At 35.5% G+C, this 60,948-nt stretch overlaps 3 protein-coding genes and 1 pseudogene across 6 annotated transcripts; 2 read left to right on the top strand and 2 right to left on the bottom strand.

The window, feature by feature from the left end:
• Positions 1-665: 665 nt before the first annotated feature.
• On the bottom strand, positions 666-4,779 carry LOC125369267 (annotated as a pseudogene).
• A 16,318-nt stretch (positions 4,780-21,097) lies between these two features.
• LOC107261193 lies at positions 21,098-21,987 on the top strand. The gene is made up of 2 exons (XM_015718672.1): positions 21,098-21,268; positions 21,571-21,987. Exons 1-2 carry the CDS (start codon positions 21,098-21,100, stop codon positions 21,985-21,987), a joined length of 588 nt encoding a protein of 195 aa, XP_015574158.1.
• Positions 21,988-48,233: 26,246 nt separating this feature from the next.
• Positions 48,234-51,781, top strand: LOC8258088 (protein GRAVITROPIC IN THE LIGHT 1). 4 transcript variants are annotated; one of them, XM_002518226.4, is made up of 2 exons: positions 48,234-48,546; positions 49,412-51,009. In XM_002518226.4, the coding sequence occupies exon 2, from the start codon at positions 49,432-49,434 to the stop codon at positions 50,755-50,757; it is 1,326 nt and encodes a 441-aa protein (XP_002518272.1). In that variant the 5' UTR covers positions 48,234-48,546; positions 49,412-49,431; the 3' UTR covers positions 50,758-51,009. The 4 variants fall into 4 exon arrangements, with proteins under 4 accessions (XP_002518272.1, XP_015574153.1, XP_015574154.1 ...); XM_015718667.3 differs by having other exon boundaries at positions 48,235-48,491; positions 48,610-51,009; XM_015718668.3 differs by lacking the exon at positions 48,234-48,546 and adding an exon at positions 51,645-51,781 and having other exon boundaries at positions 48,553-50,792.
• On the bottom strand, positions 51,571-52,258 carry LOC8258089 (transcription repressor OFP17). Its single transcript, XM_002518227.4, has one exon. The coding sequence runs from the start codon at positions 52,256-52,258 to the stop codon at positions 51,695-51,697; it is 564 nt and encodes a 187-aa protein (XP_002518273.1). The 3' UTR covers positions 51,571-51,694.
• Positions 52,259-60,948: the final 8,690 nt, after the last annotated feature.

The following is a 60,948-nucleotide window of genomic DNA, read 5'->3' as shown; positions in this document are numbered from 1 at the left end:
AAGCAAGAAATTAAAGACAAAATTCCTCACAATAAAACTCAAACAAAATTTCATATATCAAATTCAATCATGCCCCAAAAGAAAGAGAAAAGGACTTGTTTATATAGAGTACAAGTCCATGCACACACTACTAAAATAGACTCACACACATAGGATTACTTTTACTCTTAAATGGCCTTAGTAACCACTATCCACACTAATAGCCATTACTTGGTATTAATTACCCTATTAACTTATATATGGTGGCTCTTAATAACCACTACCCACATTGATAGCCATTACTTGGTATTAATTACCACATTAACTTGTATGGTGGCTACATGTAACCCTAATTTTTATTAACATAAAAACAAGTTAAATATTATTCCTTGGGCCTCCATGGATGCCTTATTGGATTGAAGTTCTTGGGCTTTCCAAATGTCCCTAATTAAACCCAATATGGCTTGTTGAAGCTTCTTGGATTTGGACCTTGTGATTGGGCCTTCTTGTACTATTAATGGATCTTGGATCTCTTTAAGCTTTGAACTTGGATTCACATCATTCCCCCTTTCTTCAAAAGGATTTGTCCACAAATCAGCTCCATCATCTTCATCACCTACATCAAACAAAGACAAGTCACTAACATTGAAAGTAGCACTAACATTGCCATACTCACTTGGAAGTTCTAGCTTGTAGGCATTGTTGTTGATGCGTTGAAGCACTCTAAAAGGACCATCTCCTCTTGGCATAAGCTTTGATTTCCTTTGGTTAGGAAATCTTTCCTTCCTCAAGTGCACCCACACTCAATCTCCAGGCTCAAAAATGACCTGCTTCCTCCCTTCATTGTGTTGATTTTCATATTGGAGTGTTTTCTTCTCAATGTTTGCATGCACCTTCTCATGCAAAGTCTTGATGAATTTAGCTTTTTGTTTCCCCTCTAAATTAGCTTTGTCCAATGGCAATGGTAGCAAATCTAATGGAGTCAATGGATTGAATCCATACATAACTTCAAAGGGCGAGCAATTTGTTGAACCATGCACACTCCTATTGTAAGCAAATTCCACATGTGGCAAACATTCTTCCCAATTCTTCAGATTTCTTTGGATGAGAGCCCTCAAAAGTGTTGCGAGTGTCCTATTGACCACCTCTGTTTGTCCATCCGTTTGCGGATGACAAGTTGTAGAGTACAAAAGCTTTGTCCCCATCTTTTCCCAAAGAGTCTTCCAAAAGTGACTTAGGAATTTGACATCCCTATCACTCACAATGGTCCTTGGCATTCCATGCAGCCTTACAATCTCCTTGAAGAATAGATTCGCAATATGGGTTGCATCATCTGTCTTGTGACATGGAATGAAATGTGCCATTTTGCTAAACCCACATCCACAACAACAAAAATAGAATCTCTCCTCCCTTGGACCTAGGTAATCCTAAAACAAAGTCCATAGAAATGTCTACCCAAGGTTCATTTGGTATGGGAAGAGGTGTATACAAACCATGAGGCATTGCTTTGGATTTGGCTTGTTTGCAAGTAATGCATTTCTCACAAATTCTCTTAACATCCCTTTTCATGTGTGGCCAAAAGAAATGGTTACCCAACATATCCAAAGTTTTCTTAATCCCAAAATGTCCCATTAAACCTCCACTATGTGCCTCTCTCACAAGTAACTCTCTCAAAGAACTTTGTGGCACACACAATTTGTTTTCCCGAAAAAGAAAACCATCAAACTTATAGAACTTATCAAAACCCCTTTTCTCACATACCCCATAAACATTAGCAAAATCAGGATCATTAGAATACAGATCTTTTATGTATTCAAATCCTAATAATTTTGCATCAAGTTTAGAGATCAAGGCATACCTTCTTGACAATGCATCGGCCACCACATTTTCTTTCCCTTGCTTGTACTTAATGATGTATGGAAAGGATTCAATGAATTCCACCCATTTTGCATGTCTCTTGTTGAGCTTTCCTTGTCCTTTGAGATACTTCAAGGACTCATGGTCAGTGTGAATTATGAATTCTTTGTAGCCAAGGTAATGCTGCCATGTCTTTAGAACCCTCACTAATGCATAGAACTCCTTGTCATATGTAGGGTAGTTTAGACTTGCTCGACTTAGCTTTTCGCTAAAGAATGCTATGGGCTTACCTTCTTGCATCAAAACTCCTCCAATACCTATGCCACTTGCATCACACTCAATCTCAAAAGGTTTAGTAAAATTTGGCAAAGATAACAAGGGTGCAGAACTTAATTTGTCTTTTAGCAAGTTAAAAGCCTCATCTTGTTGAATTCCCCACTTAAAACCAACATTCTTTTTTATGCATTCAGTTAAAGGTGCAGCTATGGTAGAAAAATTCTTAATGAACCTTCTATAAAAGCTAGCTAAACCATGAAAGCTTCTTACATCACTTACACTTGTGGGTGTTGGCCATTCTCTAATTACTTTTACCTTTTCTTAATCAACATGAATACCCTTGTCATTGACAATATATCCAAGAAAAGTAATTTCATTGGTACAAAGACAACATTTCTTTAAATTAGCATACAACTTCTCTTCTCTAAGCATATAAAAAACACAAGTCAAATGTTGTACATGCTCATCTAAATTTTTGCTATAAACCAAGATATCATCAAAATAGACAACAACAAATTTGCCTATGAATGCTCTTAAAACATGATTCATCAATCTCATGAAAGTGCTTGGTGCATTAGTTAAACCAAAAGGCATTACTAACCACTCATATAAACCATGTTAGTTTTAAAACTTGTTTTCCATTCATCACCTTCTCTCATTCTAATTTGATGATAACCAGATTTCAAATCAATTTTTGAAAACAAATATGAACCATGCAATTCATCCAACATGTCATCTAGCCTAGGAATGGGATGTCTATACTTCACCATGATTTTATTGATGGCACGACAATCAACACACATCCTCCAAGTTCCATCTTTCTTAGGCACTAACAAGACGGGTACGGCACATGGACTCATGCTTTCACGAACATAACCCTTCTCCATAAGCTCACTCACTTGCTTTTCGATTTCCTTGGTCTCCTCCGGATTACATCTATATGCTGGTCTATTTGGAATGCTTGCTCCGGGTATGAAATCAATTTGGTGCTCAATGCCTCTTTTAGGTGGCAAACCATTTGGAATTTCTTCCCGGAAATAAATCTTCATAAACTGCAAAGATCAACAACAACACTAGGCAAACAATTGGTTATTTCGTTAGAAATATGCAAAATCTCCTTGTACATAAGTACAAGCATGTGTTACCTCAAAGCATAGCTTCCTTCACATCACTCATTTTTGCATAAACACTCATTTTTCTTTCATTTGAACCTTCCTTGTTTTCTCTCACCTTGTGTTTCCCATTTTGGTCAAGAGAATTGGAATTTTTAGGTTCACTCATCTCACCTTTTCTTTACTCTCAAAGGTTTCCCTTCCCAAAGAGTTTCCCAAATGAAGAACCCATTTCTTCATATTGTTGCTTGATCGCATTTGGTCTTCAAAATCTGTTTTGGAGTTAATGGTCCAAGGTTAAACCTTTTCCATCCATAGTCAAAGTATACATATTTTTGAATCCATCATGACTAGCCCTTCTATCATATTGCCAAGGTCTCCCCAACAACATATGTCCGGCCAACATTGGCAACACATCACATAACACCTCATCCTTATATCTACCAATTTGAAACGAAACTAAAACTTGCTTATTTACCTTTACAACTCCACTTTCATTAAGCCATTGCAACTTGTATGGTCTTGGGTGCTTGGTAGTAGGCAACTTCAATTTCTCCACTAGCAAAGTGCTTGCTACATTGGTACAACTTCCACTATCCACAATCATGTTGCACAACTTGTTAGAAATCAAACAATGAGTATGAAACAAATTCTCCCTTTGTTCCCTATGGACATCATGTTTATTTTGCAAACTCAATGTTCTTTGAACAACAAGATTATCTCCCTTAGCACATTCAACATCACTACAATCTTCTAAAGAAGACATATCATCATCACTATCCCCCTCACTCTCCGACTCAATATCACCATTCCTTAGAATCATAGCTTTCTTATTTGGACATTCCCTAGCAATGTGCCCATGACCCAAACACTTAAAACATTTGATTCCCCTAGTTTGGGCTGGTTGATTCTCACCCTTTCCCTTATTACCCAAGTCAATTTTAGGTTTAGTTTCTTCCACTTTTGACTTAGTAAAAGGTTTATCATCCTTTTTCCCCCAAGAAGTTTTCCAAGAAGAAGAAGAACCCATATTTGGTTTAGAATCATACCTCTTTCTTTTCAATTGCCTTTCCACTTTCATGGCCAAATTCACCATATCTTCAATCTCCACATAATGTTGCAAATCAACAACATCAGCAATGTCTTTGTTTAGCCCTCTCAAGAACCTTGCCATGGTAGCTTCACGATCTTCTATCACATTTGCTCTAATCATAGCCTTCTCCATTTCTTTGTGATACTCCTCCACACTCATGGATCCTTGAATTAGAGTTTGTAATCTTTGATGAAGCTCTCTGTAGTAGTGGCTTGGAACAAACCTCTTTCTCATGATTTGCTTCATTTCTCTCCAAGACTCCACGGGTCTTTCTCCATATCTACGTCTTTCCTTGCAAAATTGATCCCACCAAACAATTGCATAATCACTAAACTCAACAGCGGCAAGTTTTACCTTTTTCTCCTCCGAATAATTATGACATTCGAATATGAGTTCCACTTTTCTCTCCCATTCAAGGTACACATCTGGATCATTTCTTCCTTGGAATGAAGGAATCTTCATTTTGATGCTTCCAAGGTTGCGATCAACATCATCATTTGGATGTCGTCTCCTAGCTTGTCTCCTAGGATTGATTCGTTGTCCCAACAAGGTGACTTGATCATCATCCAAATCATCCTCTCCTTCATAGTCCTCTTGGTCAATTGGTGGATGTCTCCTTTATCTAGGCTCTCCATGTAATTGGTTAAGGATGCCATCATGCTTCTCTAATTTTTCATTGACTCCCGCCATCATACTAAACATTCTTTTGAATTGTTGTTGCATAGCTTGAATCACATGATCATTTGTAGAAGAACTTATGTCTTTTGACATGATTGTAAAACCTAAAATTTTAATAAAAGAAAATAGAAAGAAATGATCTCACAACACTCCCTCACGTGTTTTCACTCAAAATTGATGTATACCACTTGTGTTTACACTCAATTTTGGCTTCTTTTTTTTTTCTAATGATCTCACACTCTTGCCTTTTACCCCTCAAATTTGCCTTTTGATTTCTTAGATGAACTAAGTTTTTCAATCAAACAAAATTTCAAGAATGTAGTAATCAATGAAAAAAAATAAGGTAGGCTAACAAGAAAATAATAAGGTAGGCTTAAAGAAATGAACAATTTGTAGCAAATAGGCTAATAGAAATGAAAAACAAAGATAGATCATCAAAGAACACAAAGAGACAGAATTATAAAGATAGATCTCAATGGAATATGAAGAAAAAAAAATTTATGTAATCTGAGATCTAACACAAAAATATCAAAGATAACAATTTTTTTCTTTTAGGACGCTTTTTTTTTTTTTTTTGATATATGCAAACAAAATCTTGAGATAAGAAGAATAAAGATAAAAATAATAATAATAACAAGAACAATAGATGGCAAAAGGTGCAAAATATAAGATGAACACAATATATTGAGAATTAAAATATAGTATTGGATACGCAAACCTCAATCTCGAGCCAATGCTCTGATACCACTTATGATGGGAATTGTAGGTTTCATCAATTAACTCCCCAATAGCAAAAATACTATGATAAGTTGAATTAGAAGAAAACTAGAAATTACCAATTTAATTCACAAATTCGGATCGTTCAAAGATTGAAGTAAGAAGATGGATGCTACTTAACCCCTTTACCAACAAGGATAAAGATACTAAGATAGACTTTGAATTTCCTCTTATGCCACAAACAAGAAAGTTTGATAAATAACAAGAAAACAAAGATTTAGATTTTGACACCACAAGCTAGAATAAAGCTTGATAAGTCGCAAAGTTCAAGCAAGAAATTAAAGACAAAATTCCTCACAATAAAACTCAAACAAAATTTCATATATCAAATTCAATCATGCCCCAAAAGAAAGAGAAAAGGACTTGTTTATATAGAGTACAAGTCCATGCACACACTACTAAAATAGACTCACACACATAGGATTACTTTTACTCTTAAATGGCCTTAGTAACCACTATCCACACTAATAGCCATTACTTGGTATTAATTACCCCATTAACTTGTATATGGTGGCTCTTAATAACCACTACCCACATTGATAGCCATTACTTGGTATTAATTACCACATTAACTTGTATGGTGGCTACATGTAACCCTAATTTTTATTAACATAAAAACAAGTTAAATATTATTCCTTGGGCCTCCATGGATGCCTTATTGGGTTGAAGTTCTTGGGCTTTCCAAATGTCCCTAATTAAACCCAATATGGCTTGTTGAAGCTTCTTAGATTTGGACCTTGTGATTGGGCCTTCTTGTACTATTAATGGATCTTGGATCTCTTTAAGCTTTGAACTTGGATTCACATCATAGTGAGTCAACGAGAAATAGAGATTGATCAAAATAAGGTTAAGGCTATTCAAGAGATGTCAGTGCCAAAGACAGAGAAAGAAGTCAGAAGACTTTTAGGATGTTTGCAATACATCAGTAGGTTCATTTCCAAGCCATGATGGTTTGTGATCCTATATTCAAACTCTTGAGGAAACATTAACCCGTTGTATGGGATGAACACTGTCAGAAAGCCTTTGGCAATATTAAAGAGTATCTAATAAAGTCGCTACTACTAAAACCGATGAAGGATGGAAAATTGTTGATTCTATAGTTGGCCTTGGAAGAGGAAGCCATAAGAGCGATAGTGGCGCAGTGTGGGTCGAGTGACATGGAACATGTAGTCTATTATCTCAATAAGAAGTTGCTACCTTATGATTCGAAGTATAACCTCATAGAAAAGACATGTCTAGCCATGATATGGGCTATAAGAAAGTTGAGGCATCATTTCCAATCTTATAAGGTGCAAGCAATTTTAGAAATAAACACATTGAAATACTTGTTTGAAGCTCTGCCTCTCACAGAAAAGCTGGCTAGATGGTTAGTGATCTTAACAAAATTTGACATCGAGTGCGTCTCCAAGAAGGTAGTCAATAGTAGGGCTCTAGCGGAGTTTTTAGCTCATAATGCGATTAAAGGAGATGACTCTTGGGATCTAGAGTTCCCTGATGAGAATTTGGGGCAATTAAAATCAAGAGGGGAAGATTTGCTTCGATGGACCTATAAATGCAAGAGGTACAGGGTTAGGGATAGTTTTTATTATGCCAGAAGGAGAAATGCTACTGATGACTAAAAGATTGGATTTCAAAGTGACTAATAACATGGCAAAATAAGAAGGATGTTTATTTGGATTAGATGTGGTTGTGGTAGCAAGAGCAAAGCAGCTAATGGTCTATGGCAATTGCATGCTAGTGATCCAACAAGCTATTGAGGAATGGGACATGAAAGAGGAAAGATTAAGACCATATGTCAATAATCTCAGGACTTTCGTTTGCAATTTTTCTAAGTGTTCATTCATACACTTGCTGCAAGACGAGAATTAGATAACGGATGCCCTAGCTACTTTATCATCAATGTGGGACAACCCTTTGCGACTTCCAATGAAGCCATTGGTGATCATGAAGTCAGGAGCACCTTATTTTCAAGGAAATTAAGTAATGCAAGTTCAGATGGGACCGAAAGAGAAGCTTGGTTCTATAATCTGAAAAGGTATGTAGAATATAAGGTATATCCTAAAGAATTGACTGCAAAGGAAAGGTACATTGCAGATACATGCCAGAAATTACCTCAGCCATGAAAGAGAATTGTATAAAAGAATGGCCTCAGGCATCTAGCTCTAATGTGTTACTAAGTTAGAAGCACAAGTAGAGATGGAAGAGATGCATAAAGGAGTGTGCGGGCCTCATACGAACGGCATAGTATTGACTAGAAAGATTATGTGTTAAGGTTATTATTGGTTAACAATGGAAAAGGATTGTATAGCTCTAATAAGGAAATGTCGTGAATGCTAGCTTTACAGTAACCTAAGTAATGTACCTCTAACTGAGTTACATAACTTGACATTTCCATGGCCTTTTGCAACTTGGGGAATCGATATCATCGGACGAATAAAACCTTCTTCGAATGGTCAAGATATATTATAGTGGTAATTGATCATTTTTTAAGTAGGTTGAGGTTGACTCATTCACTATTGTGATGGTAAGACAAATGGCTAGGTTTATAGAGATAAATTTGATATGCAGATATGGAGTCTCGCATCATATTGTAATTGATAATGGCATGCAGTTCATGGGTGAAATAGCGGATTTGTTAGCAGAATACAAGATCGGACATTACAGGTCTTCTCCGTATAGACCTCAAGCAAATGGAGTGGTGGAAGCCGCCAACAAGAACTTAAAGAAAATTCTCTCAAAGATGGTATAGAATCATAAGGATTGGTCATCTTGATTACCCTTTGCACTTTGGGGGTATCGAACAACTGAGCGAATGTCGATCAGACAAACTTCATACTCTTTAGTTTATGGGATTGAAGCGGTACAACTAATTGAGTTGGAACTGAAATCTTTGAGAGTTACATTGGAGGCAGAAATACTAGAATACCAATGGACTGAACAGAGATAGCAACAGTTGACTCTAGTTGATAAAAAGAGGATGAAAACCCTATACCACATGACTTTATACCATAAAGAAATAGCCATGGCATTCAATAAGAAAGTAAAGCTAGTGAAGATCAGAGCTAGAGACTTAGTGTTAAAACACACAAGGCCTACCATGTTTGATCGAAGAGGGAAATTCAAGCCTAATTGGGAAGGCCCGTACTTAGTAAAGAAAAACCTGCCTAAAGACGCCGCTAAGATCTCGAATCTAGAAGGAAACGAGTTCTCTGAGCCCATCAACCTAGATCATCTCAAGAAATACCATGTATAGAAAAAATAGCCTGCTGATTGGAAAATCCAAAAAAGGTTAATCAGGCAAAGTCAAGGCAATGAGAGAAAATAATGAGTTAGAAAATTTGAAAAGACTGGCTGATGACAGGAGTTGTATCCTGAGAAATCAAAATATACTCATTTAGGCCTCTATTAAATGAATAATTTGTTTAGAATTCTTATCAAACGTACATATGTATGTCTATTACCTTGCGCACTAACTAAAAAGAAAAACTAAGCTAAAGTACTAAGCAAAATGAATGAGATCTAAAAAAACAAGCATATTTTCATATTCTTCTCTCCTTTGCATTTGCATTTGCATCTTTAGAATTAGTAGCTAGCTCTCGAGTTCTCTTGAATCTCGCATATCTTTGGTAATCTGAAGCTCGACCTAAGCTTTGTAGTTGCCATATGTGATTAGATCACCTTCGAAGTCAATGTTGTGCTCTATGTATCGACGAGGCAAAAGTCTCTCCATTTTGTCTAAGAAATCTTGTCTGAGTGGAAAGCCTTCAAATTCAAGAGAGAATTTCAAAATCCGTTGCTTTATCCCATATCAGAGGCAAAGTATCAAAGGTGTGTAGAAAGTGGATGTCTATAATCCACGTAAAGGCACACAACTGTTGTACACCTTAGTGTGCCATGCATGATTCTCCAACCGGGATAGGACCATCGAATAAGTGTATCTGGGATACCCTTCATCCAAGGAATCCAACCATCATGATCCTCTAGGATAACAACTTATCGATCTTACACATGCTTTGGCTCGTATTTATCAATGTTACTCAGGATGGTCAATATCTAGAGTTTTTCATGCAACCAAATCTGCAAAAGGAAAAATGAAAAGAAAAGAAGAAAAAAGATAAAAGAGAGAAAGCTAAGTTGAAAATCTAAAATGGCAGCTTAGCCAATAAAAAAAGTCAGCTAAGTTGAAAATTCAAAAGCGCGTCTTAGGCAAAAATTGATACAAAAGCCTGCTAAGTTGAAAACCCGAAAGGGCAGCTTATGCAAAAATTAAGACAAAAGCCTACCAAGTTGAAAATCTGAAAGGGGGGATAGGCAAAAGTTAAGGCAAAAATAATAAAGGAAAGAAAAGAGATTTGATTGTGTACCAATAAGAAGAATAAGGCTGTTTCCAAACCATTGAAGAGTTTTCTACATGTCTAACCCAATGATGGTTTCACCTAGAATGATGGGTATAGGATCTGCTCCATGCTCCACCTGATCAATAGTGCCAGCAATTCTGATATCTCCCCCTCCTTGAGGAGAAATCAATATAAATTGGGAATAAAGGCAAAAGCCCAGCATCTGAATTCAAGCAGGTGTTCCTCTTTATTTCTTCTCATAACAAAAAAGTTAGGGAAGTAAGAGTAATGTACTCACCAACAGAATGAGAAAGTACTTTAGCTGGGGGCATGTCAAGAAGTTCCACTAGTTTGCTGGGAAAAGGATTGTTACGCCTTGACAAAGCGATCAGATGAGAAGAGTCCATAAGCCTCCAAGAATGATAGAGAACTTTTCAATCATGGGGCATATCTCTTGCCCATTAAATATAAGGACTTGGTCTCTTGGACACTAAAAGTTGATGGCATAATGGAGAAACCCATAATCAAGCTTACTATGTTGCATGGCTTTAAAGGATGCAACATGAAATTTTCCAACTTTGATCCATTCATTACCAGTTAGGATTTTGATAAGCGTTTGCCGGCTTTTGGCACTTTTTTGAGACATGTTGTTTGACTTTTGAAGATAAAAATTCATATATGGGAAGTGTGAGGGGGGTACGTATATTTATAGGCCTCAAATCAGTATTTTATTTGGACTCTGCGACTGCAAAGTCGAATCGACTAATTATACAGTTGATTAGTTGTGCGCACAACCGAATTGGCTTAGCACACAGCCGATGATGTCATTAGCCTATTTTTTTAAAGGATTTTTGACAATTTTTTGATTCCTAATCATATATTTACTCAAAATATATGATATTAAGTGGAAAATAATGACAACACATGGACCAAAAGTGCAAATATTATATATCAAAGAGTTGAGTTTTACAGAAAAGCAGCAAAAAGAAAAAAATACTAGTAGAAAAAAAATCAAAAAGTTTAGTAAAGATGACAAAGACAGTTCATGTTAACTCACTGAAAGGCAGTGTTTTAATATAATATGGAAAGGTTCTGGCGAAACTGGGGCTTCTCTCACAAGTCCCCTATCACATCATCTAAATCAGTGTCCATCCCTTGAGTCCGCAAGGTAGACAGCTGAAGTGTCAAAGTATCGATCCTGCGCTGCTGAGCATAAATCTAATGTTGTTGGTCGACCACCTGCCCTTGCAAGCTCTTATGGTCTCTGTGAGAAAACCCAAAAGGAGATTAGTGAAATACATTTTATACATGCATACATACTACATTTTATAAAACATTTTCTGTTCTCACCCACCAGTCCTCGCGAAGGATGAAAAATTGCCCCTTCGCAGCGCCAACCAGCCAATGCACATGGTCAAACTGATGTCTTTGAACCTATGTGGTTATTTGTAACACTAACATTTTAGAAGAAGAAAGGATGCAAAGTACCAATAAAGAACAACTTATGTGTATGCAAGTACTCGAAGTGAAATCCAGAGGAAGGCAGTGTTTCATGGCAAGCCGGTGCTCTATCACACCATGAGGACTCCAGTACGAGACTATCCAATCACAGAGGAATATGATGCTCCCAGAAATCACATCCGATGTGGCTGAAGTAGGTGTTTCAAAGGCAGCACTAATGGAAGAACCCGAGAAATGGGAGGGCTTCAAGTGTCGGGCAGACCAACCCTCTGTCAGCTCAGAAGTAGCAGGGTACGAAGGATGAACTACAAATAAAGTAGTTGCATAAATAAGCAGAATAAGCAAGACAAAAAGAAAATTCAACAAAATAAGTCAAAAGAAGTACTTGGCACAGTCCCTAGCAGTTGAGGAATGAAGGAGGCATAGTCCGTCCTTTAGGACTGGATGGTAAGATTCTCGGGCTCATCATATGTCACTAATCATGCCGCTAGCTCCTCCCTAGCAAGATCCGTTGTTCAAGACATTAAGAGGGGTGGAGACAAGGAGATTCGGCGTATGTTGGGGCCTCATTCCCATCCATAGATCCTCTTGCCTAAATACCATGCCCGATAGGCAGGTCCGACCAGTAGAATCCTCCCATGCTCGAGATCAACAGTAGAAAACATATAGGGATCCTAATGACGATGCTCTCCCAGCTAATCACTGTAGATCTATAAATTGGTAATTCCTCTCCGACGGCTGAAAACGCCCGATGAGTGTTCAATTTTGCCAAGAGAGGAATTACCTCCCCTTTTACAAGCCTTAGGTCATTTTAGCAAGAAATTGGTGGTGAGAACTCTTAGCTAGATGTAATTGGAGTACGCCTGAAGAATCTAGAAGATGAGACTACCAATTTTAAAATTGGTTTTATGGAATTTGGTTAAGAATTGGCTGAGAAATCGAAGAAAGAGTAAAACAGGATTTGAGAGAAAACAAAAGGGAAAATGAGATAAAGTGATTTATGAATGGATAAAGTCATTTACACTCTTGGCCATTTGAAATTACATTTTAGTCCTTAAATGGACCAAGTATAGATATAAGACTCTAAGAGGCACATGGAAGGCTAGTTTGCATCCCGAGGCTGAAATTTTCAAAAAGTTACAAGTTTGGTCCTGACCCATCAAAATTACATTTTAGTCCCTAAGTGGGCCGAATATCAACATGGATTCCGAAGGATGTAAATTGAGTCAAATTGCACCCTGAGGAAAGAATTTCTAACCAAGAACACGTGAAAGTGAGAAATTACCAAATTGACTCGAAGTGGTAAATTACCTCCTCAAGTGGAAAATAACCAGAGGATAGTCTCTACAAAAGTAATTGGGCATGTTCCCAAATCAACGAGCATAGTTCCCAAATCAACAAGCGTGATCCCTAAAATGACTGGCGTGGTATCCATATTAACAGGCGTGGTTCCCATATCATCAGGCGTGGTTCCCAAGCCAACAAGCGTGGTTCCTAAATTGGAGGCGAAGTCCTCAAAACTCAAGCGGGTGTGGTCCCCACATCAAATTCAAATTTCCTTTCTCAATCCGAGCTTACGGGAGGTGGCTTCTACAACTTATCAAGATATCATTTTTGTCCTATCCGCAATACCCGTGAATTTAAATTTTAATTGCTTTAATTTTATCGAGGGTAATTTGGTAAATTTTTAAATTAATATTACATTAAATATTGATGAGTTAATTATTTTACATATGTAAATAAATAAACCATAAATAATAATAGTCGGGGCAAGGGTGTCTTTGTAGCAATTTTAAAGGGGGGACTCATTTGTATTTTCTCATCTTTTATTATTAAAAAAATAAAAAAATAATAACATAGCAAAAATTTTCCTTCCCTTCCTTCTTCTCTCTCCCAGTCACCCTCTTCTCCCTTTTCCTCCTCCCTACCCTCCCATTCCACCGCCGCCTGCCCCATCCTCAAATCGCCGCAGCTTCCTCCCTTCTCTCATATCTCGATGTTCGGTACCACCGCTGAACAACCTCTTGTTGGCATGTCTTTGCCGATCTGATGCCGGAAACACACTCTGGGACCCCGAAAACCTCAAGGCAACCCTTCCTTGCCAATTTCCCTCTATTAGTAGTAGTGGATGAGCCTCACTGAAGTTGAAACTTTCTAGCCTCGATCCAATGACTTCAGGCAAGTTTCAAGTGAAGAAATTTGCATATTTGGACTCCCCATAACTCAAGCTTCGCGTAAGCGCCTCCGAGTTAAAAATCTGACACCGTTGATAGTACTGGCTATCGGACCTTGATGTTTTTCGAACATAACAAAGTTCAGGTTTCGACTCAGTATAGTTTTATTTAGACTTTGGAAACTATTTTTGAATTATTAAAAAAATTTTGGTGTATTAATTGTTAGTTTAATTAATTAATTAAATTATTTAATTAATTAGTAGCCTGATTTTAGAATTATTGCAGATTAATTACAGAAGGAGTTAATATTCTATTATGTAAATTAAGGCTGTGATTAATTAAATTAAATGCAAGGAAAAATATTTGTATGATGTATCGTGAAATAATATTATTTTGCTGGACTGTTAATTTTGTATTGTGATTTAGATTGTGTTACGAGTCGGAAAAATAATACAGTTTTGGTGGACGACTCTCGTTAAATAATTGTGGAATATTGAAGTGTTTCTAACAGGTTCTAGATCCATTATATGGGGGGTAACCGTCCATATTTTAGGGGAGGTTCTATCAAATTTTTGGTAGAATTTTTGAGTCGAAATTTCTTAGACAGTCTAATCTAGGAGTCTAGGCTTAGGAAAAATTATGAATATCTTATTAATTGAGTTATTTTTGTGAATAGATAATCCGTCCGTCCAGCCAGCTCCATCCAAGGCATAGGAGTAGACTACGGAGCATGGCAAAACTATGAGTTAAAGTCATATATCTTCTATACATATGTCATATGCCAAATTTTTATATAGCAATTTTGGTTAATAATTATTACATATATATTATTACCATCGTATATTTTCTTTTTTTTGTCATGGTGGATATTGCTGGAAATTTTTATTAATTCTTATTCTATATTTAATTAATTGATTTATAGATTTAAATTATTTATTTATTATTTATCTAATTGATTGATTTATAAAGTTTAGATTAGTTATTTATTATTCATCTAAATAATCGTTTTATGAATTTAATTATCTATTTAATATTTATTTAGTTAATTAAATTTACGACTGCAAATATGTGTTGCTCAATATTATTTAATAGGTTATTGAACAATAGTTAATTTGCTTACTATTTATATATCATTTTCTGTATTGTTGATATTATGATTGCATATTGACTCGGGATGAGACGGAAATAGAACATACCACCTGATGGGTTACATTAGGACCGCATGCACACCGATATTGATCAGAGAAGGTAGTAAAAGAATATTTTTAGAATTGCCCTATGATATGCATTGTTTTACACATGTTTATATGCTCAATTACTTCCATTTTTGTGCATAGTTATCTTGTTTTATGCCAGAATCACCTGTATTTTGGTTCCTTTCATGTTTCAGGTGATCATCGATGGACATTATCAGTATTTGAGGGAGATACATGTGAATACGGACCAGAATCCATCAAAATTGAGCAAAGGCTAGCATTTCAAGGTTAAGCACGGCCTAAACTCTGGCCGTGCTGAACCATTGACATTTGACCCTCAAAATTGACCTTTCGGCATGGTTTTTGATGCCACCACGGCCTCCATCACGGCCTATGGTGTCTCAGCACTGGTGAGGGCACGGTTAGGGAGAAGAGGCTTATTTTTCGGGACTCGGAGGTTCAGCACAGGCTTGAGCACAGCCGTGCTGACCAACACATGCGTGAGCATGGCTGTGATGACCAGCAAAGGCTTAGGCACAGCCGTGCTGACCAACACAGGCTTGGGCATAGCCGTGCTGAAACATTTATATAGGCAAAATTGAGTTCTTTTGTAGGCGGTTCGATTTTCTGACTTGATTTCATATATACATGAATAAGCCTCTTTTCCTAGACTTCAATACTCGACTTTAGGAGACTATTTCATCTATTGAAGGAAGGATTACATTGGTTTTAACATCCAATTGAAGATCAAGAGGAGATTTGGAGGCATTTAGGGTTCATTAATCAAATTTGGGGATTTTGAGTTGTTCAACCAATTCGAAAGAAAATGGTGTATCTATTTCATTTTCTTTATTCTTTCATTGTTATTGAATTCCTAATTGTTTTAGACATGAACATGTGTAGCTAGATCGATTAAACCTATTGGGATTTCCTTAATATGTCGACTTAATACTAAATTGTTGGATTGTTTGAGTTCCTTTTTGTATTCTTCTTGCTTTCAGTATTAATAAGAAATCACATTATTCATGAGACGTTGTGAATTGTGTTCCTTAGATTGCTTTATGTAATTGAGAAATTCATTAAGTAATTGAATTTTTAATAGCAAGAACTGGTTAATGATCACTTAGAGATAAGGGTAATTGGCTAGCCGGATTAAGAATTAACAAAGCTTAATAGAAGCGGATTAAAGCTTAATGCTAACTTAATAATCGATCTTTAGGAAGAGATTCCAACTTTAGGCTCTTAGGTTTAGGAATTCAGTTATCTCGAGGGGGAGGCCAAATTCAGTTAAAAATTCATCCACGGGTAGCATAATTGGATTCATTAATCTGTTATCTTTTATTTGATTGCCAACTAGGTTAGGTTCCCTTTGGGTTTGCATTTCTTGTGTTGATTATTTCATTCATTTATTCATTCTTGCATCTCATTTAGATCTCAGTTTCTAGTTATTAGCAAATTTAGAATTCATCCATCATATATTTTAGGTTAGATAACAAAGAACGAAGTGGTAACTATGGGTTTTCACTTTTCCGAGAATACGACCTTGATACTCGCCATTAGTGCTAGACTGCATCGATAGGTTCACTATCTTAGATTGTAGCTACATAAATAATCACCCTAGTTGAGTATAACTCTCTAGGCTGTGAGAATTGATATCCGAAGGAAAGGTCCCTGGTCAAGCATTGCTCTCTCGGCACTAGCTATATTGGGAATTAAGTGACTAGGCTGGATTTAAGGACTCTAGTTGAGCTTCGCTCTCTAGATGGTAGTCCTATTGAATAAGAGAGCCGAAAGGCTGCTAGTATTGAGGTTAGGGTTCTACTGAAGTGCTCGTCCCTATGAGTTAAAAATCCACTATTTTAAATTATACTATGGCACTTACTTATTATTTTATAATGTTCCACCTTATTTTATCAACCATTGCATACGTATATCTATGGCTACTTTACTTCAAATATATGATTTTAATTCACTCCCGAGACTGACAGTCTCAATTCTATATTTTCAAGTGATAGCTAGGTCCTCCACCGACTCCTTTTTACAGCCCGACTTTTCTTTCCCCCTTGGGCTTACTCTAATTAAATCTTAACTATTTGTATTTAAAATTATTTGAAATTCTAGTCTCTTCACAGTAGTGTACTTGGTACCTTATATTTTAAATTGGTTTGTTAAAAATTATGGGACATTTGCTTGTAATCTAGCTGGAGGATTAATTATATACATATTTGTGAGGGTTTTTTAGTAGTATATTATCATGTATGCATTTATTTGGATCTTTAGCTAATTAGACTTAGTACGGGTTTCGATGGCCTTAAGCCTACCCATTCCCTAGCGCCGGTCACGAGCCTGCAGATTGGGTCATGACAAAGTTGGTATCAGAGCCTAGGTTTAGATTTCCTTTGACCTAGGTTAGCTTCCTTAGCTACTGCAGAATTAGGGTCAAGTCTGTCCTTGCATATTTCGTTGATTCTAGTATTTGAGCTATACATTAAAGAGTCTGTTATTGTTTTGATATCTTGTTGTTTATTTTCAGTTTTTTGCTATACTGAGGACTCGAGCAGCTGCAGCAGCAGCAACGGCCCAAGAGGCCTAAGATGAAGTTTCTGCCTAATCGACCCCACCAACACCAGCCCGTGATACCATGAAGTGAGGTAGGCCCCGAGAAACAGCCCAGCCAGATCAAAACGAGGCTCAGGAGGCAACCAGTGCTGGTAAAGTCCTAGTTGAAGCATTTATAGTTGGCATGACTAGGATGCATAGGGCTTTAGAGCAGTTGTTGGCTTTTCAATAGCAATGCACTGCCTAGGGTTCAGGGAGCCACAATAGTAGGTCCGATATCGGGAATTCGGACGAAGTCCCCATGTCTGAGTATACTAAGCTAAGAGCCATAGAGTTTGATAGGGTATCTAGGGACCCTTTGGACTTTCTGGATGAGGTTGAGAGGAGGGCATCAGATTTGAACTGTTCAGATAAGAGGACCATCAAGATGGCAGGTTTTTCTCTGAAGGGGATAGCATCTCAATTGTTCAAAGACATGTTCAATGAGTACTTTATCCCTTTCAGTGTATGGTAGGAGTATAGAGAGAGGTTCAAGAGGCTGGTTAAAGGAAATCTATTAGTGGCAGAGTACACTAGGCGGTGTGTGCAGCTGAGTAGGTACGCGCCCTATATTGTGGGAACCGAGGAGAAGAAGAACAACAAGTATATATTGGGACTTGGTGCAGAGCTTGTCTCCTTGGTTCAGTCTAAGAACAACAGCTTCGTAGAGGTGGCTGATATGGCTAGACATATGGAGATGACCCTATGAGGGTTTGGCGAGAGGATTAATGAGGGAAGAAAAAGAAAACCAAGATTGAAGGTCAGACTAGTGCACAACCAGCTATGCCATTTTACGACAGTGGAGGCTACTCTAGAGGTTCTGACCAGCAGGCCGGGTAGGGAGGCTACCGTACTTACAAGAAAGGTAGACACAATCGGAAGGGTAGCTGAGGATTCAGGCTAGGACAAGGCTTTAGTGGCAATGGGCAGAGTTTTGGTTATAACAACTCTAGTTTTAGAGCCAGCACTTGTCAGATGTACAACAGGTCACATCAAGGACTGTTCTTACTTTCCAGCGGAGCCTATTTCAGGTGTGGCGAGATGGGTCATATGGCTCGAGCATGTTTCCGCTATTTCAGTTAGCCATCTTTCTATCAAGGCTCGTCTACTACTGTGACCCTGCCAGCCTTTTCTAGAGCTCTTGGATATTCTCAGGGTGAATCTCAGTTTGTCAGCCAACAAGACCATGGTTTTGAAAGTAAGCCTTTGGGAGGCCGATCAAGGGGCAGAGTTCAGAGTCAGGCTTCGAGCTCTCAGCAGTCAATTCATGGGCAAACAAGAGTGCTCATTCTCACCCATCAGGATGCACGAGCCTCTAATGTTATGGTGTCAGGTATAATTCCAGTTTGCTATTATGAGGCTAGAGTTTTGTTAGACCTTGGGGCTACCCATTCCTTTGTATTGCCTAGTTTTGCTTTAAGGTTGGGTGTTCAACCGGTTAGACTTCAGGTTCCTATGTTGGTCAGTACGCTGTAAGTGACGCCTTAGAGACTAATGTTGTGTTTTAGTCGTGTCTGGTGTTAGTTGAGGGTCGAGATTTGATTGCTAATTTAATCTTGTTGGACGTAATGGATTTCGACGTAATTTTGGGAATCGATTGGCTGGCTATGCATTATGCCATGTTAGACTGTCGGGAGAAGCAAGTAACTTTTCAAATTCTGAGAGACTCAAAGTTTTATTTTAAAGGTGAGCAAATACATGACCCATCAAATCTCGTATTAGCCATTACGGCTAGACGGATGCTTTGACGTGGGTATCAGGGATATCTAGCATTAGTCAAGGATACTTCGGTAGAAAAAGGTAGAGTCAATGATGTTTCGGTAGTCTATGAGTTTTCTGATGTATTTCTAAAAGAGCTACCAGGGTTGCGCCTCATAGAGAGATAGAGTTTCTCATCGATGTCGTACCGGTACAGCTCCTATTTCTATGCCACCCTACGGAATGGCATTAGCAGAGTTAAAGGAGCAGTTGCAGGACCTCTTGGATAAGGGTTTTATCAGACCTAATACGTCTCCATGGGGTGCTCCTGTTCTGTTCATGAAGAAGAAATATGGTACCTTGCGCCTCTATATTGACTGCCAGTAGCTGAATAGAGCGATGATTATAATAAGTATCCACTTCCTCACATCGATGATCTATTCGATCAACTTCAAGGAGTTGCATGCTTCTCTAAGATTGATTTGTGATCGGGGTATCACCAGTTGAGGATTCATAAGGAAGACATTTCAAAGACGGCATTTAAGACGCATTATGGGCATTATGAGTTTCTGGTAATGTTTTTTGGACTCACTAATGCTCCTGCAGACTTCATGAATTTGATGAATCGGGTATTCAAGCTGTTACTAGATCGCTTTGTCATTGTATTCATTGATGATATCCTGGTGTACTCCAAAAGCGAAGAGGAGCGCGCATGGCATTTGAGAATGGTACTTCAAACATTGTGGGAGCATCAGTTGTACGCTAAGTTCTCCATGTGAGAGTTTTAGTTAGGAAGAATTGCTTTTCTAGGTCATGTGTGTCTAGAGAGGGTATTTAAGTGGACCCTAAGAAAGTGAAGGCGGTGACTGATTGGCACAGACCGACCACGATGACAGAGATTTGTAGCTTTTTGGGTTTGGTAGGCTACTATCGCTGATTCGTGCAAAACTTCTCGAGGATAGTAGCACCTTTGACTAGGCTGACTCAGAAAAACATCATATTCCAATGGACTGATGCGTGTGAAAGAAGTTGTTAGAGGCTGAAAGAGTATTTGACCTCAACTCCAGTGTTGACCTTACCCTTTAAGACTGGTAAATTCATGCTGTATTGTGACGCTTCCAAAGTGGGTTTGGGTTACGTTCTAATGCAACATGGTAAGGTAATGGCTTATGCATTTAGGAAATTGAAGATGCATGAATAAAATTACTCTACTCATGATTTGGAAATGGCAGCAGTAATCCTTGCCCTTAAGATCTAAAAGCACTACCTGTACAGGGAAACGTGAGAGATATATACGGACTATAAGGGTTTGAAGTATATCTTTCAGCAGAAAGAGTTAAATCTAAGGCAGAGGAGATGGTTAGAACTTCTAAAAGACCTCTCACCAAAGAGTTGCACGAGTTGTACGACCAAGGGTTGCAGATGGAGGTATTGGAATTGAGAGCATTGTTGGCACATTTCAAGGTTAGGTATGTGCTTGTTAATAGAATCAAGTTAGCTCAAAGTCAAGACCCACAGTTAAGAAAAATTTGGAAAGAAGTGAAGCGGGTCGAACTAATAATTTTGTTATAGATAATGACGATACTCTCAGGATGGGCACTAGGATGTGTGTTCCTAATATGGATAATCTCAGGAAGGAGATTTTAGAAGAGGCTCACTATACAGCTTACCACATACACCCAACTTCTACCAAGATATATCACGATTTGAAAGGCAATTATTGGTAGAATGGAACGAAAAGGGATGTGGCAGAGTTTGTCTCCAAGTGTCTGACGTGTTAGAAGGTTAAATTAGAGCATCAGAAGTTGTCAGGTTATTACAACCGCTTCTTATACCATAGTGAAAATAGGAAAGGATTACTATGGATGTTGTATCGGGTTTACCTAAGACTTCGGCTGGTTATGACTCTATCTGGGTAATTATGGACCAATTGACTAAGTCATCGCACTTCCTTCCCGTGAAGACTCCTTATTCTATGGCTACGTATGCACGAGTGTATCTGGAGAGAATTGTTAGTCGTCACAACATTCCTGTTTCTATAATGTCTGACAAAGAACCGTAGTTCACTTCGAGGTTTTAGAGAGAGCTACAAGAGGAGCTTGGTACTAGATTGGAGTTCAACACAGCTTTTCACCCTTAGACTGACGGACAATCAAAGAGGACAATTCAGACCTTGGAAGATATGGTTCAGATGTGTGTGATAGACTTTGATGGACAGTGGGATTGGTACCTACCAATGATTAAGTTCCTTATAACAACAGCTACTATGCAAGCATCAAGATAGCCCCTTATAAGTCATTTTATGGTCGGAAGTGCAATTCTCCTATGTGTTAGGAAGAAGTTGGCGAATGGAAGTTAGCAGGACCGAAGTTATTTCAGATCACTTTGGAAAAGGTTCCTATTATCTGCGAGCGACTGAAGATAGCTTTCAGTAGGCAGAAGAATTATGCAGATCCGAAGTGGAAGCACGTGGAGTTCAGTATTGGGGAATATGTGTTCTTGAAGGTGTCCCTTATGCGTGGTGTGATATGGTTTGGCAAGAAACACAAGTTGGCCCCTTATTATGTGGGACCCTCTGAGATTATTGACAGGATTGAAGAGGTAGCATACAAGTTGGACTTGTCGCTGAATTTCTCATACGTGCAACTGGTATTTCATATATCCATATTGAGAAAGTACATTTCGAATCCATCGCACGTGTTGCAGCCTCAATATATGGAAGTAAGTGAAGACTTGACCTACGAAGAGTAGCCAGTTATGATCGTGGATACTCAAGTTCGCCAACTGCACTGTTATACCGATGGTCAAGGTGTTATGGTGAAATCATTCGACCGAGGAGTGTACCTGGAAAACCGAGCAAGAGATGAGAGACCTCTGCCCTCATTTATTTCAATCTTGAGGTAAGCCTTGCTTTTTTCAAAAGTCGAGGATAAATTTTCTTAAGGGAGGAGAATGTAATACCCGTGAATTTAAATTTTAATTGCTTTAGTTTTATCAAGGGTAATTTGGTAAATTTTTAAATCAATATTACATTAAATATTCATGGGATAATTATTTTACATATATAAATAAATAAACCATAAATAATAATAGTTGGGGCAAGGGTGTCTTTGTAGCAAATTTTTGAAGGGGGGACTCATTTGCATTTTTCATCTTTTATTATGAAAAAAATAATAATAATAGTAAAAATTTTCCCTCCCCTCCTTCTCTTTCCCCGTCACCCTCTTCTCCCTTCTCCTTCTCCGTACCCTCCATTTCCGCCACTGCAGCTTCCTCCCTTCTCCTATTTCTCGTCGACGTCGTCTCTCTCTACCTCCTCCTCGCCATTCCTTGCTGCAACAAGGAGGAAAAGTCGACTCACCTTGTTGTTGCCGTCGAACAGCCTCTTGTTGATGTCTCTTCGCTGACCTGATGCTAGAAATGGACTCTAGGACTCTGAAAACCTCAAGGCAACTCTTCCCCACAGATTTCCCTCCGCCAGCAATAGTGAGTGTGCCTCGCTGGAGTTGAAACTTTCTGGCCTTGATCTAGTGACTTCCAGTGAGTTTCAGGCGAAGACATTTGCATATTTGGACTCCCCACAACTCAAGCTTCCGGAAATTCGGCACCATTAACGGTATCGGCTTTCGAACCCTGGTGTTTACTAGACGAACATAAGTTCTGTTTCGGCTCGGTATAATTTTATTTAGACTTTGAAAATTATTTTAAAATTATTAGAAAATAATTGGTTATTAATTGTTAGTTATAATTAATTAATCAAATTATTTAATAAATTAGTAGCCTGATTTTAGAATTACTGCAGATTAATTACAAAAGGAGTTAATATTCCGTTATGTAAATTGAAGCTGTAATTAACTAAATTAAATGCGAGGAAGATATTTGTGTGATATATCGTAAATAATATTATTTTGTCTAACTGTTAATTTTTGTACTGTAATTTGGGTTGTGTTGCAAAGTCGGAAAAATAATGCAGTTTTGGTGGCCCAACTCCCATTAAATAAATATGAAATATTGAAGTATTTCTAGCAGGTTCTAGACCTGTTATATGAGGGTAAACGTCCATAATTAGGGAAGGTTCTGCCAAATTTTTAGTAGAATTTTTTAGTCATAATTTCTTAGGCAGTCTAATCTAGGAGTCTTTAGGCCTAAGTAAAATTATGAATATCTTATTAATTGAGTTATTTTTATAAATAGATAGTCCATCCGTCCAGCCAGCTCCACCCGAGGCATAGAAGCAGCCTGTGGATCGCGACAGAACTGTGAGTTAAAGTCATATATCTTCTATTTATGTGCCATATGCCAAATTTTTATATAGCAATTTTGTTTAATAATTATTACGTATATTATTACCATCGTGTGTATATATTATCATGGTGGATATTATTGGAAATTTTTATTAATTCTTATAAAGTACGTATAACTTCTAACCAAAAGATTCATTCTTTATGAATCAAGTACCATTCAAAGAGTGCATTGCCTCTTTATTAATGAAGAAGAGAAGGGCTTTGTATAGACACCCTTGAGCCATGTTCTGTTCGTCGCTCTAGGCTCACCGTTATTTTATTTCATTCTATTTATGGGTTCTAGCTCCAAAGAACATATACATAGAGCTATGTCGACTTATATATTAATCATCTATTTACTATTTTAATTGATTAAATTTATAACTGCAAATATGTGTTGTTCAATATTATTTAATATTGAACAATAGTTAAGTTTCTTGCTATTTATATATTATTTTCCGCATTTTTGATACTATGATTGTATATTTATTTGGGATGAGATGACAGTAGAACATGCCACCTGATGTGTTGTATCAAGACCGCGTGTGTACTAATATCAATAAGAGACAAGTAGACATGTTCGTGGGACGGGCCTGACTTTTTTTTGAACAAGCCCGAGCCCGCCCAAGCCCGAAGATTTTTTAATATCCCTCTACCCAAGCCCAAGCCCTAAATTTTTTAAAAAGCCCGGCCCACCCAACTATTAAACCTGTAAATAAAATTCTAATTTGAAACTTCAAAACAGTAATATACTAACGCTAACAGTAACAGTATATAAAACACTTTCCATAAATATTCAGCACAAATATTCAAAATTTAAACCCAATAAGCATGTTCATCATGATAACAAAGATACAAACATCAATTAATATTCTTAACCATCCAAATAAAACTCCAAAAACTGAAAAGAACAACAATATAAATGAAAACTCCTTCAAGGCAAATTCACATTTCCTACAAAACAAAAAATATTTAAATTAATAAGTATTTTATATAAATAAAAATAACTAGTAAGCTAAATTAATATATAAATAATAAACTTACCTAAAAATCCATAATTTCACTTTCTTCTTTGCCATCAATATCACTAATATCATCCTCATTTGAGCTATCGGATTCAAATTTAGGTGTAAAATCATCTAGACAAAAATTCACAAAATAAAAATTAGTTAATTATAAAACTTAATTTGAAAATAAAATTCAGAAAATAGATTGAATTATAAATAAACAACTTTTATTACCTTCCGTACGAATCCAATCCTTGAGACAATCTAAAGCTTGAACCGTCTTAGAATTAAGAGAACTTCTAGAAGCAGTAATGTTCTTGTTTCCAATGCTAAAAGCATATTCCGAAGTATGTTGACTCTTCCAATTATCAGTTGTCAAACAAATTTTACGAGGAGCATTGGAAATCATTTCTCTAAGATTATCCCTTTCTTTCACATACAAAGTAAGAATATCTCTTTTAAGAGTATGCCTACTATATGCTCTAAATTGAGGACGCGCCTTACACAACATGCGCCTAAAACCCTTTTCTTCCACAATAGTAAAAGGATGAGAACCTTGAACAACAAACATGCTAATGCAATGGCGCAATTCATCATGATCAAACTTATAATTCTTTATAGAATTATTCCCATCAGTTAATACTTCACTACCTATAAGAAATTGTTTAATATCTGCATTTCCATATTTTGAGCATTTAGTTATATGACGCCTTAAATGTGATGTTCCATTTTTTGCAGTAGCACTCAAAGTAGACTTATAATGCTTATATTTTGCTTTGGCTTCAAAGTAGACTTATAATGCTTATAATGCTTATATTTATCGTTTACGATTAGCTCAAAATGTTCCCAAACAGATAAAGTAGTCTTTGCTCTCTTTTTGGAAACTTCATATTCTGCAAAGCCATCCTCAATGGGCTATTTATCTTTGTCATTTTCAGGTACTATAGAATTTTGTTCTTCAGCCATGAACCAAGTTTTAATCTGCATTACATAAAAAAAAAACAAATAGAAAATGTCAGATTTCCATTCAAATAGTCAATATAAATTTTAGTTTATAATCCACCAAAGAAATTAAAAAAAAAATCTAACTAAATTTCATAATACCCAAAAATGTTAGAAAACGTAGCCTGCCTAATTTTGTTATAACCCAGAAAAATAATACAGGTCACAACAATAAGCCGAAAATTTCATAATTAAAAAAAATCTAACTTTGGTATAATCCAGAAAAAATAAAATGATAAATGAAAAAAAAATCAATATCAATAACATGTTTAGATTATAACCTAAAAGAAGATAAATCACCAAAAATAAAAATATATAGAAAAAATCTAATAATTATATATAAAGAAAACGAAATACCTGTGTTGTTGTGTAGTCCTAGTCCAAAAAAAATAGAATCCGAAATTCTTAAGATATTAATGATATGTTTGAAGTTTGAGAAGAAGAGAATGGGGTTAATTTTTTTGTTTGAAATAAATGGACTAGCGGCGGCAAGCAACAGAGGAGAGGAAATGAGAGAAGAAGAAATATGGTCAGATGGGTTTCTTTCAAATTTTAATTACATTTAGGATTTTCTGTTTTTATTTATATATTATTAATAATAACAAAATTATAAACATAAATAATAGCTAGCTAAGTGGTATAAGGCACTTGATTATAAAAAGAAGGTCATAGGTTTGAGTGCTACAAGTACCACATATCTATTTTAAAGCTATTTTTTTAGTAACTATATTAGACATTGGACCAGGCCGTGCCGGGCTTGTCCTAAAAATAATTTTTCCAAGCTCGGCCCAAAGAGGGCGGGTCTGGGCGGTTACCCAGGCCCATGAATAGGTCTAGAGACAAATAATAAAAGAATATTTTTAGAATTTGCCCTGGTTGAGTATAACACTCTAGGCTGTGAGAATTGAGAATTGATTGCCGGAGGAAAGGTCTCTGGTCAAGCGTTGCTCTCTCGACGCCGGCTATATTGGGAATCAAGTGACCAGACTGGATTTAAGGACTCTGGTTGAGCTTCGCTCTCTGGGCGCCAGTCCTATTGAAATAATAGAACCGAAAGGCTGCTAGTATTGGTGTTAGGGTTCTACTGAAGTGCTCGTGCTTTATGAGTTAAAAAATCTATTATTTTTAATTATGCTATGGCACTTACTTATTATTTTGTGTTGTTCCGTCTTATTTTATCAACCATTGCATATGTGCCTTTATGGCTGCTTTACTTCAAATATATGATTTTAACTCACTCTCGAGACTGACAGTCTCAATTCTAAATTTTTCAGGTGAGAGCTAGGTCCTCCGCCTACTCCTTCTTACAGCCTGACTTTCCTTTCCCCTTCGAACTTACTGTAATTAAATCTTAACTTTTTGTATTTTAAATTATTTAAAATTCTAGATTCTCTGCAGTAGTGTACTTGGTACCTTATATTTTAAATTGGTCTGTTAAAAATTATGTGATATTTGCTAGTAATCCAGCTGAAGGATTAATTTAATTATATACAGATTTGTGAGTGAAATATTGGTTTGTTTTAATAGTATATAATTATGTATGTATTTATTTGGATCTTTGACTAATTAGGCTTACTACGGGTTTTAAGGCCTTAAGCCTACCCATTCTTTAGTTGGTCACGGTCCCATAGATCAGGTTGTAACAGTAACCTTGATATTATGATTTGTCTCAATTTATTTAATTGCACGCATGATTATAAATCTCGACAAACCGGGGGTAGCTGTCAGCATCCATTTTCCGGATCTAGATATCGAGGGAATTATAGAAAACCCGATGATGAAAGTTACTACCTTTCTCGAGTTTTGGAGATTAAGAAGTGGAAAATCTGAGAGAAGGATGTGAATAATTGGACTTAAAATTACTTTTCTAGAATCAATTTGGACCCAATTGACAGAAAAAAAAAAGTTTGAGGGATAAAATGAAAGCTTTCACAAATCCAAGGACTAAATTGTCAAAATTTCTAGAACTTTTGCTCCTTAGAGCCTTAGCATAGAGTTGATTGGCTCTACACAATGTTGATTAGCTGTTTTCCAAATCGGATGCCGTTTTATATATATTTTCGACCTAAAATGCCAAAAATTGGTAAAAATAAGTTTCTAGAAGGTGTTTACGGTAATTATTAGTATTTGAAGTATTTTTTATAATAATTGTTTGAAAACAAAAGATTTAATCCCTTTTTATTTGTTAGCTACTCACTAACAAAGAGCTCCTAAATTAGGAAACCTATTGATGAACGACAAATTTTTTTCTAAAATTTCAAAAATAGAACTGGATTCCCAACCACTCTTTGATTCAACAGCTTCCTCATCTCCTGAGACTCGCAGAACGACAACCAATGGTAACAACCTGAGGGCTCTCCTACATCCACGTCATCAACATCTCTTCTCCTATTGCTTCTTATATATATATATTTTTATAGAAATATATTAGGAATGTTTTCTAATGTTTGTTCCACATGATTTACATGATTAGACTAGAACTCCTTTATACTAAACATGCTAATTTTAACGGGTTTTGAATCTGATGATAAGAACACTTTGGTTTTTGCACTTGATTAGTTAATGGTAAATATAATTAGATTATATTTCAATTCTTTTGTTAATATTACATATTTCTAACTGAATTTTTACCCTATGTGCATGTGAAAATCGGTTCTGGGTGCGAGAAATCGAGAAGAACTATAAAAAAGCCACTCGAAGCCCTAAAGCCAATTCGGCTTTGCATTGACCAATTCGCTCTACACCATAAGCCGATCGGTTATGCATAATTTTTAGGTTGATTTACGAGTTTTTGATGTACTTTTTGGCAATTTTATGTACTGTAACTTAGTTAAGGGTTTTTCTTTCTAATTTTTAGTTATAGGCGGGTTGTAATAGCTAGATTTACTTTCAATTTTTTATTTTTGCTTTATCTGTGATGGATGCTAAATACCTATTGTGTGATTGTCTAATTAAAACTAACATATAGACATAAGCTTTAAAATTGGACTCAACATGAAAACTGTTGACCATCAGGTTAATTAAATGGTAATTAGGCCTTAAAATCAACATAAACTTAATAGGTTTTGTCATGCTTTAATTAGGTTAAATTGGACTATATTAGATTTAAGATTGCTGATTTATGCCTTTTCATAAAAAGTAGTTTATTATGCTTAAAAACTGAAAATCAGAGAATAATTTGTAATCGGGCTAATACTAGGTGAACCTTGTATATAATTAACTAGTATAGTAGGTTAATAACTTTGAATATGGGCTAGGTTTTAATAAAATAGGCTAGATTTAGGTGGACCTCACATGTTATAGTGCTTGATGTGCAATATATATAATTGTTTCATTTATATAGAATAGCACGTTAAATAATAAAATTAAAGATAAATATACACAAATAAAGAAGTTGGGTTCTAGATCCATCTATGGATTGGTGAGTAATATTCATTATGGAATCAAGAAATGTCACTCATTAGTAAAAGTGTCTCAGTTACCTGGGTGGCGATTCCCATCTCTCCATTAGTCTCTGTGACTGGTTAGCGTGTTCCCGATTAGGTTGAAAAGCCTTGTAGTGCCATAGTTACTAAAGACACTTGGGTATACTTCCGAAACCGCCGCTCACAGCTAGTAAGGCAACCGTTTAAAGCCTTATAATGATAAAGGCCTCCTAATTATAAATACCATATATATTATATAAATATTTTAGTAAAATTAAAATAATAAATATATTTAAATTTTAAAATATAACTTAATAAAAAACCTATAAAATAGGAAAATTCTAAAAATAAGTATACAAAATTAAAAAAATTAAGTTTATTGTCTTTTATTATACTGTTTCTTAAATAACAACATCATTCTATAATTTCTTTTCTTTATAAACTAGAGTCTGTCTAATTTATTGATGATTAAGTCGAATTTTTGAGAAGAAAAGAAATCTCTTTAACATTCTTTTTCTAAAAGACAGTGGCATAGCTCATAAAAAACAATTCCCGTATGGTAATATATTTGATCTAATTTAGTTAATGAAAAATTAAAATCTCTGTAGTTAGAATTAAATGTCTTGATTGTAAAAATAATTATGAAAGAAATTTTGATATTGATAGTTTTAATTTATTTTTAATCTAAAATTTTTAAAGAAGTTGCAAGAATTAAAATTGATGATCTCATTGAAATATTTAATTAATCTTTTTTCTGAATTATTTTATTGATATAGAATACTACTTACGATACTTGTTACAATTGCATCTAAAAGAAATTCAAAATTAAAAATTATTTATAAATAATTATGTCTCAATATAAGTTAAATGGTTTAACAATTTTATCTATTAAAAATAATTTATTTTTTAATAAGAGATAATATATTGATTACGAAGAGAGGTTATAAAATTTTTCTCTTAATCAACAACTCTGAAAATAGGGATCCTTCTAGAGATGAGGGAGAGAAAGGGAAGCTCTAACCAGTTCATGAGCCAAATAGTTTAAATTTCTTTTAATAAAATAAATGCAAAATTATAGAAATGTTGACTCAGGTTCCTGATATCTAGAATAATGGTTGCAAAGGAGCTGGAGGGAGGATAACGACCATTAATATCACTAATTACAATTTTTGCATCTCCTTCAAACATAACTTTCGATTCACTCCCAGATATGGCCAAACAAACGGCATTCCTAAATGCCATAGCTTTTAATACAATAGGGTTGGTAATAAATAAGATATTTTCATAATTACATCCAATGAAAGTACCTTTAAATTCTCTAGCAACAAGTGCAATGCTTCCAAAATTATTTGATTTACTAATTCTAGTATCAATATTAATTTTGATAAAACCTGGAGGGGAGGTTGGAAATAAGGAGTAATAGGATTCTCGTTTGAGGACGGACCAAAACCAGACCCTACGATGGACATAGCAAACAGATATTCCATCTCTTGAAGACTAGCCAATCTTACAATCTTTGATGGGGCTCTAGCCTTTTTTTAATAAAAAATTAGATGATTCCTCTCTTTCCAAATTTTCCAAAAGATAAACACCAGATGAGATGACCTCCTCCTTCTTGTTCTGTCTTTGATAAATTTGGACCATGTCAGTCCAATAATCCAAAATAATGGCTCTTGTGAGAGATGCAGATCTTAGAGTGAGGAAGGAAGAGAACCAAACAGCCTGGACTAGAGGGCAGAGAAAGAACAGGTGTACAACTGACTCAAGTTCACCACAATTAGGAGACAAATGCATTTTTCGGAGCTTGCTAAAGAGCAGCTCCCTTATTGGGAGGGAGTTTAACAATAACTTCCACATGAAGATCTTAAGTTTATTTGGAATGTCTAAATTCCACATCTCCTTTCATATTTTTCTTATCTTTCCATTAGTATAGAGATTGTGATTACTAGAGCTTGGAAGAGTAGTTAGCCAGTCCTTCCTTCATTTAGTGAAGTGATAAGCGGAACTCACCAGATAGTTGTCAGATCTGGAATAGCTCCAAATTAGTCTGTCTTGGTTACTTATGGTACTGATAGAGATTTGAAGAATCTGCTCGACATTCGATGGATCGAAGGCATCTTTAACTAGGTTGACTTTCCATGTCTTAAGATTGTTATCAATGAAGTCAATGACCTTAAGGTTCCTATTTGCCAACCATTTGCCATCATAAGGAGAGCTTCCATGTTTGGGATCCATGCATGGGACTCGCAGAGAATTAGATTACCATCTCCTATTTTCCATTTTAAACCGCCAGTAATGGCATCTCTGCCAAAAACGAGACTTTGCCAGCCCTAAGAGGGGTTATGGCCTTTATTTGCTTCAAGTAAAGAGGAAAAGGGAAAATACCTTCCTTTTAGAACATGACTTAGTAAGGAGTGCAACTGATTAATAATTCTCCAAGCTTTTTTTCTGAGAAGAGCCAGGTTAAATGATTTTAAATCTTTGAAATTTAAACCTCTAGAGTTTTTATTGGAACATAGGTTATTCCAAGCTTTCTAATGGATTTTAGGCTCGGAAGGCTTACCTCCCCACCAGAAGTTTGAGATCAGGTTGTTAATATTTTTATAAAGGAAGGATGAAAGCTTGAAGCATTGCATGGTTTACATATGAATGGTAGTAGCCATTGCCTTAATAAGAACTTCTTTTCCAGTCGGCGAGAGAAGTTGTTCAGCCCAACCCTTTGTTTCCTTGCTACCTTGTCCATAATAGTTCTAAAGGTACTTTCCTTTGATCTAGCAATAATGGATGGGAGACCAAGATACCTGTCTTGAAGGCTAATATGAGGGACCTAAAGGAAAGAAGCAAGTTGATGCTGGATGTGAACTGGCGTGTTCTAAGTTTAAGTAAGCTCATGGTTTTGAGAGTATGCATCAGTACATGGCCAATAAGGATGTTGTCTGCTATCACTCTTCCTTTAATAACAGTACTTTGAGTTTCTCCAATAATGTCAGGCATGAATGCTTGGAGTTGGGAAGCAAGGCTTTTAGAGAAAATTTTATAGATGACATTGCACAAGCCAATTAGTCGAAGATTTTTCATATTTTAGGGTGGCTGGATTTTAGGATGAAGGATAATATTGTGTGGTTTGTGCTTCTAAGGAGGTGACTAGTATTGAAAAAATGAGGGATAACTTCAGTGACGTTGGATTTAATGGAATCCCAATGATCATGAAAAAACTTGCCAATAAGGCCATCAGCACCAGGAGCTTTCAAGGGGTGGATAGAGAACACTGCTTTTTGAATCTCTTCCTCAAGGAAATGCTTAGTAAGTTCCTTGTTCATTTCAGCTGAAACTCTTCTCTCAATCCTATTGATAACTTCATCAATACTTGAAGGACATGAGGACGTATAGATCTCTTTATAATAGTTCATAACGATGTCACCCATTAACTCTTTATCAGATACCAAGTCACTATTAAAATCTTGAAGCTCAATAATTTGGTTCCTTCTTCTATGTTGAATGGTCTTAGCACGGAAGAACTTAGTATTTTATCACCAAGATGCAACCAATTAACTCGAGTTTTTTGGGACCAAAAGATTTTCTCTTTCTTATACTCAGAAGTTAATTTTGCTTCTAACTCACTAACTCGAGATCCATTCCAACCAAATTTAGTTCTTCTGAGCTCCTCTTTAATCCGATTAATTGCCAACTGATTGTTCATAGCATTGCCTTTTTTCCACTCATTTAGCTTCTCTCTACATACTTTAGAAGCATAGTGGAATTGAAACATAGGGGACCCCGAGAAAGGTTCATTCCACACTGACTGGATTATTTCTTTCAGCACTTCATTTCCTGACCAACGGTAATCTCACATAAAGAATTATTTAAGCTTCAGGTTGCAATTGTTGCTTCTTAGGAGGATAGGTTTATGATCCGAACCTATATCCAATAGGTGTTGGAGGCTAGGAATTTGTCAAGTCTCATTTAAACATTTTCTTTACCATCTCTTCTGTTATTCCAAGTGTAGATGTTGTCCCCAAACCAGCCCGCCAATATCATATATAAACTCCCAGAATTCCTTAATTTTTTTATGATTACACATCCCGCCACCAAGTTTTTTTATCAGAATAAAGGACAGAATTAAAATCACCAACAATAATAAACTCAGGCCAGATCATCATGCATACTTTATAGAAAGTTAAATTGCTTGTGTCTTCTATGAGAAAGGGAGGAAACATAACAAAGGGATGTTGCAAAGCTGTTATTATTATAATATGAAAGGATCCTATTGATACAAAATCCACTGTAATTCTAGGCTAACAGTTAATATAATCCTTCTAAGCAGCTACAATCCCTCCGGCTTTTCCATATGAATAAAAAAGACAAAATTATGGAAATTGCAGGTTTTAAGGATGTTAGATACTTTGAGACTGTTCTTCTTAGTTTCCATGAGAAATAAGCAGTCAGTGGAATAATCTCCATAAAGACCTTTAAAATACTGGACTATCAGGGGATTCCCTAAATCTTGACAGTTCTAGTAAAGTATCTTCATTTATTACCTTATGGCTATTTAGGGCTGGCCTCCTCCACCACCGTCAGCTTAATAACTTTTTTAGTCTTAAGAGCTTCATTCTTTAAATCCATTTCATCATTTCTATCTCTTTCCCCTTCCTGGTCGATTTTTTTCTAGTTAGGACAATGTTGAAGGGTTCAATTTGTGAAGGGGATCTAACAAGTTTCTTCCATTTATTTATTTTCACCATATCTTTCTTTGGGCTTGCTGTATTTTTTCCAAAGGTCAGGGCTTAATAGGGAAAGAAGAATAGGCCTATTGGGTTCTTTAGGGGTTTGGTTATTAGAAGAGCTGAAGAAGTGTTGGTCTAGGTAAATATTCTTTGGGAGTAAAAGGAAAGGATCCATAAGGCCAAGGTTCTTATAGTGGGCTTTAGAGCAGACAGGGCCAGGGTTAGAGGGTGAATGATGGATCAGCTGGAAAGGTTGTAAGAAAGGACTAGAGGGAGAATCTTTAGTCATGTTTGGGCTCTAGATTGGGCTAATATTTGGAAAAGGCCTTCTAGAAAAAAATGGGTTGTAAAGGGAGAAATACCTGGGCATTGAAAGGTTAGGTGCAAACATTTCTCGAGCTGTTAAGCGAGCATCCAAGTGTTGTTTAGAGTGCTGCCAAGAATAATCATGATTCTGCTTCTCGGATGTTGATATTTGGCAAATGTTTGTCAGAAAAATCATCACAGATTTTTTTACCTTTTCCTTTCAGCGCATAGTCGTCACCTTCCTTCTTCTTAATAGCATGCTTACGGTTATGAATTGTGGTCCTTGAATCATCTAAAATAGTATATGTTACAGTAATCTTAGCATGAGGTTCTACAGTCTGGAGCTTACCCATGCCTCCTCTATATCTGGGATTGATTTGAGGGCCTCTAATGATTCCAAAGTTGAGCTTATCATCCTGAACTTTTAGCTCGTAATCTCTTGTGATATGATCCACAATACCATAACAAAAGCAAACATTCATAGCCTTTTCGTAATGAAAGGGACACCAAATTCCACTAGGATTGAAAGCTAATTTTATCCGCATTCTCTTTATTGATCTGGTTAGGAGGAAGATTGGTGACCTTAATCTAGAAAGGGGTAAAGGTGAAACTTATATCCCTGAGAGGCTTGTCACTAGGCTAGACTTGAATGTTGATGAGGTGGTTATGAATGTTGATAAATAAACTTAATCTGATATTGAAGTCTGAAATTACGGGCGGGACTGCACAGTGAATAGTTTTTTTTAGGCTAATTAATGAGCCAAGTTGAAGGGGCAAACGTTGCTCAATCTGGGGGTATGACTTGTCAAATTAAAGGTCTTTAAGTCTAGTTTTTAACGGTGAAGGTTTCATGTTATTTAGAGTTTCCTATAATAAGTTATGACTATTTTAGTAACTGAAGGTTAGAATTAAGAACAACTATTTTAGAATTAAATTTTGGATACGAATTTTAAGGGTCTGTTTCAATGTTAAGAGTCTATAGATTGAGATAGCATTCTGTCAAGAATGTAAGAGAGATAGAAGAAAATAAAATAAAAGATTTAATAGAAAATATTGTGTTTTTTGTGTACTCTCTTCCTCCAATAAAAAAACCCGGTTTTATCAAATTGTATCAAAGCCTCGAGATGAATTTTGGGAGTACATCACTTGGGCAGATGCTGCTGCCATGACATACCAAGTTGAACCATGACAATTGGAGTATTCAGATGCGTGCGTTGCTCGGTGCACAAGATGTGTGGGAATTAATCGAAAATGGCTATACAGAACCGGAAGGTACCGGTACCATGTCAGCAAATCAATTAAAGGCGTTAAAAGAAACGCGTATGAAAGACAAGACTGCTCTCTATCTCTTATTCCAAGCGGTGGATGAGTCGGGTTTCGAGAAGATTGCCGATGCAACAACGTCGAAGGAGGCGTGGGATTCTTTGCAAACAGCGTTCAAAGGCGCTGACCGAGTTGAACAAGTACGATTTTAAACACTTTGAGGCGAGTTGGAGGCCATGAAAATGAAGGAGTCAGAAGGAATATCCGACTACATCATGCGTGTGCAAACAGTGGTGAATCAACTTAAACGCAATGAAGAAATCCTAACTAATGCAAGAGTTGTGGAGAAGATTTTGCGGTAATTGACAGAAAATTTTAAGAATGTTGTTTGCGCGATTAAGGAGTCGAAGAATTTGGAAGAGATAACCCTCGATGTTCTCGCTGGTTCTCTTGAGGCGCATGAACAACGAAAGAAGAAGAAGAAACAAGAGTTGCTTGAGGACACGCTACAAGCCAAGGTGTTTATCAAAGATGAAAAGGTACTCTATACTCAAAACTTTCGCGGTAGAGGGCGTGGCCGTACAGGTCGTGGCAATGGTGGAGATCGAGGTCAAGGCGGATACTATAAGGAGAAGGGGCAGCCAAGCCAACAAAATTGGCGAGGTAGAGGACGTGGTCGTGGGAGAGGCGGCCGGTCAAATCACTCGAATGTCGAGTGCTATAACTATGGTAAGTATGGTCACTATGTGAAGGACTGCAACTCTGACAAGTGTTACAATTGCGTCAAGGTCGGGCATTATGCAAAAGATTGCTATTCTGAGAAGAAAGTAGAGGAGAACACCAACCTTATCACAAAGGATGAGATGAAAGATGGGGTTCTCTTGATGGCCTACAACGATATCAATCCAGACAGCGACACGGTGTGGTATCTCGTTACTGGAGCTAGCAACCACATGTGTGGGCACAAGCACCTATTCAAAGAGATGCGAGATGTTGAAGATTGATAGGTCATAAATAGTTATATTTATTGTGTTTAATTCCCTTACGATTTGGTTGAATAATATACTTAATTATGGAAATTCTGTTTATTCTGACTTAGGTGATGAAATATCAAGGATGGAGCAAAATTCAGCCTGAAGACATGTTTTAAGTCATCATTTGTCAAAAACCAAGTCTTTTGGAGGAGGTGCAGAAATCTGCACAGAAGATCACTGTCGACAAGGTGTGACCACGCCTTACAGCCCATGAGCTCCGCAGAAATTTGTGCAGAAGACTACTGTCAACAAGGCGTGACCACGCCTTGCGTCCCATAAGCTGCTAAAAGATGTGAAAGAGAGCTTCAAAATTTTCAGAGATTAATTTGTGGTGGACCTATCCCTAGTTAATTTCCTTTATTTTTGGAAGTGTTAGATTAATAGAACTTTCTTCCATGTATTTAGGGTTTTAATTTATTTAGATCACTCTTAATCTTATCCTTCCTTATAAGGATAAGATTAAATAGGAAGCATATTTCTTTTTTATAAGGATTCTACTATTAGGGTTTAGGGTTTTACTTCCTATATAAGGACGGCTACATACTTTGAGCTGAGAATTCATATTCTTATTCTTCTTCTACTCTCTACAATTCTTGTGAATTCTTACTCCACCATGAGTGGCTAAGTTCTTAGTTTCTAATTCAAGAGTGAATGAATTCCAATTGTGATTTTGTGAGGCTTTGTGCTTAACATAATTCTTCTTTAATTCAAGTATTCTTTATTTCTTGTTCTTATTATTTATGAATTATTGATATTGATTGAACTGAAGACTCAACTTTGATATTAATTTTTCTATTGCTAAACTTTAAGTTTGTGATCCGTAATTGTCATGACCGATTGACACAATAGTAAGAAGCTGGCTTATGTGTGTGTGATTGCAGCTTATTCGAATTACATAGCTTGCATGATAGGCTCTAGGGAAATAAAGGAACAAGGTTATTTCAATTATCTAAATTAAATTAATGTTGGTTTAGTCATTCTCATTATTCTTAATGCTATCATTAAGTTGATATGGAACGCTATCGTGCCCAGTTGACTAATGATAAGTCTTGATTTGGATGTTGGGTTTGAGTCAACTGTATTAGGAGAATTACACTTATTGCGGCTTTTTCGAATAAGTAGACTAAGTACTTGAATAGAAGAATTGATATTTTAGCCTATGATAATGATTACAATTGGATGGAATTAGCACTCTTGAATTGGAAATTTGTTAAGATTGATTTTTATTTACTTTAATATTCAGCCTTCATTATTTTCTGCTTGTTTATAATTTTGATTCAAACATTCAAGATCCCCCCTTTTATTTTACTTTGAGAAGCTATCCACGTTGGTTCCCTTGGGATTCGACCTGGTTTCACTATTTCTACAAGTTAGTTTAGGAAAATCAGTAATTTATTTTGAAGGGCTTCGACAACCCGTTCAAATTTGGGGCCGTTGTTGGGGAACCTATTTTAGTTTCTCATTGATTAATTTATTTGTTTATGACTCGTTCTTCTCAAGATATTGATTTGCAGTTTAATCCTGAAATTGAGAAGACAGCGCGCCGATTAAGAAAGGAGACTAAGCAAAGAAAAAGTTGTCTCATAGAGGAGTTAGAAATAGATTTAGCTATTGGCAACACATCTATTTTTCAAGAAGTTACAGAAAATATGGCGAATAGAACTCTCAAAGAGCTAGCTGCACCGGATTTAAATCAACAACCTTTATGCATTACATTTCCTAATATTGCAGTTGATTTTGAATTAAAATCTGGTTTAATTCACTTACTCCCTTCTTTTCGTGGATGTGCAAGTGAAGATCCTCATAAACACTTGAAAGAATTTCATATTGTATGCTCCGGAATGAAACCACATGGTGTGACCGAAGAGCAAATAAATCTTAGAGCTTTTCCCTTTTCTTTGAAGGATAAAGCAAAAGATTGGCTCTATTATCTACCTTCCGGTTCAATAACAACATGGAACGAGATGAAAAGATTGTTCTTAGACAAGTTTTTCCCTGCAACAAGAGCTGCCAACATTATAAAAGAAATTTGTGGCATAACACAGTTCATTGGAGAAACGTTGTATGAGTATTGGGAAAGGTTCAAGCAACTGTATGCTAAATGCCCACATCATCAAATCTCTCCGCAACTCCTAATCCAATATTTCTATGAAGGATTATTGCCAATGGATAGGAGTATAATTGATGCAGCAAGTGGTGGAGCTTTGGTAGACAAAACACTTGAAGAAGCCAAGCAATTGATTTCAAACATGGCTGAAAATTCTCAACAATTTGGTACAAGAGCTGATGGAGCTATTAGGCGAGTTAATGAGGTAAGCACTAAAAATCTTGAAAATCAAATTTCTGATTTAACTACTTTGGTTCGTCAAATGGTTGTAGGGCAATTGCAAATGGAAAAAGTTTGTGGAATATGCTCAGTTCAAGGACATCCCACCGATATGTGTCCAACATTGCAACAAGACTCCATGTAAGAAGCTAATGCTCTAGGCGGATTTACTAGTCAACCTCAAAGGAAGTATGACCCCTTTTCCAATTATTATAATCCTGAATGGTGAGATCACCCGAATTTGAGCTATGGAAACCAAGGAGGACAATAAAAGTATCCTTCCCAGAATTTTAATAAACCACCTCAAGCTTCAAATTCAGGTATGTCCTTGGAAGATATTGTTAAAAATCTTGCTAACAATGCTCTTCAATTTCAACAGGAAACTAGTTCAAGCATTCAGAATTTAGGCAATCAAATTACTCAATTGGCTACATCGGTTAGTAAATTGGAGGCTCAAAATTCTGAAAAACTACCTTCACAACCAGAGATAAATCCAAAGGAGAATGTCAGTGCAATTTTTTTAAGAAGTGGAAAAGAGATTCCTTCAGGGTCGATTACACTTAAGAAAAGTGAACCGAGCAAGAAAAAGAAAGAAGAAGCTTCCTCTAAAGCATCACGTGGGATAAAATTCGATCCTCCTCTATCTCTTTCATCTCATACTCCATTACCTCCTTTTCCTAGTAGATTAGCTAAGCCAAAAGAAGATGAGCAAGAAAATGAGATCCTGGATACATTTAGGAAGGTGGAGATAAATATTCTGTTGTTGGATGCTATCAAGCAAATTCCTAAATATGCAAAGTTCTTGAAGGAACTGTGCACAAACAAAAGAAGGATGAAGGAAAAGGAGAAAGTGGTGGTAAGTAAGAATGTGTCGGCAATCTTGCAAAAGAATATGCCCGAAAAATGCAAGGATCCAAGTATGTTTTCATTACCTTGTGTTATTGGTAATACGAAAATTGAGCGTGCCATGTTAGATTTAGGAGCTTCCATTAATGTCATGCCATTTTCTATCTATCAAGAATTGAAACTAAATAACTTGCAAAAGACTGGTGTAATGATTCAATTAGCTGATCACTCTTATATTCATCCCCTTGTAGTTGTTGAAGATGTTTTGGTGCAGGTTAATAAGCTCATATTTCCTGTCGACTTTTACATTTTAGAAATGGATGGTAATTCCTCATTAAAATCAGCTTCGATTTTATTAGGACGACCATTTATAAAAACTGCTAAGACAAAGATTAATGTAGATGAGGGTACTCTCTCCGTAGAGTTGATGGAGAGATTGTCAAATTTAATATTTTTTATGCAATAAAATATCCTAATAATTTACATTATCTTTGCCATACTGATGTAATTAATCCAATTGTGCAGGAAGTATTTGCAAAAGAAAATGTTAGTGATGAGCAAGAATTAGATGCACAATCTAATTTAGAAGTGGAAATTAGAAGCTTGGATTCGAATAAAATTTTCAAACTGAATGGTCATAGATTGAAGATCTTCCATGAGGGGGAAATTGCTTTATGTCTCATTAGTTTTCCTTCGGATCACCCCACTTATTTGGATGACTCAAATATTTTATCATTCCGTCGAGTATAACGACGTTAAACAATTGCGCTATTAGGAGGCAACCCAAATACTTGCTTTATTTTTTTTATTTTTATTTTTTTTTTCTTTCACTTAGTTTATTTTGTTTTTAGTTTTTAGTTTTTAATTTTTTTTTATAAAAAAAAAAAAAAGAAAAAAAATTTTCAATTCTTTTTTTCTGGCAGGAGACTAATTTCTATAAGGCATGACCACGCCTTGTTCCCAAACATCTACTGTTCTCTAAAAAAATTAAAAAAGAAAATTCTATTGTTACTCTTACAGAAGCTCGCTTCTTACAAGGCGTGACCACGCCTTGTTTCAAGCTGTCTTCTGTTTCGTTTTGAAAAACTCTACCTCAAAATTACAAAAGCTCGCTTCTTACAAGCCGTGACCACGCCTTGTTTCAAGCTGTCTTCTGTCTTGTTTTGAAAAACTGCACCTCAAAATTACAGAACCTTGCTTCTTATAAGGCGTGACCACGCCTTACTTCAAACCACTCTTTTATTCTTATTATTATTTTTTTTATTTTTTTTTGTTGTTCTTTTTTTTATTATTATTTTTTTTTGTTTTCTATTATTTTTATTTAATATTTTTAAATTTTATTATTATTATTTAATTTTTTTATTTTTAATTTATTATTATTATTATTATTATTTATTTTTGTGCTTAAAAAAAGAGAGAGAAAAAAGAAAAGAGAACGTTTTATTTTGCCATAGCCACTAACGTTTTATTTTCTTTTGCAGCAGCCATCACCAAAACTTTCTATTTTCACTGGGCGGTTCTACCTCCTTTCCCACCATCACCACTCACTATTCAGTCCGAGTTGCTCGCAAATCAGGGGAGTTTCATATTTCTTTTCATTTCTTTTGTGAGCCATTTTCTTTTTGATACATTGAGGACAATGTATAGTTTAGGTGTGGGGGAGGAATATGATAATTACATGATTTTCTTTTCTTTTTGAAATTTTTTTTTATGCTTATAATTAGGTATGCTTTAATTCATATGCGCTAATTTTTCTTTTGCAACCTTGAGTTTTGTTTTGATAACCTGGAATACCATGTAAGTTAGAAATATATTTTTGGTTTGAATTTCAATGCATGAAAGGGGGATAAGCATGATTAATGTTTCTTTAAAACTATCCGAAGGTATCTCATTATTTTATTGATTAAAAATGCACAAGACTTGATACAAATGTAAACATTCAAGTGAGCTTTTGAGCCTTAGAACAGTTCATTATATTTTGCTCTGATGTTTTTTATGAGTGTTATCAAACTAGTATGATTATTCTAGAACTTGCTTCTGAATTCATGTTGATACCACATTTTTTGATTGATGCTTTAATATGATAAGGGCATTTAGGATTAACCTATTCTTTGACTCTTAAAAGACCTACCTTGTTGATTTTCCTTTTAGTTAGCCACTTTGAGCCTATTTTCCATTTTCTTTTTAATACATGTTGTTTAACCCAAGACCTTTCCTTTGCTACCTCTATTTTTCTACCCTTGTCAAGACAAGAAGGGAAGTGTTGCATGGTACAAATAAAACAAAAAAAGAAGAGAAAAAAAAAGAAACAGAAAAAAAAGGAAGAAAAAGAGGAAAAGAAAGTTGATATCTATTCCTTTCATGAAGAGGAGAATTGAAAAAGTATTCATCAGATATACTGAATTAAATTGTTACTCCTCACAAGTTCTCATATAAAATGTGGGAATAAATATCAACTTTCGAAATTTTTGTAGTATGCTTCATGGACGTGGCATAAGTTATCATGCAAGAATCTAATATTTTTGTCTTAATTATAAAACATTTCAGCTCTTCCTTTATCACACCCTTTCCTAAGCCCCATTACAACCCTTGTAAAGTCCCTTCGATTTTTGCATCTAATTCATGTGTAGTGGTGGAGACTTGATTCATTAGCAAGCTTATGGTAATAACATGCTATGTTTTGATTCCAAGAGTAAATGCACCCTAAACACTTTGAGAGTATTGAGTGAAACCATGTCAGGGTGTTAAATCTCATTGCTTTGATTTTGATGAATTATTGAGATACCTGTTCTTTTTACAAAATTTATCCTATGAGTGTTAATCTCTTAATTGTCATTATTATTCAGCTCATTAATGTATGTTTAATTTATTTGGTATTTGAGGAGATTAAAAGAGATGAAAGAAAGGTTAAAAGGAGAATTGGTATGTTGAATTGAGGTATGCTTGAGGACAAGCATAAATTAGGTGTGGAGAAATTTGATAGGTCATAAATAGTTATATTTATTGTGTCTGATTCCCTTGCGATTTGGTTGAATAATGTACTTAATTGTGAAAATTCTGTTTATTCTCACTTAGGTAATGAAATATCAAGGATGGAGCAAAATCCAGCCTGAAGACATGTTTTAAGTCATTATTTGTCAAAAACCAAGTCTTTTGGAGGAGGTGCAAAAATCTGCATAGAAGATCACTGTCGACAAGGCGTGTGACCACGCCTTACAGCCCATGAGCTCCGCAGAAATCTGTGCAGAAGACTACTATCAATAAGGCGTGACCACGCCTTGTGTCCCATGAGCTGCTAAAAGATGTGAAAGAGAGCTTCGAAATTTTTAGAGATTAATTTGTGGTGGACCTATCCCTAGTTAATTTTCTTTATTTTTGGAAGTGTTAGATTAATAGAACTTTCTTCCATATATTTAGGGTTTTAATTTATTTAGATCACTCTTAATCTTATCCTTCCTTATAGGGATAAGATTAAATAAGAAGCATATTTCTTTTTTATAAGGATTCTACTATTAGGGTTTAGGGTTTTGCTTCCTATATAAGGACGGCTAGATACTTTGAGCTGAGAATTCATATTCTTATTCTTCTTCTACTCTCTACAATTCTTGTGAATTCTTACTCCACCATGAGTGGCTAAGTTCTTAGTTTCTAATTCAAGAGTGAATGAATTCCAATTGTGATTTTGTGAGGCTTTGTGCTTAACATAATTCTTCTTTAATTCAAGTATTCTTTATTTCTTGTTCTTATTATTTATGAATTATTGATATTGATTGAACTGACGACTCAACTTTGATATTAATTTTTCTATTGCTAAACTTTGAGTTTATGATCCATAATTGTCATGAACGATTGACACAAGTAGCAAGGAGCTGGCTCATGTGTGTGTGATTGCGGCTTATTCGAATTACATAGCTTGCATGATAGGCTCTAGGGAAATAAAAGAACAAGGTTATTTCAATTATCTAAATTAAATTAATGTTGGTTTAGTCATTCTCATTATTCTTAATGCTATCATTAAGTTGATATGGAACACTATCATGCCCAGTTGACTAATGATAAGTTTTGATTTGGATGTTGGGTTTGAGTCAACTATATTAGGAGAATTAGACTTATTGCGGCTTTTTCGAATAAGTAGACTAAGTACTTGAATAAAAGAATTGATATTTTAGCCTATGATCATGATTACAATTGGATGGAATTAGCACCCTTGAATTGGAAATTTGTTAAGATTGATTTTTATTTACTTTAATATTCAGCCTTCATTATTTTCTGCTTATTTATAATTTTGATTCAAACATTCAAAATCCCCCCTTTTATTTTACTTTGAGAAGCTATCCACATTGGTTCCCTTGGGATTCGACCTGGTTTCACTATTTCTACAAGTTAGTTTAGGAAAATCAGTAATTTATTTTGAAGGGCTTCGACAACCCGTTCAAAGATGGACACGTATCATTTGGTGATGCATCAAAGATTCAAGTTAAGGGCCGAGGTAAAATCTGTTTTTATTAAAAAGATGGTAAAGAAGGGTCGATTGAGAATGTCTATTATGTGCCTGACTTGAAGAGTAACATCCCTAGTATGGGACAACTCGTGGAGAAGGGTTACTCGGTATTCATGAAAAATCAGGTACTGCAATTAAAAAGCAACCAAGGGCGCCTGGTAGCACTAGTCGAAATGGCCAAAAATTGCATGTACAAGCTCAACTTGCGAAACGTACGGGAAAAGTGTCTACAACTCGACATGGAGGACAAATCGGCATTGTGGCATCTAAGATATGGTCACCTCCATTATGGTGGGCTAAAGGAGTTGGCCAAGAAGAACATGGTCCATGGATTACCGGACATGGACTACACCACCAAGTTTTATGAAGGATGTTTACTTGGCAAGCAAGCAAGGACCTCATTTCCAGAAAAGGCAGAATACCGTGCGAAAAAAAACTCTCGAGTTAATACACATCGACATATGCGGTCCGATCACACTTAAGTCATTTAGTGAGAAGATATATTTTATCACTTTCATTGATGATTACATAAGAAAAACGTGGGTGTATTTTTTGAAAGAAAAATCTGAGGCATTCGAGGTGTTCAAGAAATTCAAGGTGTTAGTTGAGAAGATGACCAGTTCTTATATCAAAGCTTTACGGTCAGATAGAGGTGGAGAGTACATATCAACCGTTTTCACGAATTATTGCGAGGAACAAGGGATCAAGAGATTCTTAACCGCACCCTACTCACCTCAACAAAATGGTATGGCCGAGAGAAAGAATTGGACTATTCTTGACATGGTTCGGTCAATGTTGAGAAGTAAAGATATGCCGAAAAATTTATGGGCAGAAGCAATACAATGTGCCATGTATGTGCAAAATCGATGTCCATATGCGAGATTGGCAGACCAAACACCACAGGAAACTTGGAGTAGATAGAAACCTACTGCATCGCATTTTAAAGTATTCGATAGTGTAGACTATGCGCACATACCAAATCAAAGAACGACCAAACTAGATGATAAGAGTAAGAAGTACGTATTTATCGGGTATGATGAGAAGACGAAAGCTTTCAGGCTATTCGACCCGATTGAAAAAAAGGTGGTTGTAAGACGAGATGTGCAAGTGAATGAAAAAAGTGCATGGGACTGGAACAATCAAAAGGAGGTGATGCAAAATGAAGAAAAAGGAGAATCATCAACCGCTACACCGATAATAACACCAACAATCACTAAACATCTGATGATGAAGAAGATCTGAGACAACCAAGGATGCGAAGCATGCAAGATTTATACGACTCGACAAGTAAGGTACATTTAATTTGTCTTTTGGCGGATGCCGAAACAATTATGTTTGAAGAAGCAGTACGAGATAAAGAATGGCAAGCTGCGATGGATGAAGAGATAAAGGCTATCGAAAGAAATAAAACTTGAGATTTGGTGGATTTGCCGAAAAGATATCGGCCCATAGGAGTAAAATAGGTATATAAGAAAAAGATGAATGTCAAAGGCGAGATAGAAAAATACAGGGCATGACTGGTTGTAAAGGGCTATAGACAAAAAGTAGGGATCGACTATGATGAAGTCTTTACCCTGGTTGTGAGAATATAAACAATTTGACTTCTAATTGCTCAAGCAGCTCAATTCAAATGGAAAATTTTTCAAATGAATGTTAAGTCGGCATTTTTGAATGGCGTGCTAGAAGAGCAGGTGTATGTGGAATAACCACCCGGGTACATGAAAGCTGGAAAGGAAAGTAAGGTATTAAAGTTGAGGAAGGCTCTATATGGATTGAAGCAAGCACCCCGAGCATGGAATATCCGTATCGATACCTACTTCAAGGAGAATGAGTTTACTCAATGCCCATACAAGCATGCACTATATGTGAAAAAGAATGAATATGATTTGCCTTTTGTCACTTTTTATGTTGATGACTTCATATTTATGGGGAATAATGCTGAGATGATAGAGAAATTTAAAAGCGTGATGACTCAGGAATTCGAGATGACGGATTTGGGTTTGATGAAGTATTTTCTTGGTCTAAAGGTTAGACAAGGAAAGACGGGAATTTTTGTGTCACAAGAAGCATATGCGAAAGAAATTTTAAAGAAGAACAAAATGGCATATTGCAACTCGGTATTAACATCGATGGAACTCGGTACAAAACTTTCTAAGCTTGACGATGGAGAACGAGTAGATGCAACCAAATAGCGAAGTCTAGTTGGAAGTCTCCGCTATCTCACATGCACAAGGCTAGACATTTCTTATAGCATTGGAGTAGTAAGTCGGTTCATGGAGGAGTCGGTCTACACACATTTGAAAACAGTAAAGAGAATTTTGTGGTATATTCGTGGAACTGAATCCCTTGGATTATTCTACTCCAAAACCGATGATTTCAAACTAGTAGGATATTCCGACAGCGATTGGTGTGGAGATATAGATGACCGAAAGAGCACATCAGGATATGTGTTCTATGTTGGGAACACAGTATTCACCTGGCTGTCGAAGAAGCAACCAATTGTGACGCTCTCAACTTGCAAAGCTGAATATGTGGCAGCATTTTGGTGTGTGTGCCACGCAATTTGGTTAAGAAATTTGCTAAAAGATGGAGAATCCACAACATGAGGCAAGCGATATTCGAGTTGACAATAAATTAGCGATCGAATTGATGAAAAATCCAATGAATCATGAAAGGAGCAAACATATCGATGTTCGTTTTCATTTTATCCGAGATCATCTCAAGGAAGGAAGCGTGAAAATAGTTCATGTCGCAAGTCGTGATCAAGTTGCAGATATTTTTATGAAACCACTACTGACAGTGCTATTCGAGAATTATAGGAGGATACTCGGGATAAAGGATAGAAGAGAATTAAATTTAAGGAAAAAAAATATTGATAAATAAACTTAATCCGATATTGAAGACAGACATTAAAGGCGGGACTGCACAGTGAATAGTTTTTTAAGGCTAATTAATGAGCTAAGTTGAAGGGGCAAACGTTGCTCAGTCTGGGGGTATGACCTATCAAATTAAAGGTCTTTAAGTCTAGTTTTTAATGGTGAAGGTTTCATGTCATTTGGAGTTTTCTATAATAAGTTATGACTGTTTTAGTAACTGTAGGTCAAAGTTAAGAACAACTGTTTTAGAATTAAATTTTGGATACGAATTTTAAGGATATGTTTTAATGTTAAGAGTCTATAAATTGAGGTAGCATTATGTGAAGAATGTAAGAGAGATAGAAAAAAATAAAATAAAAAATTTAATAGAAAATATTGCATTTTTTGTGTCCTCTCTTCTTCCAATAGAAAAACTCGGTTTTATCATTGAATACAGGAGGGTCTACCTATCATCGTAATATAACTATCTTCCTTTTTGTCAAAGGAGAAGACATAAGTGTTTATTGCAATCTTTTGAATGTTGAATCCCAGTTGCATTTTCCATGCTGCTCCAAGAGCTTGTTTGATAACATATGTACTATAATTCCTAAAGGAGATGACTTTGCCAACAAGAGTGATACTACATTCTTTGTGCGAGTCATCAGAAAGAGTGATTAGATCAAGCTCAGGTCCCCGACAACTTAGGTTTTCAGTCTTGCTAATAAGCTCTTCAATAGAGGAGGAGGATGAAGCCATAACTCTAATGAGAAAAAAGGCATGAAGATAGCGAAGAAAAATTAGGAAAGGAGGTTTTAGGTTGTGAAGGGGAAGAAAGAGGGAGGAGGGGATTTATGGTGGAGAGGAAGACTCTTCATTTTTCTAGGTTGGAGAGACCGAAGGTCTGCAATATTAGAAAGGAGGAAATGGGTTGCATGAACACTGTTTTGTAGTGGTAGAGGAACATGAAAAAGGTTAAGAAAAGACGTCTTAGTCATTAATGAGGTTGAAAGCTCAATAGTGATGGGAGGAAAGGTGAAACAACGGTAGAAGACTTAGGAGGGAGGAAGAGCTAAACCAACTAAAGATTAGAAGAAGCAGCTAAAAGGATAAACAACCGATGATGAGAAGCTAGAGAAGATAAAAGAAGCAGTTGGAGCTAGGTACTGGACGTCTTCCGGTCAGATAGCCAGGAATTCGGGGCTTTCCCACCTTTATAACTTAAACCTTAGCCAAGACCATGATTGTAATTATTAATTGATTATAATCTCACTACATCGAAAATGATTTATTGACTAAATCTGAATACAAAAGTTAAACTTAATGCATCTTAAAAAATCAAAGGTAAATTCATAATTTAATTTGAATATTGTTTGTTTTTAATATTAAAAGACCTTATTTTTATTACTCACTGACGCCTCCCAAATTGATGAGCCACCACTGTATTTAATAAGAGAAGCCAAATTATGTCGACAATCACTAATCCAGATTACGAGCACCCCAAAAAATGTTGACAAAATTTTCCATTTGGCCGTTTGAACAGAACGTCGTCGTTTCCCCATGGCCCTTCATTCACATACACTGGGTCATAATCCTTCACAGAATCTGGACGGCCATGATTGAACCTGCCAAAAGAGGAACTCGTATTTCCTTGGGATTCATGAAGCCTCTGACAGGGAACTGAAGGTAGAAAACGAAAACACACAACTTCGCGTGCGGTTATTATTAGATAATTTTGAAGGTAAATTAGCGTGCGGCAGTTTTTTATTTTTATTTTTTTTTACCTCTGCAATTTGTATCGCAGAAATAGAATTCAAAAACAAACACTACAAGCTGCTGCAAGTGCAACCCTCTGCTACTGCAATGCTACAGAATCTGTCTGTTCCATTTCCCCAAAAAATATTTAAAAAATATATATAGTTTGAACTTGAACCTCAAAACCTTTTATTTTCACACACAAAAACCAAAACCAGTTGTTCAATAAAGCCATTGAATAATGTAAACTCTCTCTCTCTCTCTCTCTCTTGTACTAAACGCCATTTTAAGGACCCTTAGTGATGATTTGAGCCAAAACCCAATGCAACTTTGAATTACCAGCTGCTTCTAGATCAGAGATACAGTTGGGCGGCTTCAGGTTTTCTTGTTGTTTCTTCTTTTTAAGTTTCTTTCTTTAGAGTGTTTTTGTTGCTTGTTTTAACCTTGAATCTTGATGTTGAGAGGATGAAGCTCAAGTTGTAAGCTTGGGTTGTTGGTTTTATAAAGTTGTTTATGAACCCATTGATTGTTCGGGATTTTTTTATTTATTAGCTTAAAAAGATAACTCCTTTAGGTAGTTTGAATCTCTTCACCCTCTTTTTATCACAAATCCTGAATGCTAATATATTGTTTAATCAACTTCTTTTTCGTACTTAACCTTAATAACCTTTGTTTATTTTTTTAGTCCTTTTGCCCACTACCAGGGTTTAAGGCATTTGACCCGGAATCATGTTTCTAGTTTTAACTTAGTGCTTCTGTGCATTTTAAAAATGTTTTTTTTTCTCAGTATACTGTTTGTGAAAGTTAAAAACATTACTGTGAATTTCATCATTAGATCTGTCTCTGTTTAGGGTCTTAGTCCTTTCAAGTGATGGAGCATGCCACCAGTATTAAACCCTCTAAACCCTCTCCAAACATATCTGAGATGGTGTCTAAATTTGCAAAAATTTGCAAATTGAGATCCATTGGTGTCTTTTCCAATGAAAACCCAAATCAGCAACACCATCAATACCAGCACTGCCTCAATAACAACAATGTGCCATCAGTGAGTGAAGATAGCAGTGATGCCACTGAGGAGACAGAATGTGATGGTGAGAAAATCCATCCGCAGCCTGCTGTAGTTCCATCCAAGAGGCACGTATGTGGTGGAGGAGATTATGTTCTTCAGTTATTTGATGCAGTTTCTGCTTTGAAATTAGCTTACATTCAGCTTCAGGAAGCCCATGTTCCATATAATCCGGATAAGATTGTAGCTGCTGATGAAAATATTGTGGTTCAGCTCGAAGCACTTTGTAAGATCAAACGGACTTATAAGGAGAAACGATTCATAGATTCGAAGCTTGGTTCCTGTCATTCTGATCTACGAACAAAAATTGAAGTTAATGAGAGGCTGTTAGAGAAACTAAAGTCCCAAAATAGAGCTAAAGATGCCGAGATTGCTCGATTGAGACAGCAACTCCATGATTTGGATTCAGGGACTGCAATATTAGTAGAGAAGATGAGGCAGAAAAGTTTGGAGATAAAAAATAGGAGGATACTCAATATTGCCATGTTTGAGGATACCTTTAAGATGGCTTCAAAGTCTATTCATGATTTTGCAAAGCCGATGATAAGCTTGATGAAAGCTTCAGGTTGGGATTTAAACCTGGCAGCAAATTCTATTGAAAGTGGGGTTGTCTATTTTAGGAGGTCAGATAAGAAGTATGCATTTGAAGCCTACATTGCCCGCAGAATGTTTCATGGGATAGCACTTAAATCCTATAATGTGAATGGCGTTATGCGGTATGATGATCCCATCAATTCTCTGATAGAAGATTCCAGTTCAGGATTTTCATCTTTCTGCAGAAAAAAGTACCTATTTGTTGTTCATCCAATGATGGAGATGTCCTTCTTTGGTAATTTAGACCAGAGGTTGTTTGTATTGAGCGGCAAGCATCCGAGAACACCTTTCTATCAAATATTTGCAAGAATGGCGAAGTGGGTCTGGGTGCTACAAGGGATTGCAACGTCAGTTGATCCCAACGCTGAAATGTATGCCGTGAATAGAGGAAGCATATTCTCAGACATTTATATGGAACCTATCCAAGCGGATATTCCTAATAGAGGACAATCTGATTCAAAGGTTGAGTTTATGGTCATGCCTGGGTTCAGATTTGGAGACATATTGATGAGGTGTCAGGTTTATCTTTCCTGCTAAGTGAGGGTGCTCTAATAATTGGCAACCTTGAAAAGGTAATCATCAATTGTTTCGATTGCCCCAGTACGCAGCTTAACTTAGTTGAAAGCAAATGTTTTATCAGTAGATCATAGCTAGCATATTTTACAGTGACCCAGAAGCTCAGTGCTTGTACTTCTTACCTGTCATTTCTACATCTAATTTTTGCTGTAAGCTGCAAGATTTTTGTTGTATGCTTTATGAACTGTAAATAGATATCTACTTGATTGTGTCCCTTACTCTGTTTTTATTTTATATTTTTACTATTCCTTTTGGTGTATGATGCTGCCATTTTATCCATTCTTTATTGGCTGGTGAGCTGAGAGTAGACCAAAAGATAACATAATGTTTCAGCATAATCTGTCCAAGTACCTGCAGAGCTTACTGATCCTCCTGCATAACTATATAAATAACAGTGACAGAATAATCTTCTCTGATCAGATTATAGAGACTTTGAAATATGACTTTGAAGCTCAAGGTTTAAGATGTTTTCTGCTTTTTTATTAGATGCTACAGGCATGATTCAAATTTTAGATCTATAGGGCCATTTATATATATTATCTTGCAAGCCTAGAGGTACAATGAAGTTTAGCTTTCTTTTTTTTTTTTTTGTACTCTCCTTGGGCCTGTTTTTCCATTTTCGAATATGTTCTTCAGGTCTTGCTAGTAGAAGTGCTATTGGGTTTGCTTGAACTGTACTGTATCATGAATTGCAGAATATGAACCTTGCAGTTAACATTATTTTTGTTAGCTTAAAATTTTTATCTTCTATAATGTCAAGTCAAGACTATAATCTTTGAGAATTAGCTTATTCCGTTTAGTATCTACTTGTGTTACAATTTTCTAATACAAAGACCAACGGAGGTCAGTATTTTTTTCCTTGCACTGTGGACCTGTGGTACCAAGACTAGCAGCAGAATTACTTGGAACTATCAACATCATTGTCATCCTCTGGAAGAAACAGGTCCTTGCAGAGCTCTCCATAGAATCTACACACCAAATCAATGAAGACGGGGCACTTCAGATTCTTCCAGCAGTAGAGAAGCTCTTCTACATCCATCAAATCCCTCACTTTTCCTTCTTCAACAATCATCTCCACCAAATAGTTCTCGAAACTTCTGCATGCATCTTCCACATCTTCACTGCCCATGAAGCTTTCCCTCATGGCGGTTCTACTGGCCGTTATATAAGCAGGTGTAAGAGGTGATGGAAATAGCTTTTTCTCGTGCTCTGCTTTGGAGACACTCTTAAGCTCCGCAAGCCTGTTCATTTCCCTCGACTGCTTAGCCGGACAGAAAACTGAATGTAAGACCGTAAGAAACCAGTTTCTTACAGGCCTTGTTCCAGTCTTGCTGCGGGAAGCACGAAACCGAAGAGATCTTATAAAGACAGGTTTCCTGATCTTGAACCTAAAGGTTAAAAGTAGTTTTCTGCATGGTTTCACAAGCTTGGATTTGAAGGCAACTAATGCTTTCATTTTCATCTCTAATGATTAGGAGAAGAGTGTAGATGAAGAAATAGAACAGAATGGTGGCTTTCTGTTGCTTTTGGTTAGTCTATGAAGAGAAGGGTGGTATGTAAAGAGGTAGATATATGCTCCATTGATGGTTGGTGTACCATAGGGAGAGAGATTCAGTGGAGTTTGTTGCAGAAGACAGTAAGGTTTAAGGACTTTATTGAGTTCACGTCTTGGAGTCAGAAGAGTGGCATCCCATAAACTATCCCACCTCCTGGGATTTGTACAGGTTTTATATAAAAATCAGTCATTTAATGTGCACGTGTTTTAAGGGGCTATTGCTATTATTTTCTTTTTAAACAATTACAATTTTTTAAAGAGGGAAAACCTTTGTTGAACAATTATGGTTTTTTAGAGAGAGAAAAAAAACCGGAGGCTCAAGGCTCCTGATCATCAGGGAGGTGCAATTTTTCTTATTATTAAATTGACTATAAGTATTTTTAATTTATAAAATTTAAATTAGATATGTTTATTTTAAAAATTTATATATATAAATATATAATTAAAATTTGACTAACACTAAATTAAATATATATGATAATAATTAAATAAAAATATATAATAGTAATAATAATAATTGAATAGAAGATATAAGTAACGGTATAAGTAACAATATATTATACAAGTTGAGAAAATTGTATTGATTTATTAATTAATATAATAATTATACTTTATAAACTAAGATTAAATTTATAATTATTAAAATATTTTTTAAGATTATAAATTATTGTTTATTAAAATAATTATTTAATTGAAAACTAACTTATTATTTCACATATTAGTTATATGTTATTTTTAATAATTAAAATTTTTATTTTAATTAAAAATAATATATCAATTAATAATATTTATTAATACAATAATTTTAATAAATACACCAAAACTTTTTTATATTTAAAGATTTGAGACCCATAAAATTTCTGATTTGAGAGATTTGAGGACTTAATATTTAATTTATTAGTGAAATAATAGTAACTAAAAATAAGATAAGTTATATTTAATTTATTAGTGAAATAATAGTAACTAAAAATAAAATAAGTTATTATCTCATCGTATTATATAAATAAAGTTGAAGAGATAAAATAATAATATAATAAAATAAAATATATTTTTTAAATTTTATTATAAAAATATTATTTTAAGATAAAATTTAAAAATTTATAATTAGCTATAATATAGCATTTATTCTTATTTAGAACTTGTTAGAATTAGAATATAATTTATAATTTTATAGAGATTATTTTTATATAAATTATCAGTATAGAACATATTATATTTAAAAATTACATAATAGTATTATGTGTTTATGCCACTATTAAAAATAAATAAATAAATATATATATATATATATATATATATATATATATATATATATATATATATATAAAATATTGTGGGCCCTCGCGGCTCAGCTTTCACCTCAGGGTGCTAGAAGGTATGTATCCCACATTTATTGCGAATTATATACACAAGGCATATTTACTCGGAGGATCAATTCTGGTACTTGGTTTTTCGACTATGCAAATGTGGCCGATGTTATTATCATTTTAATTATAACAAAATTTTAATTATAAAAAATTAGAGTCATATTTTATTTTAAGAGTATATATATTAATAATAAATTAAATATTATAATAAAATTTTAATAAATGATATAAATTATTGTATTAAAGTCAAAATCTAGTTTACTTTTTTTTTATTATACTATTAGTTAAGATATAATTAACATATAATTTTAAAATTAGAATTATTGTTAAATTAGAAATATACTTTATTAGTTAATATATAATCTATATTTATATAATTTAGTATTGAAAATAAAATAACTCTAAATTCTTTTATATCATTGCTATATTTATATATCAAATGTACATTCATACATCAAAATTATTGCTACATATTAAAGATTTTTGGAGCTCAGCTAATATATATATATATATATATATATATATATATATATATATATATATATATATATTATATTTATATTTATTTATATATATAGTAAAATCCTTTTATAGTTATACACTTAGGATTAGACTTGTTGATGAGTTTGGGTATCCGTCGGCCCGCTCAAATTCATTTAAAAAATTTCGGACTTGGACATCTATTTTTTATGTTAAATCCGCTCAAATCTGAATCCATAAAAGTCCACTTATTTTTTGGGCGAATTTGAAATATCATTTTTTTAAGGCCTGACCAATGATGCCGACACTATTCGAAAAGAAAAATATTGTATATTTTTATGATAGGCTGGGCTTGATCAAAAGTTTAGACTCGTATAGTCGAGCTGGGCTGAGCTCGGGCTTAGACTTGTAAATTTCAAACTCGACCAAGCCCGGCTCAAATTTTGAATAGATCTACTTGGGACCAAATAAAATTTATGATTATGAGAAGATCATAACTTAATAGAAGTTTGAGTACTTAGATTTTTCTTTTGACTTAATATTTTATTTGGCAAGTAATATGATAGCAACAAAAAATAAGACACGTCAATAATACAGTAAGATAAAATATAACATATATATATATATATATATTTGACTAAGTGGGAACTTGATAACCGAGCATTATATGCCGAATTGTCATAGCCGAGAAACACATATTTGACTAAGTCCAAATCCAAGTATAACTAGAAGTCTTGAAAACCAAGTTATGGTTGGACTCTAGCTGAGTAATCTGACCCGACTTAAAATTTTATTTTATGGCTAAGAAGACTAATAGAATAAGATTAGAGAATCTTAAGTACATGAAGTCCTATTTCTTATAGGACTAGGAGACCTTTTAGTCCCTATATAAGGGACTACGATACAACATATCAGGTAAATTTATTCTTCTACAATCAATATATACTTACCTTTGTAATATCATTACTGACTTATGATAAAGTGGGTGGCTAGATAACCTTGTCCGGTACTTTTTAACCATTGTTTCAAGTACTTTAGAGCTCGGATCGAATGGTAAGATATTTGTTGATAGCTAGGTTCTTTGACCAAGTTATCAATTAGCGTTGTCTATGGGAAAGTTTGAGCAAAAAAGCTTTATTTTTCTACCTTATCAAGCTAAATAACATCCAATCAGAATCAGAAATGAAGATGTTTTTCCTTTAGGAACTAGAACTATTGATCTACTTGGGATTAATCCCTCTCGAATTGATCCTCCTTATATCAATCTGCCATAAGTTGATCCACTAACATTAATTATACCAATATCGTCCCAGCCTTGGAAAAGAAACCTGTTTCACAATAATTTTACCCCAAAAAAGATCTTTAGTGGAAATTACACTATGAGGTCACCTCATATGGAAGACCTTTTAACTACATTACAGAGAGAGGTGAGACAAAGACCTCTAACACTTTTGTCTCAGCTCTTGTTCTATCCTACACCAATCACACCGCAAAGCCAACCTTTATGACTTCCTCAAAGTTCTTGGTAAGCAACTTCAGAAGATGTTGTCACCATATTTACATCGGTAAGTGGAAGAGTTGAAAAAGTACTATGAAAACATATTAGCTTGGACACTTGCGAGGTAGACCACACCTATCAGTACCAGCTAAGCTCCTATTGCGACTGATCAAACCATCAAGATCGGTCGGCCATCCATAATACAAGTATCGAGGCTGACAAATACTCAGAAAAGATAACCACTCGAAAGAGGAACAACCAAACTAGAGACACCAAGGAAGAGAGCTCTAGTTCTCAAACTCATGTGTTAGCCTAGATAATTTATTATAAGATTAAAGTCTCTAATTTTAATTTTAACACTTAAAATGCATCTAGAACTAATAAACTTTTCAGTGTTATTTATGTAGTAAAGATCATAGTTCAATATCCAAGTTTATCTGAAAATTGCGACCGCACCCCTTAAAGCGCAACTATGAAAAGTTCAAGTTTAAAGACAAAAGCTTTGGCATATTTAAAAAGAAAATCACGACCGTACCCAATAAGAGTTTTGAGGTAGAGACTACTGGTCCTTTTGAAATTGGAAATCGCGACTGCTATTGGTAAAGTGTGACTGCAAAATTCATGAAAGGTTGTGACCGTTGCAAATCGCCAACAAATATATTTAAAGTAGCCAATTCCTATATGTCATGTCAGATAATCGTTGGAGACATTTTAAGAATTTCGATCGCAATTTGTACTCTGACAATGTATTTAATGCACTATCTTAAAGCAAAAGACTGAGAGTTTTTGGAATTTTTTTTTTATTACAGCTCTTTGAGGTTTCTAAGGTATAAATACCACCTCAAATAGATTTAAATGGTTGATTAACAACCTCTAAAAGCCTGCAATTATTGTGCTTTAATTTTCTTTCTTCTTGCATTAAATTTCTTTAATTTTTGGTTGTTATAAGAGCTTGAATGCTCTTGGAAGGTTTGAGTTTTAGCCTAAACACTTGGGATTGAGTTGAGAGTTAGCCTAAAAAAACTCTTGTAAGGGTTATGTGTGAGCCATAAAACACAAGTGTAAAGGTTAGGTGCAAGCCTTAAATACTAAGTTAAGAGTGAACTTGAAAAAACCCCATTACAATTAAGTTGGAGTTAGTCAAATACTCGATTAGAGATTGACGAGTGGACGTAGGGTTGGTTAATACCTGAACCATTATAAATTGTGTGATGTACTTTCTTCAACTTCTTTCCTTCAACTCTATGAAGTTTTAGTTAACAACCATTCTCATATTTACCAATTCAACCCCTCCTTCTTGGTTCATAAGGGCAAATAAGTGGTATTAAAGCAAGGACTCTTTATCAAGCTTAAGTGCAAGAGTTAAAATATCAAGATGGCTGACTTGGGGATACACCATACTCTATTTCGATAGGTGCGATTATGCCCATTAGAAGTACAAGATGGAAATATATTTGGATAGTGATACGGTAGATGTATAGGATTGTGTGAGAAAGGAATGGAGACCACCAACCAAGCAAGAAGATGGTGTAAACATTCCTCTAGATAGAGACAAATAGGTGGATGCTCATAGAAGAGCAAATGGCAAAAACAAGAAAGCCATGATCATCTTCCTTAATTCACTATCTATATAAGAATGTGAAAAAGTTCAACATCTTCCTACCATGTGAAAAAGTTCAACATCTTCCTACCACCTATACAATTTGGAAGACCTTGAAGAATTACCATAAGGGAACCAAGCAAGTCAAATCCAAGAAAATCCAACTCTTGGTATGGAGTATGAACTCTTCAAGATGAAGCCTAATGCGAACATCACCACTATTAGGGCTGAAAATACGTGCTGTGTAATGTCTAATCGTGTCGTGTCGAGATACATATATAATATAAAAAGGGTTAACCCAAATAAGACCTATTTAACTAATTGTGTCAACAAATCAAACCCAAACATAGACACATTTATTAATTAGGTTAAACGGGTTGACCCGCATGTCAGCATCCATTTTCCATATCTAAATATTGAAAGAATTGTGAAAAACCTAATGATGAAATTTGTTATCCTTCTCGAGTCTTAGAGATTGAGAAGGGGCAAACGCAAAAGAAGGATAGGGATAATCGTACTTAAAATTACATTTTTAGAATCAATTTAGACCCATTTGACAGAAAAATAAAGTTTGAGGGGGAAAACGATAATTTTCATAAGTTCAGAGATTAAAATGTCAAAATCTTCAAATGTTTCAACCTTTAGAGCCAATCGGCTATATGCACAGCCAAATCGGCTCTACACATATTCGATCGATTTAGTATAGAGTCGAATTGGCTCTGTATAAAGTTGATTGGCTCTACACAGGCTGGTGGGCTAGTTTTTCGATCTTCACATTGTTTTACTTGCATTTTGGACCTAAAGTGCCAAAAATTGATAAAAATAAGCTTCTAGAACGTATCTATGATAATTATTAGACTCTTTAAATGTTTGTTGAAGATAATTGTTTAAAATTAAAAATAAAATTGTTTTTTACCTGATATTAATCTAATAGGGGGAGAGATAATTACAAACTATTCATTTTAATAAGTCAGTAATTACTAACACCTTCTAGGGTTTCCTAACCCTACTCCTATAAATAAAAGAGTATGGTCTAGGTCTAGGGTTAGCAACAACAACTAGCTACACTGACTGAGCAACACACATCCAAAGATTGAACAACAAAACTGAGTGCAAAAATTTTCATCGATACCTATAGAGAAAAAGTCCTAGGCAACCCACTAAGAAAGAGCTCCAAAATTAGGAAACCTAAAAAAGGATCGACAAAAACTTTTAAAAACCCAAAAAGACAGAACTGGATTCCTATCCTCTTTTTGATTCAACAACTTCTTCATCTCCTAAGACTCACATAACGACGACTAACAATGACAACTTGAGGGTTCCCCTACATCAGCATCGTCAACACCTCTCTTTTAATTAATTTAATTTTTTTACACATATCTGATTGCATATTATTGTGTATTTTCTTAGCAATTATTGTGCTTTTATTCCAAGATCACCCGTGTTTTGTGTTCTTTTGCATTTCAGGAGAATTTATAGGACCATTATCAGTGTTTGAGTAATTATAGATCAATACGTGTGAAAACGAACGGGAATTCATCAAAATTGGACAAGGACTCGCATGTCAAACATTAAGCACGACCTGGACTCTTGCCGTGACCAACCATTAGCCTTTAATCCTCAAATGTGGTGTTTTGGGCACGATTTCTGAGGTTGTCACGGCCTCCAGCACGGCCCGTGGTGGCTCAGCACCGGTGGGGGCACGACCATGAAGAAAACCTAACTTGTGAGATCCGAAGGTTCAGCACGGCCTGGAATCCGGGGGTGCTGACCAACACGGCCATGACCATGGCCGTGCTGGGAAACGTATATAAGGGAAGCGATTTCTTGAGCTAGGGAAAGCAAGGAGGAGGAGAGTTTTGGCGGCTAGTTCAGTCTTTGTAGAGTACTGAGTTCGGGAGAGAGTTGCAGATAGTGAGAACCCTGGAATCACAAGGTTTCGAGTGCAAAACAATAGTGGAGCAAATTGAGAGGCAATTGGGGAGATCAATCGTAGTGCAGATTCAGATTTGGAGCTGTTCATCCAATTTGAGAGAAAAGGGTTTTCATGTTTCATTTTCATTATTCTTTCATTGTAATTGATTTCCTAGTTATTTTAAACATGAAGATGTGTATCTAGATTGGTTAAATCCATTGGGATTTCTTTACTATGTTGGCTTAGTATTTGTTGGACTGCTTAATTTTAGTTTTGTATCCTTCTTGCTTTCAGTATTAATAAGATAATGCATTATTCATGAGACGTTGTGAATTGTGGTGTTTAGATTGCTTTATGTGATTGAGAAGTCCATTTGGAAATTGAAATTTTGAATAGCAAGAACTGGTAAATAATCACTTAGAGATAAGGATAATTAACTAGCCGGATTAAGAATTAACAAAGCTTAATAGAGGCAGATTAAAGCTTAATGCTAATTTAAGAATCAATCGTTAGGTAGAGATTCCAACTTTACATTCTTGAGTTTAAGAATTCAGTTATCTCGAGAGAGAAACCGAATTTAATTAAGAATTCATCTACGGGTAGCATAATTGGACTCATCAATTTGTTATCTTTTGTTGCCAACTAGTCTAGGTTCTCTTTGGGTTTGCTTTCTTGTAGTGGTTGTTTCATTTATCCATTCGTTCCTGTATCTCACTTAGAACTCAGCTTGTAGTTATTAATAAATTTAGGAATTATTCATCATTTATTTTAGGCTAATATATCAGAGAACAAAGTAGTAACTCTAGGCTTTCACTTTCTCGAGGGATACGACCTTGATACTCGCTATTAGTGCTAGACTGCATCGATAGGTTCACTACCTTAGATTGTAGCTACATAAATAGCCTATCAAGTTTTTGGCGCCGTTGCCGAGGAATGTTTGAAAACTAGAGTGAAATTTGCTATTTGTTACTTTAGCCATTTTTTCTTATCATTTTATGGTTTTTATTTTTATTTATTTATTTATTTTATTTTATTTGTACATATTTATTTAGTTTAAGTTTATGATTCAGGTAGTGAATGATGAGGTTCAATGCTAAATTCAAACTCTTTGTGTGACGCATTGGAGAATGGGATCAGGAACCAAGAGAGTGCTAAGAATTGGGACACCCGTGCAGCCTTAGCAGCTCGAGTGGAATCATTTTGCAGGGCTACCGATCAACTCTCCACTCCTATCCTTTCATCTCAAGATTTTTGTGAAGTTTGTTGTGGTTTACATTCGAGTAATGATCGCCCATTGTGCAGTGATTTTGCTTATTGTTCTTATAACTTTGAACAGGTGAATTATACGGGAAGCTGGCTAAATAACTTATATGAAAGCACCTACAATCAAGAATGGAGCACTCATTCACCTTTTGAATGGAGTTTAGATGGCTAGGAACCACCAGGATTTCAGCAACTACATCAACAGCCTAGATTTGCACCTTCAACTCAAGATGAAGAGTTAGTGTCAAAGGAGCTGATAATGAGGTTCTTTACAAGTCTTGATGATAGATTCCAGCAAACAGAGAGGGTACTTGAAAGTCAACAAGCATCGATTGAGAACATAGAGCATTAAGTAGGCTTGATCTTCAAGTTACTAGCTGCAGAACAATTCGGAACTCAATCAAACACTATTGAATCCAAGGAATATTTGAGCGTCGTCACTTTGCATTCAGGGAGAATTTTTTTGGTTTATCT

This window comes from Ricinus communis, chromosome 2 (genome assembly GCF_019578655.1).
Source record: "Ricinus communis isolate WT05 ecotype wild-type chromosome 2, ASM1957865v1, whole genome shotgun sequence".
NCBI classification, from domain to species: Eukaryota; Viridiplantae; Streptophyta; class Magnoliopsida; order Malpighiales; family Euphorbiaceae; genus Ricinus; species Ricinus communis.
Note: the sequence above shows the minus strand (reverse complement) of the source record. Positions and strands in the feature narration are given on the sequence as shown.

Coding starts and splice junctions, on each gene's coding strand:
- LOC107261193 (XM_015718672.1), top strand. CDS start 21,098: ATGGATGTTGTATCGGGTTTACCTAAGACTTCGGCTGGTTATGACTCT. Junction 21,269..21,570: donor TTAGTCGTCACAACATTCCT/GTTTCTATAATG, acceptor CCTATGTGTTAG/GAAGAAGTTGGCGAATGGAA.
- LOC8258089 (XM_002518227.4), bottom strand. CDS start 52,258: ATGAAAATGAAAGCATTAGTTGCCTTCAAATCCAAGCTTGTGAAACCA.
- LOC8258088 (XM_015718668.3), top strand. CDS start 49,432: ATGGAGCATGCCACCAGTATTAAACCCTCTAAACCCTCTCCAAACATA.